Genomic DNA, 72,089 nt, shown 5'->3' with positions numbered 1-72,089 from the left:
GTCACTATCATTACTATAAGAATATAAATGATGGGCCCATGGTTAGTCCATCTAAAGCCTCTTTCTAACTCCAGTTAGACCCAAAAGGATGGGATGCAGGGAGCACTTGAACTTCTTGGGCAATAGATTCTTGTTTTTCTCTCCCAAAACTGACATCTCACTATGACTCAATGCTGAGTCACCCTCCCAGCCTTGATATTTTCTGTGTTTCCTAGCTACTCTTCAGTAAGAGTCAGACTTAGAGTCTGACGATCTTGAAATGAACACTGATCACTCACGACATGTGTTAAGCAATTGTTCTCTCTCGGCTCATATTGGCCAGAGGGTGGAGGGTGCCATTACCTTGCTTTGTACCATGGTCCCCTTCTCAGTCTAAAGCTGTCTCAAAACCCCAGCCTAAATCTTGAACCTTTTTGATACAGAGAATCAACAATGTTTCATCCCCACTTTCCGACATACTCTATTCCTTTCATCTCTTACCACCTATTCCTCTTTTCCTCTGAGGGAAAAAGTCATGGTAGAAAGGAACAACAGGGTTCCTTTTGTTTCCTATCATCATTCTTAAACAGACTCTTTTTTTTTTAATTTTTTTTTTCAACGTTTATTTATTTTTGGGACAGAGAGAGACAGAGCATGAGCGGGGGAGGGGCAGAGAGAGAGGGAGACACAGAATCGGAAACAGGCTCCAGGCTCTGAGCCATCAGCCCAGAGCCCGACGCGGGGCTCGAACCCACGGACCGCGAGATCGTGACCTGGCTGAAGTCGGACGCTTAACCGACTGCGCCACCCAGGCGCCCCCCCATCATCATTCTTTAACACTCCCACAAACATAATACTTAAATATTATCTATAAAAACCACTGGGCAGCAACTTTTAACCTGATACCCATATAGATCCCATAGAGTCCAAGGATGCCCTAAAAGTGTATGCAAAATAGTATTGTAACTGTGTGTGTGTGTGTGTGTGTGTGTGTGTGTGTGTGTGTGTGTGTGGAGAGAGAGAGAGAGAGAGAGAGAGAGAGAATTGCATGTGCACTTGTTTTCTTAATGAAAGAATACATTGTTTTCATCAGATTCTCAAAAACTCTGATATTAAACATATTAAGAACCTCTGCTATGTTAATCTGAAAGCTATAGAATTGTTTTAAAATGCACTAGTCATTATTGTCAAGATGTAAAAACATAAAGACGATGAACTCTCAACAAATATTTATTGTCCTGTTAAGAAGATAAATGGATCTAAGCCCTCAAGAAATTCAGTCTACCTGGGAAGAATATATTAATTTTAAAAACAATAAAGTATTTTATCTTATTTGTTTTATTTTGCTTTTGTTTTGCTTGTCAGTTTTTGTGTGTTTATATTAATAAATAGCCTGTGTGTGGTAAGAAAGTAGCTGGGGGAAACCAGAGGATGTGAGAGGACAATTTGAAATAGCCAATAAGACATAAGGTAATCTTAAGAACAGGGCAATTTGGGAGAAAATATTAGTCTTGGGTTCGAAAAATTATTTCTGAGATTATCACTAAATAATCAGATGAAGAGGTAGACAGAGACGTGGGGCTGAGGTGAGCTTAATGAAGTTGACCCAGATGACTGGCAACCGTGATATAAACAGTGTAAGCCATATTTTAAGGACTTGAATGGGTGGTCAGGCTGTAGAGCCAGATGGTATGAGAGGGAACAGAATGGAAGGTCAGAGGAAAGTTTCCTTTAACTGCAGAAGACCTCAGCACATTTCTCAGAGAGGATGAATTACCAGCCATCACTGGCCTCTTTTTGTTGGAACACTTGCCTTAAGAGTAGCACTGTGGTCATTGTTCTTTTTATCATAAAAAGAGTTGTACATACAGTTCTGAGCTATAACTGTTCCAGGAGGTTGTAGAGACTTGAAAATGCTGCACACACACACCCCCCACTGGTTTCAAGGCTCAGCAACCAAGTACAACAAACAAATGGGAGAAACTAATAGCAGACCACAAGTCATCCATTCATTGCAAAGAGGAAAAAATAAACAAACAACAAGAACAAAACACTAATAACTGCAAACACTGGCGAGCCCACAGAAGCAGTCTGTAATAAGAAGTCATTTGTCAACATGGTTTCCCAAATATAAGTGCACAGAAGTACAGAAAATGATACAATGACAAAAAAGAATAAATGATTTTTAATCACTCAGTCTATTAGGGACACTTATTTTTTGGAGATCAGGAGTTAAGGAATAATCCAAAAGTTGTTCAGTGAGATAAAGCTTTGATGACACTGGAGAAAAAAAAGCTGTTAACTGCTGCCTTAGTTTTATTAGAACCAGGCCACCATACTGGTATTTCAGCATTTCTGCTTGTGGCTAGAGTTCTGGTTAGGACTGTTAGAATCCCCTACTGTTTCTGTGTGTAGTTTTTTCTTTATAGGCCTTGAAGTTTCTTCCAACTCTTAATTTATTAGGAGAGCACATGGCCTCTAAGAGAAACCTACTCTGACTGTAATGACTGTAGCTTTTATTTGTTAAAACAATAAAAATATGATATTCTGATGTTTTCATATCTGTTAATATACTCTGGCCACACTCTACAAAAAAAATCTGAAAAAATTTTTTTCCCAGATCTGTGTGGAACATACCTCACATGAAGCAGGCAGTGTCTAAATATTTGTTTTGATGTGTTCAAGTACGTGATATCAGATGGGATGAGAGAATGTTGCAAGTGATAATGGAGAAGTTATTCTGGCCGTAATCCTGATAGAAAATTGCAAGGTGCTTTATTAAAGCCAGTTATAAAATTTTATATAACTCAATGGAAATATATGTTGGTGGTAAATAATATGGAATAGAAGACTCGATAGATGCATCCATTGATTGATGATAGTTGACAGATGATAGATAGATAATTATAGTTGAAAAAAGAGATGATGAGAAAGCATCCAATATTGCTATATCTTTTTTAAGCTTTTTAAAAGTTTATTTATTTATTTTGAGAGTGAAAGAGGAGAGCACAAGTGGGGAGCAGAGAGAGAGGAAGAGAGAATCCCAAGCAGGCACCACATGGTCAGCGCACAGCCCGATGGGGGGCTTGAACTCACAACTGCAGGATCACGATCTGAGCCGAAGTCAGACGCTTAACCTACTGAGCCACCCAGGTGCCCCCCTATATCTCTGATCATTGAAACATATATTGTTTTAAGGAAAGGACTTTGAAGATTCATCTCGGATAGCCTCCACTGATTTAAATTAAATGAGCCTGTACTCCATTTGCCTTGTGTAGTCAAAACTGTAAATCAAGGGTTGTTTTCAAATTGTCGTAATGTCTTTGGATGGTTGAGTGCCCTGTTCTTTAAACAATTAGGGTTAATTTTTGAGTAATAACATTATATAAATAACACCTAAAGATAACCCAAAGCCTATGGGCTTATAAAGTGAATAAAGGAACAAACTAATAACAATTGTGTTTCACGTATCTCCATTGCCTGTCACCTAAGCCTCATGGAGGGCATTGTGAAAATAGAGTACGCTTAGAATAGCTTCAGGACACATTATGACAACAAGTGAGGGAAACATAGAGATCAAGCCAAATAATGCTAAGAACAGTACCTCTGGGTTGGAATGTGGATACTTGCTAGCTGTTCTTGGCTAGCTTTCATGGCCATGACTTTATGGTACCCACTGGGGAGGAATGTGAAATGTCCAAAAATGTTCCCATAGTAATCTATGCCCAGAATGCAGCTATTTTTAAAGAAAGGAGCACATCCAGCTCAGCTCAATATTCCATGAGACACAGATTCCCAGGTTAGAATGATGAAAGGGTGAATTCAGAACCTAAGACCAGTTGGAACTGTGCCTTCCCTGAGCTAGGAAAATCAATAAATAAAAGAATACAAGCAAAGTGATACTGACCTTGCCACATACACACACACACACACACACACACACACACACACACACACACACAATCTGAAGGCATGCATTATCTTTATCTAAAATGGAAAGCTGCAAAATAACTGTATCCAAAGACACTTGTCTTAGCTTGGCAAGGGCACAGAATCACCGGAATGGATGCTTGGTGTCAGAAATCAAGGATTCCACACAAAGTAATGGAATATCTCAGAGGCAAGTGACAGAGGGAGCAAAAAGGTCAGAATGTGATTTGTTGCCTCTGAGAACCTGTTCTGTTGTACTCTAAGAGTCTGAGGTCCCCCAATTTCAAAGCCCAAGGGCGATGTTCTGTCACTGAGTGGCATCCCTGTGCTTGGTGGGCAGGCAATCTGCATTCCTCTCTGACAATCAGCTGGAAGATTCAGACAATCTGTTCAGGCTAAAGCCTGGAATGGCTGATACTTCTTTGATTCACTTTGCCAAAGCAACTGCAGAGAATAGCAGCACATTGTGATTAGAAATAGTGATTGGAAATTCTAATTTTAGAAAACTGAAGAATGGAAATCAGAAGGGGCAAATCTACTGAAATGCCTAACACCAGACTGTAAGGTTATCATGAATGTTTTCCCAACTGAATTAACAAGAACTGAGAATATAGAGAGTTGTGGATTGTATTAGTGGAGTTATATTTACATTATCTCCTGATTAATCGATAGATAGAGGTATATAGTTTCTAGAAAAGATTTTTTAAGCTTTATCTTTTTTTGTATCTAGTATGCATAACTTGATGTTTGGCTCAGAGTAAACACTTAGAAAGTATTTGATAAATAGACGAAAGAATAGATTATTGCATTCAACCTCTAAAAAAATCTTTATAGTTTAAAATCTAACTTTTATCTTCATTTCTTTTTTCTCTTCCTAAATTTCCTAGGAAAGGTGCCAATAAGTAAATAAATAAAAATCACAAAAATTTAAAGTTTCAAGATGGAAAAACAAGAGAAACAAAATAAAAATATAATTGCAGAATAAGAAATTGTAAACTGCAGTAGTGTTACCATTTCTTAAAATTGGGAAAGTGGTGCCTACAAGAAAAAAAATACGTTTTGAAAAATTTATGACTCTCCTAGAAAGAAAATACATGCCTGTAATCAAGTGATTACAAACGTGGCCATTTTATTAACCAAATGGAATCCTGTGTGTGTGTGTGTGTGTGTGTGTGTGTGTGTGTGTGTGTGTGTATCTATGTTTATGTATATGTGTTTTCTTGTCTTTTTGTTGTTGTTGTTGTTCACAAATGTTTCAGTGATGGAATCAATTTCTGCATCTTTGGTCTCCACTATCTGAATACAGATTACTTCGGTTAACTTTCAATTCAATTTATAGTTGAAAACTAGAGCCTTTTTAGTATGATTTTTTTTCAAAAGCAAATAATATTGAATTTTCCAGGAAGTATTATTTTCAACAATCATTTGGGGTCATTGTTAATGTCAATAAAAAACTTTTGATATTATATGGTCTCTAGTGGTTTTATTTTTCAACTATATAGCTTCCTAATGTCCCTGGTTTTACTTTGGGAAACTGTCTTTCCTAGTCTGTGGGGAGATAAATCTTAATCATTCCCCCATTTTCTCTGCAGACTTGTTTTCCCAGTTTTATTCTCTCAAAACCTGGTGTCCTCAAGATGAATGCAAGTGACCAAAACCTGAATCATGGAATCCCCACTCTCAAGATAACTTTTGAGTAGAGGGACTCAAGAACAAAATAAATAGTGTTCTTTCTCATTTTATTACTCCACTTCTCTACCCATCACCTCCAGACCCAATATTGTCCCTCTTTTTTTTTTATTCAACTTTTTTTCCTTCTGGTGTGCTTCAGATGCAGAGAGTTGAGATAGTCATACCTCTCAGCTCAAAGCACAGATCACAATTGGTCCATGGGCAATTTCTCTTTTGTTTATTTTTTCATACATGGATCTATTTCTTCATTTTTACCATATAATTTGCTCCTTTCTCCTTCCCATGAGCAGCCATTCTAATGTGTGTAATGTATGCCTTTCTGCTTAGATGAATACTTGCGCAACATACTGTTGGTTTTTGTGTGTGCTTTTAATTTACATAAAGGGAATCATTATATACATATACAATGTATATATTAGTGAACTTTACATGTTTTTACTCAGAACTACTTTTTTTTATATGAAATTTATTGTCAAATTGGTTTCCGTACAATACCCTGTGCTCATCCCAACAGGTGCCCTCCTCAATGCCCATCATCCACTTTCCTCTCCCTCTAACCCCCCATCAACCCTCAGTTTATTCTCAGTTTTTAAGAGTCTCTTATGGTTTGGCTCCCTCCCTCTCTAAGTTTTTTTTTCCTTCCCCTCCCCCATGGTCTTAAGTTTCTCAGGATCCACATAAAGAACTCCTTTTAAGATCTACCCACATAGTTATGTGAAAATCTCATCTGATGCCTCTAATACCATAATGAGAATCTACTACATTTTATCCATTGACTGTCTTAGAAATAAACATCCAAGACGTCTTTATTTTCCTTCTTCCATAATAATATTGAAATTAATGTTAATGGAAAATGGTTAATGGAAATAGGTTATGTAGAATACATATTCAGTCATAAGATATGCATATATTTGATTAGACAAAGCATCAACATATCTACAAAATTGAGAGTTTACTCTGTGCCAGGCAATCCCTGTGTTGGGAATAGCAATGAACAAAATGATGTCTTTGCCCTCATGAGGTTTACATTCTTGAAGGGAATACAGACAATAAACAAATAAATAATATGACATGCAAGTGTAAATGGCGGGTTGAAAGTAGTATATACAAAGTCTGGCATTCATACTAGAAGTCTGAACTAAAACTTTATTTGAGATCCAGCCATTAAATTGTATAAAGTCACCAAGAAAGTACATATGGATTAAGATGTGTTTTGGGGATGGAGCTCTCAGGCATTTTAACATTTAGAGATTGAAAATATTACAAGAAGCCAACAAAGGAAAGCAAAATGAACTGCAGGTAAGATAGACGGAGAAACAAGAAGTGGTGTTCCAAACACCAGTATTTCAAAAAAAAAAATGTGTCATGCTGCTAATTGGTCACATGAAATAAGGACCGAAATTCATTTCTAATTTTAAAGTGTGGAGGTCATTGGTGGTATAGATAAGATCTCACCTGGATACAGCTGTACTCAAACAGTAGAATGGGTTTATGAAAGAATTAAAGAAGGCTTGGAGACTGCCTTCCTTTCAGTATCATTTTGAGGAAATTGGCTTTAAAGTGGAGGAGGGGAAATGGGACCATGGCTGGAGGAGGATAAGTGATAAAAAGAGAATTTTTGTAAGATGGAAGATATTACAGCATACTTTCAGGCTGTTGTGAATGTCAAGTCAAGTCAGCATGAGAGATTAAAAATTATGATGCAGAAAAGAGAGAATCCCTGAAGTGTTATCCTTAAATAAGTGAGAAGAGATAAGACTTAGAATACAAGTGGAAAGGATGCCCATGGTATGAAGATAGACCATCCATCCATAGTAACAGGATGAAGCAAAAAGTTATGGATCCAGGCATAAGCGGTGGATGAGGGGGTGCTGCATGAGGGCGAAGGGTAGATATAATGATTGAAGAATGTAGAATGTCTTTTTCCCTATTTTCTCCATCAACTGGCCTCTCCCCACCTATCGGTTCTCTTCTACTTCCACTATTGACTGTCTCCATCCACTCTCAGCAAGGACTTTATACTTCAGAACATAAACGTGCCTGTACATTATATTTTTCAAGCTCCCATGCCTTCCATTTTGCTGCTTAGATTGCCCTCTCTGATCTGTCGCTACCAACTATGTCCTTCTTTTTCAATACAAATCTTATTTTAAATTTCCCTGACTTACCCAGTAAATGTGTTACTTAAAAACAAACAAATCATGATATAGGATTCTCTACTAGGCTGTGCCCACAAAAGAACCCATGATATTGAACTCAGTTATATGTTGTTTCAAAATATATATTCAAAACCTACTATGGGCTAGGCACTGTTCTGGTGTAGGAAGACAGCCATGCAGTAAAGATCTTGTTTGCATGGAGCTTACACTGCAGCGGTTCTCATAGAAACCAAATCTTTAATGAAGCACATGTCACTTGGTGATGTGTCAGCTTTAAACTTAACATTTGCTCAGAGTCTATCTCATTTTACCCTCTATGACCAGAATATAACATAACATTAAAAATCAGGGGTCTTTTTTTGCTAGATAATCTAACCATAAGATAATAAGTTTTATAACCATGTGCCTGAAAGAATTACAACTTTTTGAAAAGTGGGCTGCAGCCTGAAATTGCAATACAAAAGCATCATGTTTTGAGTTTTCTCTACCTCGGGTTGCTATGTGTTTCTAAACCTGCCATTAAGTTTACAGTGGAAATTACGGGAGAGCACATATTTCTTAGGAACATCTGATTCCTGCTGCTCCATGCTGCTTTTTGTCTCCAGGAATCTAGATTTAAGGATCAGCCTGCTCGTTTTAATTAAAGTCATTATCCTTTCCAGCACGGAGTTGTTATTCACTGGTAGCTATTAATATTTGTGAGGTAATTGTCAAATATGAAAACTTGTATGTGGCATTTTCCCTCCCCTAAAACCATGCAATTACTTTTTTCTATCAACAAGATTATTTAAAACAGACACAATTTCACCACAACAGTGATCTGTAATAACCAAGAAGGAAAGTTTTGCACCACCCTGTTCTAAATTACTGGAATCACTAACTCTATATCTCATTTTTGGAAGGCGATCCGAGATGCAAATTTGTTTTCCATTACCTGACATGAGTTTAAGGAATTAATGGAACCATCTTCAATACGGTTTACATAACTCAAAATGTTGGCTGTGCACTGGCTCAAATTTATTCCAAACCCAGAGAAAATTTGACTGAAAACTGGAACTGTCTATTATGAAAGAAACGGTGAGAATTTAAGTGACCATTGAGAACTGGTAAAATGCAAAAGAGGTTTTAGACTTACCATAAATAGTCTTTTGCATTATCAAAAAGACATTTAGAAATATTTATCCTAAAAAAGTCTCTTGCTCTTCTTGCTTTCAGGACTTCATTGCAACTTAATTTAACATATTGAGTTATCGACTCCTATTTCCCATAGCACAGCATTGGGTGTTGTCCCTTCTGAAATTAATAAGGGAGGAAGGTCACCTGCCCAGACCTCTGTCATTCTCCCTTCCAACCATGATTATTTTAAGGAAGGAGGAATCCATACCAATATGTTTCAGGATTCTACCTGATGCATGGTTCCCCACCTACTGAAATCTGCTAGGAAAAGGCAGAATTGTCATTGCTGTTCTACACATCAATCTTGCTCACCTGCAAACCCCTACAGGTTTCCATTCTTCACGTACAAGATCATAGCATGGCATAACTAAAAGGCCACTGCATGGGGAAGAAACAGAACGACAACCTTCTTCCCTGCCCTAAATCCCCACCCTGTCCCCTAATACACACATACTTATGCATCACCTAATGTAACATTGAGGTCCCCTTTACACTGCCTCCCTACATCGATTTATTTGGAAAGGAGAAACAAACCCTCAGTATTCCATATTACTAAGGAGGATAGAAAACAATTGGCTAAACAAAAAGTTTTGCATACAGATGCCTATGATCTGTAATTAGTTTAAATTTCCTATTGGGGCAGCATTTTGAAATTTGTTTTAGTGAAGGGACAACTAGTTTATGAAAGTGATAGACGAGTTCCACAGTTTGGCTGAGCTGTTTATACAGTTAACATGATTTTCAAAGGCCTATTCAAAAGCACCTTCATTAAAACAATACATGATGTATTAAGCCAATTTGGAGTTTATTTGAGAACCATAATTCATTTATTTAAAAAAAGTTTTTGCATGTTTCCCTAGTGCAGTTCAAATCTAGAAATAAATGTCATCTTCTTCAAGAGACTTTGATAACTTCTAGATCCCATGTTATTATTATATATATTTCATAAACATTCTGAAGCCATTTTTCATGTCAATGAAAATGGCCTAGATTGCCTAGATCTGTTTGTTTCAAAAATATTTTCTTGAAATATAAAATATACACAGAGAAAAATGCATACGCCATGTGCATCACTGAATTAATTGTCACAAGCGGAGCCTACCCATGTAATCAAGCACCCAGACTGAGAAGCAGAACATTCTCAAATTCCAAAGCCACTCACCTGCTTCCTCATGATATCCTGACATCTAACAGCAGAGATTAGTTCAGCCTTGTTTTGTACCATGGAGACTTTTTCATACATAAACACAATAAAGTATCATCACTTCCTGTGTTGCAATAGAACCCAGTTCTGCTTGAATGTAGCAAATCTAGATATTGTATTATAACTCAATTTCTTTTGAATAATTGGTGCAAGTAGGACATTAACCAGTATATTGATTTATCCAGAAAACCCTGAAATTCTTTCAAACAATTGATTTCTAAAGCTAGCTTGTAAAAGTTTCTTCATTCATTAAGACACGACTACCTGATCTTTATTTCCACCTCACAGATGCCGTCTTCTTTTTGAGAATCAAATAACCCCAGGCTTGCCTTCTGAATGGGTAACTTCCAAACTGCTCAGAAGCTGACAGGAATGATAAGCAATGCTTCGGGAACTAAAGCGAAAATGAAATACACCTGCAATTCCCTACGGGCGATGGTGGGGAGGGCTCTGTTTCTTTCTCTCATTCCAGCTGCCTTGCTTTCCCCCATTCTTTTCAGAATCAGCACCAGTTTCCGTTCTCTCCTGCTCTGTTTTCCTGTTGGGATCCAGTCACGCTTCACCATTTCCTGCCTGTACAGTGATCTCCCCAGACCTTGTAGTCAGCTGTGAGTCCTCCTCTGCTCTTTACCTCAGGCTCAGGAGACCTTCGAGTTGGAAAACCATGGTTCATTTCCATTCTTTTTCTCTCATTTCCCTCATTCCATAGTCCCACATAAAAATTAATAATGATATTTTCTTACTCAGAGATGTTCAGATATAGAAAGAGAATGTCTTTCCTTTGATTGAGTCAGGGGAAAAAAAAGAATAAGAACTTGTGGATACTGAAAGTTGCCCACTCTCATAAAGCAGTCCTAACAAGAGGCTCCAAAGAGCTGATAGTTGCTATTTCCTTGAAAGGTGCATTATTTTTTGTAATAAATATTATGTTTAGTAAAAATACTACAGCTGAAGCTCATCTGGTAGGTGTGTCACAAAATGTATCATAAGTTCATTATACCTAATTACATGGATTCATACAATTGTAATTAAAATTAATTATAATGAATAATAATTTAATTAATTCACAACAATTAAAATTAATTATAAAATATTTTTAAATAAGTTACTTTTTCACAGCGTCAGAGTAACTTTCCCACAGAATTCTCTGTTGTGATGAGGAGGAGAGAGGGGACACTTAGAAGCAGACTATAACTGGTATTGTGTCCATCCAAATCCAGAATACTGGTTGCATGTTAAATCTGATAAGATACTATAATTAAATCATTTTATGACCCCCCCCCCAGCATCATTAGAAAAACAACAACACTCCCTACTAACATTGGTAGTATAGGGTAAAAGAGAAGAGTTTATAAACCAGGCCAGTTATTATTGAACATCAACACACTATCATTAATAAGTAAATAGCACTATAGCTTTATTCTTCTCATGAGGTACTACTTAATTATTAGGAAATTTTTGTAGGGCTACATGCAATCATTTTACTTAATGCTGAAATGTGGTCTATGAAATGACATTTGAGAATTTCAAACTGAGCCTGATTTAGGATTCACATGGAAGTCCACTGGGAGTGAAAACATGCATTTCTTCCTTCAATTCACTAAATTAGAGAAGTTTGTATTCTGGGCAATTTCAGAATCAGAGAAACCTAACACTAACATTTCTGGATGCTGTCATCAACAATTCACAAGAAAAATAAAACCAGGAACTCCATTGATTGAACAATAGCTATGTATATTCCTACAAAACCTATCTAAATAATCTCCCATGATTGGAAGATATCCTATATAAATAAAAGCTTTCTGGGGAAAACATTAAGTAAATTTCCATTGCAATAGCTGGCAGTACAGTCTGTCATGTGGTGGTTTTAAATTAAATTCATAGTTATTGCTAGCTGTCCTAGGGTCTTCATTGTTTAAAATTAGTAATCACTTCAATAGAAATCAAATCCATGCTAGGATGTTCACTCTAACTTTTACTCTTTAGCTGTTGGCCAAATATTTTCCAATTTTAATGTTTACTTTGCCAAAGACAGTTCTAATTGGTCTAGTTTATACAACTATTTGTTCATTTTCATGGTCTGGCATCCAGGGCATCAACTCAAAGTTAATGACTGTTTCATTTCACTGCATAGTGCTACGAACCATGTGAAAATTCTAGAAATTCTCACTGTCATGACTTTGACAAGATTATATGCTATATTGAGGGCACACAACTCTACTGTCTAGAGAAATATAGTGAAGTCAACCCAGCATTATTTATTTAGCAGAAATAGTTCAGCAGCCCATTACAACACCCTAGACTAGGATAAATTAACCAATGTATTCACTTATCCAGCTTCCAAAATGTCTACAAAGTGTGAGGTTCCCCATTAGGTACTGGAATGAAACACAAAGATGAATTGGACATGGTCACTGTCCACTAGGAGCTCACAGTATGCCTGTGGTAGAGGATGAGACTACTATCACCTACATATACATACAGATTTCCAAAGTGATTTTTCTTCAAGAAAATTTTTGCTAGTTTAAGAACAATCAAAATAGTTGAGTAAATACATATTTTCTTCTCACTTTAGAAAAACATGTGTACCAAGAAATCAATAATGAGTATTTTCATTTCCTGATCCATTTAATAGTGATTTATTGAAACAAAGAAAGATGGAACAAAAGCAAATGGAAAGTAGTGACTGTAGAGTTAGTAGATGTTTATTATAAACCCGCTATAAATAAATGTCAGAAAAGGTATCTTCAGTAGGAATTAAAATTGTGAAGGAAAAGGAGGAATAATGGGAAAGGAATTGGAAAGGAAATGTGGTCAAGGATGAAAGAAATTTCAAGACTAAGAATTACAGAGAAAAAAATCACATCTGAAATCCATGGAATTAAAAACAATAAGTTTGCTGAACTAGAAATGATGATGATGATGATGATGATGGTGATGATGATAGAGAATGAGAAAATAAATATCTGAATTTAGGGAAGGCTATGTTGACAGAATACAATTAAGAGCTATTTGGGTTGAAGGAAAATGCAGAGAAAAGAGGAATAGTTGAGTCTTGGGAAAAAATTAAATGTGAAATGTGCAGAACAACAACTATGGTCTTGTTGAACAACATGCTGACATATTTGAAAAATACACCGCCTCGTAAAGAACAAACATACAATAACAACAAACGAGAATTAGCATTTATAGAGCACACAGTGCCTCAGTTGTACACTATGTTGAGTATATCTTCCTTATTAATGAAAAACTCCTTTTAAAATATATTTAAAAAGTGTAAAATCACTTGAGGGTTGGTAAATAAGCAAAATTTCACATTCAAATATCTGTCAAACATATTATATGCCAGAGAAATCTTTTCTCACCACAATACTGCTCATCACAAGACTTTTGAAAACACAGAACAGTACCAAAACATAGTTGGCCCACTGCTAATTCCTTTTTCATTGTTTATCTGAATTGAGGTTTGAGACAAAACTGAATTTATGGTTCATACAAGAAAATCTACATGTCAAGGTGCAGCAACTCTTCCAAAATATTCCAATGAAAATTGCAGAACATTTTTGAGGGATTACACAACCGTTTCTCAGCCAAATACCATAAGACTTCCACCATCCAAGACAACAATCTTCTTCAAATGCACATCCTGGAATAACTAATTACTATTGTACATTTCATGGTCATAAAACTAAAAAATGAAAAACCAGGGCAAAATTTTATACGTATGTGCTTACTTGGATTAATGGAACATTTCGGACCTCACTGGCCACCAATTAGGAAGAACCAAATGTGTCCAGCATTTTTACATAACCACATAGTTAACATAACAATGGCATAAATCTCATAAACTGATGTTGAATGAGATGTGTTGACATGTGTCATAAAATTCTTAAACTACAATGAATATCTTTAAAAATTATATTGTTTTGCTTAACCAAATTCTGATACTCATTTGTTTAAATTCAAATGCAATGTAGTTCCTAAATATAAGTTACTTCTGTGGTAAGAGCAGATATAAAACTTATAAAGGGGCGCCTGGGTGGCTCAGTTGGTTGAGTGTCCAACTTCGGCTCAGGTCATGATCACACAGTTTGTGAGTTTGAGCCCTGCGTCAGGCTCTGTGCTGACAGCTCAGAGCCTGGAGCCTGATTCAGATTCTGTGTCTCCCTCTTTCTCTGCTCCTCCCCTGCTCACACGCAGTCTCTCTCTCAAAAATAAATAAAGTTAAAAAATTTTGTTTTAACGTATAAAATGCCAATGATCTTTTCCCTTCTATAAATCTAATGAGTATTCCCTTTAAACATGTTAGGCTTGCAAAGATTTAAACCTTTTATCCATAAACATGATAGTAAATATATGATAGCTGGTAGTAAATGATGAAATAGGCCAGACATAGAATTTCATTTTACATTTATATTCAGCATTAAGTCTGATTGGAAGTCATAAATAACAACTGTCTCTTAGACACACATATATATGTGCACACATACATATCTCTATATACATATGCATATATACACACATACACAAACATTCTTGCATAAAAAAAACTGTTTAAAGAATAGAAAGGTCTAGTTTTAATGAGTAATTAAAAATCATTGATCCAGGAATGCCTTCAGAGAAACAGTAAAATATGCTGAATTAAGTAATATTATATTTTACATAATTACTCAAAAACTCTAACAGAAAAATCAGTGGAAAGATTCTACTTCATCAAAAAGATGTAAAGCCAGTGCTTCTGTGACATACATTAAACTTATACTTTAATTGATTTCTGAGATATTCAGTCTACTAAAATTACAAAATAATAAAAGCAAACATTTTTTATAATACTCTGCATTAGTTATTGTTCTCACTGCTTTACAAAAATTATCATAATTTCACAACAGACCTGTGAACTAGGTACTATTAATTATCACCTCAATTACACAGACAAGAAAGCAGGTATATAAAAGTTGAGAAATTTCCCCACGATCAGCAAAATGATAAATGTCAGATGCAAGTTTCAAACTAACGAAGTCTGGAAATGGTCAGTGATCTAAACTACTACACCACATTACCTTCCACAAAATGCTATAATATGATTCTCTCTACAGTGTAGGAGAGGACAATCACCCAAAACTTTCTAGAGTACATTTTCTTAATATTTTTATCTAACACAGACAAAAGATATCTACTAAGATACCACTTTTCATCTATTGATATTTCCCTCTTGGGGGTCGAAAATGACTGCAAGTTTATAAGTGTGTATGTCTCAGAGAATGTTGGTGTCATTAAAAAAGACTTAGAAAGTAAAGATTGGCCATTCAAAGAAATAATGTGTTAAGTCCTGTACTTGCTGGGTTTGCACATTCATTCCTTTATTGATTCAACAAGTATTTATTGAATACCTACTATGGAAATGTAGCCATCAGCAAAAGCTTTCAACATGGAACTTGCATTCTAATGTGAGTTATTATAGGTAGATCTCAGATCATGACAAATTATCCATTGGTGATATAAGTAGACAATTAGAAATTCATATAATGGGCTAGTCTAAAATTATAGCTTTGGGATCACTAATAAAGAGGGAATAATTCAAAACTTTGAGAATTGATGACTGCTCCTGAAATTATAAAAGGTAATTTGGTTACAGGATTGTTCTGAGAAATAGTCAAAATTAGAACATAAGAAGAAACTAAGGAGCCAAGAAGAGTGTAACTAGAAATTAAAGAAAAGCATAAAGAATCACTTTAAGAGAGCCATTGGAAGTAAAAGTTTAATCAACAATGTCAAATATGGCTCAATGCCTATAGAGAAACGGATTTGGCAAAAATTAAACCACTGGTCTAATATTTTCTGAGAAATATTTCAGTAAATCAGTAAAGTAGAAATTAAATTGAAGGATAAAAAGAAATACAGTTAAGGCAAGATATCCAGCAACAACAACAAAAAGGAAGGAAGGAAGGAAGGAAGGAAGGAAGGAAGGAAGGAAGGAAGGAAGAAAGGAAGAAAGAAAGAAAGAAAGAAAGAAAGAAAGAAAGAAAGAAAGAAAGAAAGAAAGGGAGAGAAAGAAAGAAAAGGCCAATATATGTTGTCTTGTCATTTTTAAAGGCATAAATACACTATTACTGTCTGTAAGTAGATACATGGTGGCTTTGTAATGTGTCAAAGTGGCTAGGTGGAACTACATTTTCCAGAATTCCCTGTTTTCATTTAGGATGGGCCACAAGAAAGAGTCTTATAAAAAATTTGGTGTGAAGTAAAAGAGCAATCATTTACATAATAACATCTATTTTCTTGTTTTTCAAGGATTATATTATATTATGTAGCTAAAGAAATTAGCTCAGTACCTGTAAGACTGAAATGATTTAAAAGTCTTCTATAAGTATTAGTGTTATGGTCTAAATGTTTGTGTTCTCCAAAATTTACATGTTGAAATCCTACCCCCTGTCAAGGTGATATTAAGAGGTGGGGCATTTGGGAGGTGATGAGGTCCTGACGGCAGAGCGTTCATGAATGAGATTAGCACCCTCATAAAAGAGGCCCAAGAAATCTCCCTGGACTATGAATAATGGTTTGGCTGCATGGTCAGGGACAGGGAAGAATTACAATTGGAAAATTGATGACAAGGAGATCTTGGAAAAAATTAGGTGTGTAGACCTGTCTGAGAAGGCATAGAGTATGAAATATTAGTCTCCCGTGTGAATACTCACCAAAGGGTGACCCAAACAGAGGAATTTTTTAATGGCCAGGTAAATAGAATGACCATTTCTGTGTTATCAGCCTCCTTTCCCAGTTGGGCCGTGAAAAAAAGAGGCCATGGCAGCAGTGACAGAGGTTATGCCTGGGCTCAGCGACATGGACTTTGACTCATCAAAGCCAATCTGGCTACAGCCAGTAGTAAGTGTCCAATTTGCCAACAGTAGAGACCAACACAAAGCTCTCAATATTGGCACGATTACCTAGGGTGATCAGCCAGCTATCTGAGAGCAAATTGATTGCATTGGATTGCTTCTATGCTGAAAGAGGCAACACCTTCACCTTAACAGAACAGATACTTTTTAGATACAGATTTTCCTTCCCTGCACACAATGTTTATGCCAAAAACTACCATCCAGGGATAAACAACTGCTCTACCTGCCCCTGGAAATTCCTTCAGCTTCTCTGACTTCAGGGCCAAGCACATGTGTTTCACTCTATGATGAAGGATCCTGGCTTCTGCAGGACACTCACATCACCAAGGCTAAAGGGAAAAAGAACTAATACAGGTTTTGGCCCACCCTTACAGAATGCAGCTCATATTTATGGTTTCTAGCTTATTCTGGCTCTCCCCTACCTTAACTTCTACCTTCCCTTTTTCAATTGCCAACCTTGAAGATTTCAAACTCCAGCTTCAGATACAAACAGCTTTACAGAGACTATACAACCGAACAGTTCCTACAGTTGCAGAGTCAAAGCCCTATACAAATTATATACATAAAATATAGAATATAGAATTGACCACTGAGAAACACAGATTTGAACTTTATGGGTCCACTTACATGTGTATTTTTTTCAATAAAGACAGTACAGTATTATAAATGTACTTTATCTTATAATTTTCTTAATAACATTTCTTTTCTCTAGCTTACTTTATTGTAAGAATACAATATATAATACATATAACATACAATACTTGTGTTTATTGGTAAGGCTTCAAATCAGCAGCAGGCTTTTAGTAATTAAGTTTCGGGGAGTCAAAAGTTACATATAGATTTTCAACTGCACTTGGGTCAGTGCCCCTAACCTCACAGTGTTTAAGAGTCAAGTGTGTGTGTGTGTGTGTGTGTATCTCCTAGGTTTTTGGCTCCCCTGATTGAACACTAACTAATATGGTAGAGAAAAGAAATATTGGAGGCATGGAGAGAGGTGCAATAGCCACAAAAAATGGGGAACCCGTGGGATGGAGATGGTCTTTACAACACAGGAAGAAGGATTTAGAGAATCAGAACAACTGTTTCTCAAAACTGAAGGGAAAGAGATATTTAGGAAAACAAAAGTCAATATGGAGACAATATTAGGGAATTCACCCTGATGCATCCAAACCTCTGGAAAATAAGGCAAGGTCTCCTGCAGTCAGAGAGAAAGAATACTGAAACCAGGAAAATGATATGAAGTTCTATAAGCAGCAACTGATTATATATTTTAAAAGTATAGCAGAAATGATACAGATGATGATGGCTAATATGGATTCATCCTACTCAACACCTCCTCTTAGATCAGTTCCCTTATATCAGAAAGAGACGAGGAAACAAACACCAGAAGCAATTCAAAGTTAAGGAAGCAGAGCAGAAGCTAAGGGTCTAGGACTCTATGGTGGTCCCAGGGGTAGCATTACAATTGCAAACTATGATGACCATATTGGGTCAAGATTCTACTGAACTGGAGTAGCCCATTGAACAGAATGTATGCTAGAAGTGTAGTGTCTGTTGTGGATAAGCAGCAGACTCCCTGAATATTACAAATTGAGAGGAAAAATTAATCAGTAAAGATATTATCAGAGAGAAAAAAAGAAAAACATTAAGTTCAAAGCTCAGCAGTATAACAGTGTTCTGTAATAGTGAGCACCTGAATGTGGAATGTGGCAGTGAAAGTCAAGTGTGAAGGCAACCAAGTTGAGACAACAGTCCTAAGAATATGTACTGTAATCTTTAAACAATATTTCAGATAATCTGACCGTAGCTTCTGCTTCCAACCTATGAAATCTGATGAGGAAAATACCTGATTCAACCTCTAAGTCTGTTCTCCCAGTTATGTGATTTGGAAACAATTTTCAGTGTACATTTCTCTAAGCCTCATATCTTTTACAAATGCTTTCCAATGTCATGCTGTTTTAGAGAAATACCATTAGCTTTTTGCATATCTAATCCAAACATTATGCCATTTGTCTGGAATCTTACATATTCTGCCACTGCATCTGATTCACTTAAATGTGTATTAAAGCTAGGGAAATCTAAGGAAAGCTTTTTTTTCTCTAGGTTTACTCTCCTTATTAATTTATTTGTGCTTACTATTTTGTCACACTTCTTTCCATAAATACTGGAACGTATGGCAAGTCCACCATTCAAATGAAGATTCATATTAGGAGACACAATGAATGCTAGCTATAGTTTAGTCTATGGATAAGAGCTTCTTTAATGTACCTAAAACAATTGTTTATTCACAAGTATCCTCACATAGATAAGTTCTTGGGTTCATTCTAGGATCAGATGAAATTTACAATCTATCAGTTAACTACTTCTTTTCTGTTCAAATAATAATCACAAAAAATTTCATTTTGATAAAAATTTTCAGACAAATATGTTTTTTGTAAGCCCTCTGTAATAATGAAAGATATAATAATCATCAAAACAAAAGCCTATCACTTCCAAAATGCAGTCACCTTTTCTGGTATTTTCATATATGAACTGCATTTTACGCCTGTTTGTTAAGCCCTAAGGTACTGGCCATGTCATCCCCCATGGTTTTTTTTGTTTGTTTTTGTTTTTGTTTTTGTTTTTGTTTTTTTTAATAGCACTGAGTACACAGCTTATGCTCAACAAATAATAAATAACAATCACTTGCAGGTGGGATCATTTGAGAAATGGAATTTTTTCATATGATCTTGCCAACAAACTCTCCTTCTACTCGGGGAATGTCCTGATGCACTCCTTCCCTGAATGGAAGTTAGATCAGATATACAATTTATTCTTAGACACATATCCTAGAGTATATGAGAGTAGTTAAAAAAAAAAAGTCACCAATAATGTAATGTTCCTGGGAATGATGATACATTGTACAATAACAGCAAATACACAAATACACTTGAGCACATTCCCACAATGCCAGACCAGGAGACAATTAGATGCCCAAGGCTAACCAGCCACCAACACCCTCTATTAAAAGATATAGAACGTACAGATGCCTGATAATGTCTAGTTCAACTATGTCTAGTAAAAGTCATGTTGGGTTTTTTTTAACTCATTGAATTCATTCAATGTAAATTTATTGAATGCCTACTATATGGCTAGTACCATTTTAGACAATAATGACAGTTTAAAAACACCCATGTTATTCCTCAAAGGAGTCCACAGTTTTCTGAGGTAGACAGGGATGTAAATAAATCATTACAATACAATATGGTGTAGCAGATGCTCACATACTAATTTGTATAAGGTACCATGAAAACACAGAAAACATTAAATTCTGTTGATTTCCAGATTTTTCAAGATATTTCTCCCATATTAAAGGAACTACTTTACAAAAATATTACATCTTTAATAAAACATGAATGTATCTCAGAAGTGGATCTTCTTTTACATCTGAATATTCTATAACTCTTGTTTATTGCTTACTTTTCTCCTTGTAAGATTTCATAGGAAAGAAGTCTTACTTATAAAAATTAACTTACTTGGAGACAGTTGCTTGTGGGGTATGATTCGAGGCCCCTGGTTTCACTCCCTTAAGAACCCTCTAGACGCTGAAGATGCCTACAATTCATGCTCTGGATTTTTTTTTTAAGTAAGCCTAACAGAATCCTGCCAACTATTTTTTAAATTCGAAGATCCCTGGAAGGTAAAACATGTCTAACCACTTAAATGTCCCACAGAAATCTCAAAAAAAAAAAAAAAAAAAAAAAGACCATCTAAAACTAAACTCGTGGCACTCCTTCCTTCCTTCAGTATTCTCTTTCCTTGCAGTTGTAGCTCTACACACCTCACCCCTCTTGTCCGAAATCTAAAAGTCATCAGAGTTTCACCTACTCCACCAAAACTGCTCATTTCAAAGTTTGCCAAAACCTCTTGTTACTAAATCTGATGACCTACTCTCAATATTCATCTTACTTGACTAAAGCACTTGACACACAAGGACACAAGTCCTTACTTGGTTTTCTGAACACCACTTTCCTCTCCTGACGTTTCTCTTCCTTACTGGTTGTTGCTTCTTTTCAATATTCTTAACCTGTTCCCCCACTTCTAACTGACTTCTAAATGGTGGTGTATCCTAGGGTTTAGTCCCTGAATCCTTTCTCTTTCGTATTCTAATACATCCCCTTGACAATCTCAATCAGTTACCTGGCTCTTATTATCAGCTGTGAGCGATGTTATGGGCTGAATTATGTCCTCCCCAAATCTCTATGTTGAAGTCCTGACTCACAGCACCTCAGAATGTGACTATATACAGAGATAAGGTTTTTAGAGAGGTAATTAAGTTAAAACAGAGTCATTAGGGTGGTCCTTAATCCAATATGACTGGTGTCCTTTTACGAAGAGATAGGGAGACAGACACAGAACGAAGACCATGTGAAAACATAATAAAAAAAAAATGGTCATCTACAAGAAGAGAGGGCTCAAAAGAAACCAACCCTATTGTCACCTTAATCTCAGACTTCTAACCTCCAGAACTATGAGAAAATAAATTTTAACTGTTTAAGCCATTCAGGCTGTGGTATTTTGTTATGGCGCCCTAGCAAATTAATATAACCTAAATGTTTATAACCTCAGTCTTTTATATCCAGCTGCCTACTCTATATCTCATCTTGGATTATGTACTAAGCATTTCAACCTGAATGTCTCAAACCAAGTTCTACATCTCAGGAAATGGGAAATCCATCTTTCCGGTTGTTCATGCCAAAAAGTTTGCAGTCACTCTCAACTCCTCTATCTCTTACCCCACGTCAATCCTATGCAATCTACCTTCAAAATAGATCCAGAATGTAGCTACTTCTCACCACCGCCACTGATGCAACCCTGGTCCAAGCCGCCATGATCCCTCACCAGGATTATTACACAAACCTCCTAACTGCCCTTCCTGCTTCTTCTCTTATGTCCAATTCATTCTATTTTCTTTTTTTTAAATTTTTTTTTTTTAACGTTTATTTATTTTTTTGGGACAGAGAGAGACAGAGCATGAACGGGGGAGGGGCAGAGAGAGAGGGAGACACAGAATCGGAAACAGGCTCCAGGCTGTGAGCCATCAGCCCAGAGCCCGACGCGGGGCTCGAACTCACGGACCGCGAGATCGTGACCTGGCTGAAGTCGGACGCTTAACCGACTGCGCCACCCAGGCGCCCCTCATTCTATTTTCAATGTAGCCTATAAAGTAATCATAGTTAAACAGAAGCTAGGTCATGCCATCTTTCTACTAAAACCCTCCAATGGTTTTACATCTCATTCCAAGTAAAAGGCAAAGTACTTACAATGCCCAATCAATCAATCAATCAATCAAACAAGCCCTACATCACCTCCTCCTGATTTCAATTCCTACTGCTCTTTCTTTCATTCGCTCTACTCCAGCCCACTGCTATCCTTTAGAAATGACATTCACCACCATTCTGACCTTGGGTCCTTGTACTTGCCATTCTCTGCTGAGGGTGCTCTTCACATATGTCACACTGCTCAGTCTCACCACCCTTCACCTCCTTCATGTATTTACTCAAATGTCACCTTCTCAGAGATGACTTCTATGGTTAGTACATTTAAAACTGCAACCCTCCCTGACTGCCCAGCCCCTCTCTTCCTTCATTTTACACTATAGCATATCATCTTTAAACACACTGTATATTTTTCTTTCTTATCTTACTTACTCTTATCTTATTTGCTGTGTCTGCCCTGCCCTCCCACAACCACCTAATTAGAATACGAGTTCTTCAAGGTCAGGGATTTTCATTTGTTTGGTTCACTGTTTTAACTCATTTAAGTCAATCAATAGATTTTGTTGAATGAATCATATACTGATTTGTGGAATTTAAAATCTGTCTTCCCATTAAGCTGTAAGATTCATAAGAAAGGGACAAAGTCTACTTTGCTCCCCAGGGAATTTTTAATACCTAGTACTGTCTTTGACTAGGGAGTCATTTAAATATCATTTTACTATTGAATAAATGAACAGATGGATTAAACTTCAGTATGAATTATTTCAAAAGATATTCATGAACCATTCACTTTGAAAGTGACTCACAAATACGCCAGTCAGAGTGGCTAAAATAAACAAATCAGGAGACTATAGATGCTGGAGAAACGGATGTGGAGAAACGGGAATCCTCTTGCACTGTTGGTGGGAATGCAAACTGGTGCAGCCGCTCTGGAAAACAGTGTGGAGGTTCCTCAAAAAATTAAAAATAAACCTACCCTATGACCCAGCAATAGCACTGCTAGGAATTTACCCAAGGAATACAGGAGTGCTGATGCATAGGGGTACTTGTACCCCAATGTTGATAGCAGCACTTTCAAAAATATCCAAATTATGGAAAGAGCCTAAATGTCCATCAACTGATGAATGGATAAAGAAATTGTGGTTTATATACACAATGGAATACTACTTGGCAATGAGAAAGAATAAAATCTGGCCTTTTGTAGCAATGTGGATGGAACTGGAGAGTGTTATGCTAAGTGAAATAAGTCATACAGAGAAAGACAGATACCATATGTTTTCACTCTTATGTGGATCCTGAGAAACTTAACAGAAGACCATGGTGGAGGGGAAGGAAAAAAAAAAAAAAAGGTTAGAGAGGGAGGGAGCCAAAACATAAGAGACTCTTAAAAGCTGAGAACAAACTAAGGGTTGATGGGGGGTGGGAGGGTATTGAGGAGGGCACCCGTTGGGATGAGCATTGGGTGTTGTTTGGAAACCAATTTGACAATAAATTTCATATTTAAAAAAAAATATGCAGCTAAATGTGAATCAAGCCAATCATTTGATAAAAGAATAGCATAATGTAAAAGAATGTATCACTAGGTAAACACCACTTAACTATGTACAATACTCAAAAATAAACTAAATCTCATAAATATAACATTGGATGAAAAATACATATATTGTGATATCTGTCTCAACGCAAAACATGCAAAATGTTTTATGTGGTAAAGCATGTAAAAAAACTCTACTTATCGTTAAGAGAGATATGCATATGCAAAAAGAAAGAGAGAGAGAGATGCATGGAAATGATAAATGTCAAATTCAGAACATATTCCTCTACAGAGAAGGAAGGGGATTGCAACTGGGAAAAGGCATGTGAGAGATTTCAACAGGGTTTGTAATGTTTTCACTGGATCAGCTCATTGTGGCTTCATGGCTGTTCCTTACAGTATTCTTTACTCATTTTTGATTTTCTGAAATAATTCCAAATAAATAAAAATACAAATAAACACATAAAATACACTGCCTATAATTCAAGAGGAGCTTTAAACTATCTCCATGTTTTTCCTTTACTATAAGATCTACACAAGTTCTCTGGCGCTCCCTGGGAGGCATAATCACTTCTAATCAGCATGTTACTTCCTTCCCCGAGTTTTGCCTCTTTCTCCTGTGCACTGAACCCTGACAGGTGTTAACACTTTAGTACACAGAAAGGAAACTGTTTACTTGATAACTGCTTTTATTCTTTAAATTAAGCCATAATTATCTAATACCATCTATCTTTCCACTCTATAATAGCCAGAAATAAAGTAAAGTGAGAAACATGGCAAAGTTTCTTTCATCTATGTATCCAGAAAAATGATCTTTAGGAAATCACTGGGGAATACAGTTTTTAGTCCAAATAAAATTTCTTCTGTTTGGGCCAACTGGTACCACCCAGGGGTATATGTGGTTCTTTAACTCTTAATATTAAGATGTTTAGATCCTGAAGAACGAGAAGGGGAAAACACCCTTGCAAAATTTTTGGCACTGAGATTAAAAGTGCCAATGAAAATTTAAAATGTAATTAGTGCTTTTATGTCCCCAGGAGGGCCTAATATTTTACAAAGTTACACACTGAAAAGCCCAAAATGAAACTTAAGAAATGAGTACTTTCATTTTATGGAAAACAAAATCCTCACCTATCTAGGTAGTTGAGAGTTTGCATCAGGACCCATGTCACCCAAATTCTACTCGGATGCTCATAGCACTATTTTCAGAAAATTTAGAGTCTAGTGATAATTCTTCCTAGAAGGACAGAAAAAGAGCTAACACTGTTTGAGAATTCTGCTGCCTCTTGCTGAACATTTTACAGATAACTCTGGCAACAACTGTATGAAGCAGAAATTATAATTCCATTTTCCTGAAAAGCAAACCGGGGCTCAGAGAGGTTATGTCACTTGCCCTAGTTCTCATAAGTAACCAGTGATAGAACCAGAAGGCAGGCAGATTTGTCTAGGTCCAAAGTTATGCTAGCTCCACTCGACCTGCTCCTCTAAACATTAGTAATGGGGTAAAAGTTAGGAGTGAGATATTACAGCAATAGTCTACATTATGCAGCCTCAACAGGACAATAGTCCCCCAAGGGGGCAAATATTCTCATTACAATGTTTTGTGGCCCTCGGAAGGGTCATAGTACATACAAATATATATTATAATTTCATAGGGAGGGGAGCAATCCGAAGAAAAAAAATTTTAATGCCTTCTTAGGGGAGTGATAATAGAAAACAAAAAGGTTGAGAAACACTGCACTATGTTTGAAGAAAAAAGATGTGCATCATCTTTTTTTTTTAACATTTCAAGTTTTTATTTAAACTTTAGTTAGTTAACATATAGTATAATATTAGTTTCAGGAGTAGAATTTAGTGATTCATCACTTACATATAACAACCATGCATATCAATTTTTAAGTCATTTTTCCAACTGTAAATATAAACTCAAAACTAGGATTCCTGTTTCTCAATCCTCTGAAATGTATGTTTTTTAAGCATCAGTGGTTCTTCCTTTTACACTGCTGGTGGGAATGCAAACTGGAGCAGCCACTCTGGAAAACAGTATGGAGGTTCCTCAAAAAATTAAAAATCTAACTACCCTACGACCCAGCAATTGCACTACTGGGAATTTATCCAAAGATACAGCTCTGCTGATTCGAAGGGGCACACGCATCCCAAATGTTTATAGCAGCACTATCGACAATAGTCAAATTATGGAAAGAGCCCAAATGTCCATCAGCTGATGAATGGATAAAGAAGATATGGTATATATATGATGGAATGTTACTCAGAAATCGAAAAGAATGAAATCTTGTCATTTGCAGCAATGTGGGTGGAACTAGAGGGTATTATGTTAAGCAAATTAAGTCAGAGAAAGCTATCATATGATTTCACTCTTATGTGGAATTTAAGATACAAAACAGAGGAACATAAGGGAAAGGAAGCAAAAATAAGATGAAAACATAAAGGGAGACAAACCATAAGAGAGTCTTAAATACAGAGGACAAACTGAGGGTTGCCAGTGGGGTATTGGGTGGACAGATGGGCTAAATGGGCGACGAGCATTAAGGAGAGCACTTGTTGGGATGAGCACTTACATATTTATGTAAGTGAATCACTAAATTCTATTCCTGAAATCATTATTACACTATATGTTAACTAACTTGGATTTAATTGTTTTTTAAAGCATCAGTGGTTCTTTTATTTTATAAACCACAGGCTTTCTGCTGGTCAAAACATGGATTTGAAGGAGAAGCATATCTATCTTATTGGAAAATCAGCTCAACTCTTCACAAGTTTTGCAATTACTTAAATTTTCTGAGTTTCATCTTACATCTTATGCTGGGGCGCCTGGGTGGCGCAGTCGGTTAAGCGTCCGACTTCAGCCAGGTCACGATCTCGCGGTCCGTGGGTTCGAGCCCCGCGTCGGGCTCTGGGCTGATGGCTCAGAGCCTGGAGCCTGTTTCCGATTCTGTGTCTCCCTCTCTCTCTGCCCCTCCCCCGTTCATGCTCTGTCTCTCTCTGTCCCAAAAATAAATAAACGTTGAAAAAAAAAAAAAACTTAAAAAAAAAAAAAAACTGTAATAGCATGCAAAGGGCCTAACATAACAGTAAACTTGAAGTAAATGGGAGTCCTTTCCCTACATTTTTTTATTAATTTCTTTGAATAGTAAATCTCTACCAGAGGAACAAGAATGCAAAAATTGGTTAAAATAAAGGCTCTTTTACCTTGAGGAAAGAACTGAATATTTTAAACCATTATAGGATTATGCAGTTTCCAAGTGGTTGGGATTTAGAAAAGTAAGAGCATTGAGAAAAGTAAGAGAGAGTTGTACAGTAGCAGGATTTGTTGGAGTATTTTAACGAAGGAATGCTTTAAATGCCCTGTGGTGGAAGGAAAAATAAGGTTATGTTAACTTCAGTGATAACCTTTGGTTGCCAGAGAGCCCGTAGTAGAGCAGTGAAATCACACAGGATCAACATCTTAAAGGAAAGAAAGGAAAAGGCAGCACATAGATTGGCCTCTACAGTGATAGAAAATAGATCAATGTTTGGGTTTCTGATATTGTGGTGTAGCATATTGTGCCTCAGTGCAACTATTTCAGTTCCAAATTATATTAAATGGTAGACTGTATCTCCCCTCCATTGTACTACCTTAAGAACACTACAGCAAGAGTCATAATCTTTATAACTGCTCATATTTAATATCTCACCTTTCCTTCAATGATAGGCAATATAATTTAACTAAAAGCAAATGGGTACCCCAAAGCAGAATCCTTAAGGATTTATTTTTAAAATTCAAATAGATATATTACCCCATACATGTTAGCCAAAAAAATTACATCAATAAATTCCATATTTCAAAGAACTTATTTTATAGGGTAACTGACATCAATACACGTTTATTTTTGTATATTACTAGAATACCCTTAGTTTCTCCTTTAATTATTTAGTAAAAAGGAATATGCCAAGTAAAAGTATTATATAATACAATATAAAAAATACATACATAATGTATATGTTTATTAAAGAATATATGTATACATTTATGAGTATGCCTATCTATCTCAATCTTATGTCTTATGTATGTTTGACAATCTTGCTGTATATAATCACACAGGCATTACAAATGGGCAGATTTTATTTCACTAGGAAATAATATAATTTAATTATATACTTATCGCCAGTGTATAGCAGCAGCAATTTAGAAATACACCATATAGAGTTATAAAAGAATGAATCAAGAGCTGAGATACCGAATGAAAGATGATATATAGAAGGAAATGACAAAATTTGAAGTTGAGATTCTATTTGTTAGTAATAAATCATCCTTCTAGTGAATATGGAGCCACTGGTTATAATGATTTAAGAACAAAGAAGCTTGTCCATAGGGTTTTAATCATCTTAATCTTTAGTTATCTTAATCTTATCCGAAAAGAGAAGAAATACAATTTTTCCTCAGAAAAACAGACACAGCTCTGACTACTTTAGGAGAAGCAATCCACCAGGGTGTTCATTTCAAGGGACCAGTTCCAAGTCCAGATGCTCTAGGTCACTGCCCATTAAATATTAGAGGAACCAGACCTTTCTAGTCCCAAAGTGCTGAAAGAAAAAGCAGGGTTCCAAAATCATTCTCTGCTTCTTTCTTTTTAACCAATTTGAAAATATTGCTAGAAGCTGATTGCCATGGTAAACTTAAAAATATCAGAAACTTCCTTCTCTCACATCCTGTCTCACTTCCAAAATGCCTCTCTATGAGTTGTCAAGTACCCTTCCTGCGTTTTGCATTATGTCTGGACCTCTGACTAATTATGGTATTGAGTGCCCTGGGTGGACTATTTTGCTTCACGGTGTTACAATTATGTCACAGAACCAATTACACTATGTCAGTGCAATTTTCCACATAAATGGTGTTGACAGCGATGGATACTGTGGCCCAGAGGCTGTGGAAATGGGCAAAGTCCCAGTTGGAATATCAGCTTTTTATTTTTGTTTCTTTAGCTTAAGTGAATCAACTTACTTCTTTTCCTTTTAGTTGCCTTTTTCCTACCTTGTGTTTAGAACTCAGTAAAATTGAACCATCACCTTAATAACCAGAACTAGAAAAAAAAAAAGGACCCAGTTAAATAAAATGACAGTTTAGCAAAAGAGCATCAACAAATCTACATTTAACTGTCTTCACACTTTGCCATATCTCAGAATTTATATAGTTTTTATAAAGTTTATAAAGTTTTTATAAAGTTGGTTTGTTTAACGAGCAAAATATATTATCATCTCATCTATGCTAGAAGACAAAACAGGCAGCTTTGCATAGACCACAGACATAAGAAAACTGAGCTTTCCCAGACTTTTTAAAGGTTACTTTATTTTGAAATAATTTACAAGAATGATTTTGCTATATTTTCAAATAAGCATTTCTGTGAATTTTCAAGCTTGAAATGTTACATTCAAAATTTTCCATTTGTATATAAATATATCAATTAAAATATATTTAACATTGCATATCATCATACAAATTGCTTTATAAAAAAAAGAGCCATTTATAAACCCAAAACGGCAATGCTAGGTCTACAGAGAAAAATATCTATATTTCTGTTACAGAGAGAGCTGGGTCTTTCTCCTTTGATCTCAGAAGTTCTTCTGGAATTTACATAACAGAGCTTAGACATGATCGATAACCTAAACAGATTTTAAAATTTAATGATATTAAACGGGATATCTACATTATACACTTTTTGTAAATTTCTCATATGCTTTAGCTGAATCATTAGGATTGAAATCCAGAAAGCCTTCATTCAACAACACCCACCAAGTGCCAGCCACTGAATGGAAGCTTAGTGTGAAAAGGTGCTGAAAGCATGTTTGCTTCCTATCTGAGACACAGAGGGTAACTTAGAGTCTGAGGAAGAGATTCAATTTGTTTTATTCATATCTTGACTATATCCTGCATCACTTGGTTGAAACTTTAAGAAGTGTTTTAAGTTTCTTTCTTTCTGATTAATTTTAGAACTCACTTGAAAAGAGTCAGTTTTGGACTTCCAGATATCCCGGAAAATGCCATCAGATTGATACATTACATTTTGACATTTTTAACACTACTCAAAAACAAAATATAAACTTATTGTGAGCCACGGAAGCAAATGTTCTGCAGCAACAAATAAATTTTAAACTGTAGAGATAAGTTAGAATGACAGGTTAAGCTGTTTTAGAAAGTGCTTGTGGATAAGAAGTATGAACTGGGATATAGTTTGATTTCTGGAAACTCTCAAATTAGAAAATGTGAAAGATTTAGTGAGTGAAAAACATCCTGCAATCCAATCCTTTATCAAATACTCATCTTCAATCCTACTTACTAAGAATTCCATACCCGTGAGAGAGATACACAGATCTGAAGGGTCTGTGCTTCTTTAGACTATGCCATGAAAAATAGAGAATATAGAAACTGAAAATGCAATCTACAGACAGAACCATTTTAAAAGGAAAAGTTTTCCTGATTCTTCTTTAAGGAATCAACAGCCCTTCAGTACCATATGATAAAATTCAAAAGGAAAAATCATATGCTCCCAAATCCTTAGGTATATGACCATATGCCATCAACCTTTTATGTCACTGTCTTCCATATCACAAAGGGATCCATTTGTCTATTAACTCTCTTTCAACAAATATTTGTTTCATGCCTGCTGTGTAACGAGCATTCTAGGCACTATGAATACAGCAGTGAACAATAGGAGGTAACTATGCAGAGATCACAGACAAGAGCATTCCACACAAAAGGGCTGTTAGTACAAGGGCCTAAAGTGGGAACTCATATGGTTTGTTCATTGTGGTTGGAGAGTAAGGAAAAAGGGAAGACTAGTATAAAATAAAGTAGGAAGGATACATAAGGATCAGAACATGCGGTACTTTATAAGTCAGGGCAAGAAATTTGAGTTTCATTAAACTGTAGTATTTGGTGATTTTAAAAGACCATTCTTGGGGCACATAGGTAGCTCAGTTTGTTGAGCATCTGACTCTTGATGTTGGCTCAGGTCATGATCTCAGGGTCATGAGATCAAGCCCTGCATCTTGCTCCACACTCAGCGTGGAGTCTTCCTAAGATTCTCTTTCTCTCTCTCTCTTCCCCTCCCCTGCTCATGCTCGCTCTCTCTTAAAAAAAAAAAAAAAAAAGTTATAAAAAAGAACACCAACACTTCAAGAATTTGTTTTTCATTTTGGGTTCTCAAGATAATTTGCAAATAGGTATATATAGAAAAAATATACCCCAGAAAGAAGTAAAATTCATAACCACAGACACTAAGCACCAAGGCTCCAAGTAAGAGTCCATGAAGTTTAAACAACTTCTCACTGCCAAGACACTTAAGACCTCTCCAGAGCTTGTATTGTTGGTCATATTACCAGAAAAACTTGCAAAATAAATTCTCTTTTAATCTCTGTCAGATGAAGCAGGAAAGACCCTCACTAACCTATGTCCAACAATTTCAGAGACTGTCTTTGCCCAAAAGACTCAGGCAGAAAGGAGACAAATGTAAAAAAAAAAAAAAAAGAGTCCTTCCAATTGTCATGGAGTTCTTTATAAATCAGATAGATCCAGGAGCCATATTTTCATTTTGTCTTAACACCATCTACCTGGTCCATGCCTTGTCTACCAGTGTGGACTCTATATTGTCAGGGCTCTAATGTCGGTCCTTTATCAAGGAAAGCTTCCTTGCACTTGCTGGTTTCCCGCCTAGAAGTAATCTTCTCAAGGAACACGTGGCTGTTTTATTTTCTTCTGTCAGATTTCAGCTCAAATGTTCTCTCCTCATGGAAACCTTTCCACCTGTACTTGTTTGGTAGCCAAAAGTTGCGTAACAATCAAGCCCAATATGTACTAGTTCAACTACAAAAGGAGTTCATCTCTCTTTCACTGAATAGCCCAGGTAAATGTTGTAGGTTGCAACCAGCACAGGAAGCTTTGCTCCACACAATCATTCAGGAACTCAGGCTGATATTAACTCTACTATCTTTAACCCATGACTTCCAAGACTGCTCTGGTCACTTTGATCATTACTGTGACCTTCCAGCCCACGAGAAACAAAAGCCATTAAAAACCGTAGGAGGAAAGATGTGTGGGCCAGGCCTGGAAGTTGCACACTTCACTTCTGCTGCTTGAAAGAACTTACCCAAATGGCCAATAAACTATTTAGTATAGAGTTTTAAATAGAGAAATTCAGTATAGTTGGGCGGTCACGTGAGAAGCTATGGTAAGAGAAGGGGAGAGAGAACTTTGCTGAATACCTAGTAGTGTCTGCCATACCACACTAGTTTTAAGTCACATGTATTAATTTTCTGTCATTACATAAAATCTTCAGGTCAAGATTTTTGTCTGTCTTGCTCAGGTCTCAATAATGCTCAATATTAGAATAGAGCTTAGCATCTAATAGATGCTTAAACAATATTGCTGACTGACGGGCTGATTCACCAGGCAAACGTCTCCTACAACTCCCATGAAATGAGACCCAGATATTTGGTTGCCATGACTTCCTGATGCTCAAGAGTCTATCTTCATAACTAATCATGTTCATCCCCTCTTTCTTTGTGCCCTTTTGTAACCACCAATGGGAGTAAAAACAATATCTACCATGTACTGAATAGCTGCCACAGGCCATACGCTACACTGAATGTTTCACATGTATTATCTCATTTAATCCTCACAACAGCCCTAAAAAGGAGGTACTCTTAATAGTCCCACTTTACAAATGAAGAAAGCGAGGTGTAGAAAGGTTAAGTAATTTGCTCAAGACCCACAATGAAAAGGTAACAAAACTGGGACTCAAATCTTATTCTAGAACTCAGTTTCCTGAGCCCAAACTCTTAATCATTAGGCTATCTGGCCTCTCTGAAAATATTTATTCATTTACAGCAGTGTTTCTCAACTGGGGCAATATTGGCAATGCCTGGAGACATTTTTGATTGTCATGACGTGGGTAGGGGAGTTCCTAGCATCTAGTGGGTCAAGATCAGAGATGCTGCTAAATATCCTACAATCACATGATATTCTCCCCACAACAAAGGATTATTCTGTTTGAAATGTCAATAGTGCCAAAGTTGAGAAATGCCAATTTAGAGGGACACACTGTTACTCAATGACATGTGCTCTGAACAAATAATAGGCAATTGCTCTCTGCTCTGATTTTCTCAAAGATAATTTTTTCTCAAGTTAAAGGTATCCAAACTGGCAAGGAAAAGGAAAATTTTCACTATTTGCAGATGACATGACACTATAAGTACAAAACCCAAATATTCCACCAAAAAACTAACAGAACTGATAAATGAATTTAGCAAGGTTGCAAGACACAAAATCAGTGTACAGAAATCTATTGCATTTCTACACATTAATAATGAAGCAACAGAAAGATTAAGGAAGCAATCCCATTTAAAATCATACAAAAAATAATAAAATACCTACGAATAAACTTCAGCAAGGAGGTGAAAGGCTTTTACTCAGAAAACTATAAAACACTGATGAAAGAAATTGAAGATGAAACAAACAAATGGAAAGATATTCCATGCTCATGGACTGGAAGTACAAACACCATTGAAATGTGCACACTACCTAAAGTAATCTATAGATTTAACGCAAACTCCTGCAGCATTCTCAATAGAACTAGAAAAGTAATCTTAAAATTTGTATGGAACCACAAAAGACCCTAACCAGCCAAAACAATCTTGAAAAAAACCAAAGCGAAGGTATCATAATTCCAGATTTCAAATTATACCACAAAGCTGTAGTAATCAAAACAAGTAGGATACTGGCACAAAAACAGACACATACATCAATGGAACAGGATAGAAAACCCAGAAACAAACCCACAATTTTATGGTCAATTAATCTTCAATAAAAGAGGCAAGAGTATGCAATGGGAAAAAGAGAGTCTCTTCAATAAATGGTGTTGGTAAAACTGGATAGCTACCTGCAAAAGAATGACAAAAGACCACTTTTTTACACAACACACAAAAAATAAACTCAAAATGGATTAAAGTCCTAACTGTGAGACCTGATACAATAAAAAACCTAGAAGAGCGCACAGGCAGTATTTTCTCTGACATGGACTGTAGCAATGTTTGTCTAGATATATTTCCTGAGGCAAAGGAAATAAAAGCAAAAGTAAACTATTGGACTATACAAAAATAAAAAGCTTCTGCACAGCAAAGAGACAACCAACAAAACTAAAAGACAACCTACTGAATGGGAGAAGACATTTACAAATGACATATCCAATAAGGGTTAATATTCAAAATATTATAAAAGACTGATAAAACTCAACACCCCAAAACCAAATAATTCAATTAAAAAATGGGCAGAAGACAGGAACAATATTTATCCAAAGAAGACAGACAGATGGCCAACAGACACATAGAAGGATGCTCAGAATCACACATCATCAGGGAAATGCAAATCAAAAGCACCATGAGAAATCACCTCATACCTGTAAGAATGGTCAAAATCAAAAACACAAGAAACAACAAGTGTTGGCAAGGTGGAGAAAAAGGAACCCTTTTGCACTGTTGGTGGAAAATGCAAACTGGTGCAGCTACTGTGGAAAATGATATGCAGGTTTCTCAAAAAGTTAAAAATGGAAGTACCATATGATCCAGTAATCATACTTCTGGGTATTTACACAAAGAATATGAAAACACAAATTTAAATTATGGAAATAGCCCAAGTGTCCCTCGATAGATGACTGAATAAAGAAGATGTGGTATATATTTATATACAATGGAATATTATTCAGCCTTAAAAAAAGAATGAAATCTTGCTACTTGCAACAATATGAATGGAGCTAGAGAAGATAATGCTAAGTAAAATAAGTCAGAGAAAGACAAATACCATATGATTTCATTTATATGTAGAATTTAAGAAACAAAACAAATGAACAAGGGGGGATTAAAGGAGAGGCAAACAAAAAAACAGACTCTTACCTATGGAAAGCAAAGAGAGGATTACCAGAGGGGAAGGGGGGGTGGTGAAATGGGTGATGGGGATTAAGGTGATGGGGATACTTATGATAAGCTGTGAGTAATGTACAGAATTGTTGAATCACTACATTGTACACCTGAAACTAATATAACACTGCAAGTTCATTGTACTGGAATTAAAATAAAATTCTTAATAAAAAAAGATTATTTTTCTCCACTTAAAAACTTTTTTCAAGATAGTCCCAGTCTATGTTGTTACTTACTTCCTCTTTACACACTCCAGCTGCTATTTTTAATTTGCCCTGGAATTTTTATAATTATCATTTTCAAGCTTGTGTTGCTTTTTGAAACAATGCAGGAAAGTCTCTATTATTTCCATGCTAACACTTTCCAATATCCTGCCTCTTTATGACACCTCCCTCTACAGGTTAACAACCTTTGCAATGATCTCCACAACCCAGACTTAAACTTAATGTCCACATAGTTCCTCCTTCCCTTATAAACACACCGAACATACTTATCTCATTTGAAGCCACTGTGCTCTCTTGAATCTAAACAGGATTTTAACGACCTAACCTAATGTAAAAATCCCATGTTATTAAAAAATGAAATTAAAAGAGCAAGTTAATAACAAAGCCAAGATGAAGCACGAGGCCCCTTGACTTCCAGTTAGGCATTATTTTTTAAATGCCACACTGCCTCCTGCCTGACAGAATGTCCATATGCATTTACATTTGCTGCTTGTATTAATGCTTTTAGTCTAGCTGGAGCCAACAGTAAAGTTAGAGGAGCTGGCTAAGTAAGTTATTTGGTATAATTTGCTTTGTATATTTATATTTTGCTCACACACTATATACACTTTCAGATATTGTTTACAGAAATCAAAATTGCTGATTTTTACATGTCAGTTTGCCTCTTTATTGGCTTTATAACCAGATGTATAAATTTGGCTTCTATAAATTGTAATCGGAATGTGTTGTTTTAAATATGATAGCAATGAGTAAGCTTGGTAATCACAGAGAACATGAAGAGATTCCAGCATTCAGGAGAAAGGATGGTGAGAATTCTTGCCCACCTGAGCTCTACCCAGTTTTGATTCTAACATAAATTGGTTCTAGGGAAGATGACAGGATGGATGCAAGAGATGATAGTAAAGATGATAAAGGGAAACAATGCAGATGGAAAGATCTATTTAAAGGAAAATGGAGGGAAACCAACCTAAGCAAATCAGAAAGCAAATGGCCCCAAAATGTGAACTTACCACCACCAAACCCAGGATCTCCAGGTGTTTTCTTTTCTATTCCTACAGAGACAAGATTGTCAGGATGTCAAGCACCTGATTGAACTCTGCTGCACTGCACTGTGAATTCCAGGGCTATGTGTGTCATTCTGTCCATCTGTTTCCAATTTAGCATGCTCTTTCCCTCCAGATAGCTTTACAAATAGCTAAGCACATTTAATGTGGTGACCCAACCAGGAAGGATGTGTCAGACTGCTAACTCTGGTGCTCCTTTCAAATGATTGTCTGGACAGGCAGAACATGACCAGCAGCTCTTCCTTGCCAGGGATTTCCATGGCAGAGAGCCGTCTAATCTGGATATGATCTTTCTTATGACCTTGGCTGCTGTTTCACTGTAATTATCTTAGACCTACAGGTAAAAATCTAGGCACTCTCATGCATATGGAATTTTTATGGAAATGAACAGCAAATATGGAATGTTAGCTTTGTAGAACAGTGGAGAAGCAACAGATGTGAAGGAGCAAGAAGGGAAAAACAAGAGGAACCAGATGGTTAACACCCTTATGAAAAATGGATATGTGATGCGGCACAATTGCCCTCCTGGTAGAATTAGAAATGCTTAGCTTTAAGGAGAATTCAGTGCCAAGCTTCATCTTTTCATATTCCCCTGTATTCTAACTCCTTGCCACTCTGCTCTAATGCTGACTCCAGGATGTTTACAACGCCAGAGTATCCAGCTTGTCGTAGAACAATGAACCACACAGTTAAAGATTAGGACCAATCATGGACTCACATTAGATGTGAATGGTTGTTGAAACCTGGAAAGACTAGATACAAAGAAGAAGAAGGAAAAAAAGCCCTTAAGATGCTCCTAATAAAAGTAAGAAAGATAAATGCATAGAGTGGTGATTTGATATAGAAACATCCCATAGTGGTGCCAATATTTCAATTGTATGTATAAATTAGCATTAATAAGTCCACCTGTAATTAAGTCTACATTTCCTCATCAAAAGTATTGTAAGGTACACCTCCACCAATATGCGAAAACACACATGCATTATGAATATAAAATCATGACACGCAAATTCCATATGCACAATACATAATTTAAGTTTTTTTTACTGTAAAATCATTCATTGCAGTTTGCTGTAACATAGGCTAACACACATTATGTCTTGTGCCTCCCAATCATCCTACATATGCAAAAGTCCCTTAGAGACTTCAATAAAAAGGAACTGCAAGGAGGACTGAGAAGGAAGAAACAAAGGCAGATTAGCTTTTAAGGCTTACTTGGGGGTTTCCCCCAACCATTTCTTCTATGTGAGGAGAGAACTAATAAAATGATTCTTTTTAAAGGAAGAGGAATGAATGGAGAGGAAAGAAGTGGATTTTACTCCAGCTCTACTTGTTCCTAAGCAGGAAGACATAAGAAGGTATTAATTTGCGTGGCAATTCTAGTGGAGGGACTATGTGATTAACTGGTATTTCCAGTTTTTAATAAATTCCATGTAAACAAATCTAACCAGAGTTTACTGGCTGTAAAATGAATGTAAATACCAACCTTTATCACATGTTTTAATGAATGTTATACCAGGCTTATTAAAACACAAAATCCTTGAAAGATATATGAAAGAAATTATATGTGCTTTAAATATATTATATGAGCTATACATATGCATATATGTATATATACACTATTCCTGTATAAAGCTGGTCAATTCTTTTGAAAGTGTAAAGCCAGTGAAAGATTTTCAAAACCACATCTTTAAACAGAGACCCAGATAAAGCACCTTGACCTTGGCAATGTGTTAAATTTGCATATGTAAGTAATTAGAGTATATTTTAAAGCAGTATTCCCTTGTGCAAATCTTTGTTCTCCACTTCCTGAAAATGAAATTAAAGAAGGATATACAGAATTTAGAAGTCTTTTGTTTTCCTTTTAAAAATACTTTGTAGTAAAGTGTGCTCAATTAAAAGGACAACAACAAAAGACAGAAGAAACTCTGATTCCGAAGTGTGACAGCCAAACACCAATGTGATGAACCTCTAGCAGGCAGATTACAACAATCATAGCTTACCTTCATCAAAAGTACTTTCAGAATTTAGCATTAGAAATGCATTTCAGGGGGCGCCTGGGTGGCGCAGTCGGTTAAGCGTCCGACTTCAGCCAGGTCGCGATCTCGCGGTCCGTGAGTTCGAGCCCCGCGTCGGGCTTTGGGCTGATGGCTCAGAGCCTGGAGCCTGTTTCCGATTCTGTGTCTCCCTCTCTCTCTGCCCCTCCCCCGTTCATGCTCTGCCTCTCTCTGTCCCAAAAATAAATAAAAACGTTGAAAAAAAAATTAAAAAAAAAAAAAAAGAAATGCATTTCAGTTCAAAATGTTCCCTCCTAAAATAATAATATTAACATATAAAACATATACATATTACTTTTCTATCTCTTGAATTTTTATTCTATACATATATAACCAAATTCATCATTATATTTTAAAATATTTTTAAGATTTATTTAAAATATTACTTTTAGGGCCACCTGGGTGGCTCAGTCAGTTAGGCATCCGATTTCAACTCAGGTCACGGTCTTATAGTTTGTGAGTTCCAGCCCCGCATCGGGCTCTGTCCTGACGGCTCAGAGCCTGGAGCCTGCTTCCAATTCTGTGTCTCCCTCTCTCTGTGCCCCTCCCCTGCTCATGCTCTGTTTCTCTCTCTCTCTCAAAAATAAGTAAACATTAAAAAAAAAAACAAAACCCTCAGGATAATCCAGCTCATTAAAGGCCTTGGACAATAACAATGGTAACCAGGATTTAAAAGAATGAGACCACAAGGAAAAGAAAATGTATTGAAGTGAATACACAACTGTCTGTTTCTGACTCTCAAAGGCATTTTCAAATATCTAAGATGAAGATAGCAAGAGGCCAAGAAGCCAAGGAGAAATCAGAATGAAGCACTTAGGAAGTAATAAAACTGAACTGAGTTTTTAAGTAGCCTCATGATCTCAAGGAGACAAAAGTCCCTACCAAAGAGAAAGGGCTTGGTAAAAACCTCAGGCTTTCTCGTAAAACAATCCAAGATCTACAATTTAGGAATTAGAAATAATCCAGACCTCAGAAATACTTAAACTCAGACTCAAATTTCTTAATCCCTCATTTGATCAAGATGATGTGTCCAAATGCTATACTGGATAGAAGAAAAACACATTTTAGAAAAAAGATAACATTATAGAGATGCTCCATAACTTTTATTAAATATGTAAGGTATTAAAAATTATTAAGTATGCCAGAAGAGAGGTCTATAAAAGCCAAGAGATACAGTAAGAAATAGAAATAGACCATTGATAACTCATATTGGGCTTAGCAGACACAACATAAAAATAACTTTAATATGTTAAGAAAGTAAATTACACAGAGATCCTCACCAAAGAACTGGAGTCTGTAAGAAAATTATAAATTAAAATTTTAGAACTGGTGTGTATGGTAACTAAGATCCAGAACTCAATACAGCATTAGAAAGAAGTATTAATGAAATGGAATACAAGGTGATAAAAAATACCTAAATGAAAACAGATTTCTTTAAAGAGAGATATTTTTTAAAAGGTATAAGAGGGGCGCCTGGGTGGCGCAGTCGGTTAAGCCTCCGACTTCAGCCAGGTCACGATCTCGCGGTCCGTGAGTTCGAGCCCCGCGTCGGGCTCTGGGCTGATGGCTCAGAGACTGGAGCCTGTTTCCGATTCTGTGTCTCCCTCTCTCTCTGCCCCTCCCCCGTTCATGCTCTGTCTCTCTCTGTCCCAAAAATAAATAAACGTTGAAAAAAAATTTTTTAAAAAAAAAAGAAGCTCTATAAACTCCAAACAAATAAAAAAAAAAAAACCTATATACAATTTTGAAAAACAAAAATAAAGAAAAAAAATCTTAAAAGCATCTAGAAACAAAACCACTTTCAAATAAACAGCAACAACAAAAAGTTGACAGCTCATTTATTAGCAGGAATGAAGTCAGAGGACAATGAAATTACATCTTTAAATTTCTAAGTCAGAGGCACCTGGGTGGCTCAGTCGGTTAAGCGTCTGACTTCAATGCAGGTCATGATCTCACCATTCATGAGTTCGAGCCCTGGGTGGGGCTCTGTGCTGACAGCTCAGAGCCTGGAGCCTGCTTCAAATTGTCTCCCCCTCTCTCTCTGCCCCTCCCCCGCTCACACTCTGTGTGTGTGTGTGTGTGTGTGTGTGTGTGTGTGTGTGTGTCTCAAAAATAAATAAACATTAAAAAATTTAAATTTCTAAATCAAGGTAACTTCTTTTATTTTAGAGAGAGAGAGAGGGCATGTGCAAGTAGGGGAGGGGAAGAAGGAGAGAGAGAATCTTAAGCAGGCTCCACCACCCACCTGGAACATGATGTGGGGTTCCATCTCACAACCAGGAGATCATGAGTTGAGCCAAAATCAAGAGTCAGATACATAACTGACTGAGCCACCCAAGAGCTCCTGAATCAAGATAACTTCTAACCAAAATTCCTTACCTAGAAAGACACTTCGCAAAAATAAAGGGCAAATAAAGTTTATGTCAGATATACAAAAGTAGAGAACATTTATTGGAAGCAGACCCATGCAAACAACCAAACAACCAAACAAAAACCTAAGGGTTCTTCTGGCCAAATAAAATGATTCTAAATACCCAAAAAGGAATAAAATGCAATACAATGAGTAATGTGTAGAAAATATAAATGAATATGACTTCATAAAACAATATATATTGTTCCTTATGGAATTTTACACACAGAATTATGTGACTAGAATGGCAAATAGGCTAAAGGAGGTAGGGCATGTTTAAAATTCTATCACTGTCTACCTAGCAGTGATAAAAGCAGTAACAATTGAAGGCATCTGGGTAGTTCAGTTGGTTAAGTGTCTGACTTTGGCTCAGGTCATGATCTTGCGGTTCGTGAGTTCAAGCCCTGCGTTAGGCTTTGGTTTGACAACTCAGAGCCTGGAGCCTGCTTCGGATTCTGTGTCTCCCTCTATCTCTGTTCCTCCCTGCTCTCTCTCTCTCTCTCTCTCTCTTTCTCTCTTTCAAAAATAAAGTTTAAAAAAAATTTTTAAGTAGTAACAATTGTAATAGTATTAATTTCTAGTAGACTTTACTGAGCAAAAGATTCATGTTCTAAGATCTAGGATAGGTATTGGCATACTATGCCTAAGGATCAACTCTAACCCTCCACCTACTTTTGTATAGCCTGAAAGCTAAGAATGGTTTGTATTTTTAATGGTAGAAAAATATTTTTTTTAATTTTTTTTAATGTTTATTTATTTTTGAGACAGGGAGAGACAGCATGAACGGGGGAGGGTCAGAGAGAGAGGGAGACACAGAATTTGAAACAGGCTCCAGGCTCTGACCTGTCAGCACGAGCCTGATGCGGGGCTTGAACTCACAGACGCGAGATCATGACCTGAGCCGAAGTCGGACGCTCAACCGACTGAGCCACCCAGGCGCCCTGAAAAATATTTTTTAAAAAATAGAATGTTTACAGAATGCTTTACAATGTCATGCATTGCTCTAGATTTTTGAACTTAACTAGTTCATTTAATCTTTACATCAACCTTGTGAAGTAAGTACTATTACTCATTGTGTAACTGAGGAAATAGAAGCTTCCAGGTAGTTGCTTAAGTTACTAAATGGTTAAGGATCACACAGCTACTGATCACTTTTGACATTCAAATTCACAGAGTCTTATTCTAGAGGCTATGCTCTTAACATGAAAAGTTATCCAAAACTAGGAGAGCAGTGTATAAGTGTGTAAGGAGATATGTAGGCAACACACTGTGGTATGTTTTCAGGAGGAAAATCTTACTATGGTTTAGAGAAGAAGAGATCACATTTCCATCACAATGCTAGGGAACACTAAATTTAAACTCCAAATAACTGAAATATTTTTCCTAAAAGAAAGAATTCCATTCTTCTCATCAGTATACCTAAATTACTAAAACAAAACAAAAATACAACAACAAAACAACAACAACAAAAACCTTTACTCAATTATTTTATTATATTTTGTAATTTGTCAATAAAAAGTCTGTATAAATTTATTCTTTCTCTTATTATATAAATAGCTATATAATATCCTTGATTTTGCCTCAGAAGAGGCAAGAAGAACTTAAAACAAGATATTCACTGCCTGGCTCTTTATAGAGAACTTAAAATATTCACTCTCTGGTCCTTTATAGAATGATTGCCCACCTTGGCTCTAGAATAACCACAAAAAGGGTAACTAAAGAATGTATAGCTATGAAATTGGCAAAATCAATTAACGCAAAAGAAGTCAGGGAAAGAACAACAACAACAACAACAAAGAATAAAAAACATATGGTATGGGACAAAGAGGAAACACATACGAAGATCGATTTAAACCCAAACATAAGAGTGGTTGAATCAAATATAAATGTATTTAAATCTTATTAAAAGCCAAAGATTATCTGACTAAATAAAAACAACACCAAACTCTAAGCTGCTTATAAAAGACACATCTAAAATATAAGGATATAGAAAAAGTGAAAGAAAAAGTGGAGAAATCCTATCATGGACAGAAGTTAACAAATATTCAACCTCCCCAGTATGTTAAAAAATAAACTTGCAATGAGATATATCCCAGTACAATACCAAAATGGCTACAATGAAAGTCAGACAACAAAAAGTTGTTGAACAATTAGAACTCTCATATACTACTGATAGGAATGTGGAAAATGTATAGCACTGTGGAAACTATCTGGGGCACCTGCCTGGAGCAGTCAGTTAACCATCCGACTTCGGCTCAGGTCATGATCTCACAGTTCACGAGTATGAGCCCCACAGCAGGCTCCACACTGGCAGCGCAGAGCCTGCTTGGGATTCTCGTTCTCTCCTCTTTCTCTGTCCCTCCCCTGCTCGCACTTTCTCTCTCTCAAAATAAATAAATAAAAACTTAAAAAAAAACTATCAAACAATAATGGGTGATGAGCACTGGGTGTTATATGTAAGTGATAAATCACTAAATTGTACTTCGGAAACCATTATTACACTATATGTTAACTAACTTGGATTTAAATAAAATTTAAAAAATAAAAAATAAGTAAAACTATACGTACATACTCCCCAAGACTCAGCAATTCTGTATCTAGGCACATACCCCCCAAAATGCATGCATGCATGTGCTCACTGTAAACACATATAGAACTGTCCAGGACAGCATTATTGAAAATAATCAAAAAGTAGAAACAACCTAAATGTATCTCTATAGTACAACCAATAAACATATCCATATAATGGATTACTGTCTGTCTATTAGAATTAAACAAATTATTATTATACACAACACGGATGAGTATAAAAACATAATGTTGAAAAAAGGAAGTAATACACAAAAGAGTACCTACTATATGAGTCTATCTATATATATAAAGATCAAAAACAGGTAAACCTACAATATAGAAGTTAGAACAATGATTATCTTTGCAGGAAATAATGACAGGTAATACACAAAAGGGACTTTTGGGTTTCTGGTAATGTTCTATTTCTTGATCAGAATGAAGGTTATATGAGCATATTCATTTTGTAGAAATTAGAGATTTTACAATTTGTGTACTTTCTGTATGCATGTTTTACATTAATTTTTTTTAAAGAAAGAACATAGGGGCACCTGGATGGCTCAGTCAGTTGAGCATCTGACTTTGGCTCAAGTCATGATCTCGCAGTTCGTGAATTCGAGCACCACATCGGGCTCTGTGCTGACAGCTCGGAGCCTAGAGCCTGCTTCAGATTCTGTGTCTCCCTCTCTCTCTCTCTGCCCCTCCCCCACTTGCTCTCTCTCTCTCTCTCTCTCTCTCTCAAAAATAAATGAACATTAAAAGATTTAAAAAAAATAACATAGATAGCTTATCAGAAGAGACAATAAGTAATAAAGTCATTTGATTACATGGCTATCACCCTGGAATTCCTCTCTCATTTCCACAGCAGTTCCTGCTGATTTCTCTTAGTCCAACCTATACAGCAAACTATTGCCTAATTGCTTTCTTCAAATGTCGAATTTTAATCCCACTTAATATGCCTTCTATTTGCATATTAAATCAAGTTGCAACCCTGAAGTGATATAGCTAGGCCTTCCATCAGGAGACAACCTTAAAAAAAAAACAACAAAGGAGACTATCTTACTTATGCAAAACCATGACTCACTCCACCACACCAACCAAGATTTAGCAATCCTTATTCTCTCCACACTCAGAATCTCTGTATGTGGTTTCTGCCTGCTTTAAATGTCTTTGACTTTTTTCAATCAAAAACCTTTATAAAGACTTAGAACTTCCATGAAAGTGACTTTGATAATTCCAACGTACAAATGTTTTTCCTTGCTCTGTTTCCATGGCACCTAAAAACACAATCAGTTCCCACCACATTATATTCTTTCCTATTTATTACATTAGAAGTACTCTCCAATTGATTATTTGTATGCCCTGTGTCCCCAACAAGAATGTAAATTCATTTGGTTTTGAGAAGTTTCATACATTGCCTGCACTCATCAATGTCTCCATGCATAAAGAAATGGATTTATTCATACAGATGAAAGAAAAAAAATGCTTTAAGAGCACTGTCTTTCCATTAATTATATACACTTTCTTTCCTCATCTATAAAATGAGAAGGATTTGAATTCCTCAGCATTATGACCCACCTAATGTCTACTTCTAATCTGTATAATGTAGTGTCTCTCCCTCAAGGTAGGTAGGTAGATAGGTAGATAGGTAGATAGATAGAATAACATAATAGAAAGTACTAAAACTTGTTTAGCTTATTATAATAAAATTAATATAAATTTTAACTATTTCAAAGAATTAGCTTTTAAAAATTATACTAGTTAAATGAGCAAAGAATAAAAAGTGAGTTGAAAAATCAAATATAATTTCTGGATAAATTTCTATCATCTTCTTATATATCATTATATATATCTTATATAACATCTTATAAATCACAATGTGATTTAGCCATTCATTTTATGTATTCATTGTTCTAAAAAGTATTTATTAGATACATAAAACCTTATTCTCACATTTATCTTTTTTTTTTTAATGTTTTTTATTTATTTTTGAGACAGAGAGAGACAGAGCATGAACGGGGGAGGGGCAGAGAGAGAGGGAGACACAGAATTGGAAGCAGGCTCCAGGCTCTGAGCCGTCAGCCCGGAGCCCGACGCGGGGCTCAAACTCACGGACTGCGAGATCGTGACTTGAGCCGAAGTCGGACGCTCAACCGACTGAGCCACCCAGGCGCCCCTCTCACATTTATCTTTAATTTTAAAGGGTTTCATATTCATTATCTCCTTTATTACACCCATTTATTTGTTACCTCTTCCTTGTAAGGAAGTAAGAACATCTTACTTTTTTTTATTCTAATAAAAATAATAGCTAATATATTTACCGAGTGTTTAATGTCTTAAGTGTCCTTTATGTGTTAATTGATTAAGTCTTCACAGTGAATCTCTGATATAAGAACCATTATTGTCCTTGGTGTACACACATCTCATAAGTGGTGGAAACGAATGTAAACCCTGGAGGTTTGCATCCTGAACTTGTTTGCATTCTCCACTGCCTAAGAAGAATATTGTTAGCTTCATTGTCAGGTAAAAAAACAAAGATGAAAGTCAGGCAACATTTCTAACTTGAAAATGAATATGAGTGAAGAAGATTTAACTCAAAGACAGATTTTTCTGTCCAAAGTCAAGAGTATTTTACCTTGGAATTATGAACTACAATATCATAGTCAAAACTGTACAAACTCTATGGAGAAAAATTTAGTAACAGCTATTAAAATTTCTGAAATACATATCCTAACCTAGCAGTTTCATTCCTAGGGATTTATCCTACAGATAAACACACAAAGGTATGAAATATTAATACAAGAGTATGAAAAAGTAGTATTAAAAGTAGTGCATTTTTGTAACTTATTTGCCCCATCAAATAGTCACTCTAAATAAACCTATTGCTGTCATAAAATGAAATATAATGTAACCTTTAAAAATAACAAAATAATTCTATAGGTACTGATAAGAAATGATCCCAAAATATGGTAAAGAAAGAGAGAGAGATGAAGTGATAAAACAATAGGTTCTCATTTATTTTTTTAAAAAAGCAGTATGTATGTATGTTATGTATGTATATAGAGAAGATTCCAGATGGATATAAAAGAACTTGTTACAGTGGCTGCCTCCAGAGAAGAAAAAGCTGGCTCAAGTATCAGTGCAAAGGATAAAATAATTTTTTAGTGGGTTGTCTCCTGTATATTTAAAATTTAGTATCAGGGCACCTGGGTGGCTCAGTTGGTTAAGCATCTGACTCCTGATTTCACCTCAGGTCATGATCTCATGGTTCGTGGGATGGAGCCCCACATCAGGCTCTGCACTGATGTCATGGAGCCTACTTGGGATTCTCTCTCTCTCTCTCTCTCTCTCTCTCTCTCTCTTCCCCCCCCCCCCCCGAAATAAATAAACTTTACAAATAACTAAATAATAAAATTTGGTATCAGTGCATGTATTATCATAGAAATATAGGTTAAATATTTAAAATAAAATAAAAAATTAATAATTCTTATCTCTGCTCTCCAAAAGTGTGCAATGGAGAAATGCAGTGCAATTCTTAAATGAGAGTTAACAACTACAAATTCTAACCACAAATCCTCAACCTTGAGAAAATCAAACACAGTAGTAAATGATAGAAAGCAAACATTTACTTATAGTAAATAGGATTGCCTTTAACTAAACAATGTAAATGGTCATCTAATACAAAGCTAGGCCTTCTGGGTTTCTTTCTAGATTGAATGCAGTGGATTCACTGAACAATTTCTCAGTCTCCCCACCACCACCTCCCTATCCCTCTCTCCTCTCTCGTTTACCTTCTTGCCATCTTTGAAGAGAGTTGTAAACACTCAGTTGAATTTTTAAATGACAATAAGTCAGTAAAATGAAATGATAAAAATACCTTTGTTTTGTATTTTCCTTACAGCAGATGCACATACGTATGTCAATTTCTCCAAAACTAATTTTGTCTAAGAAACAATCCACAAAGAACAAATGTTTGCTGATGGAGAGGACTATAATAAGAAAAGTTTGTCACCATTGCTTAGCATCGTAACTAGGAAACCTACTTTGACTGTTATATCTTGGAACAGGCTTAATTATTTAGCTACGGGAATGGGGGAGGGAACTCTTCTGTTTCCAATATTCATGAAAAAAGTCTCAATTCTGGAGAAAAGATAAATTTGGATATACTGAAATGGGATCCTCTCCCTGATGAAATGTTCTGGAGACACTCTGCAGACCAGGGCTGCTTCTCTTCTGCTTCCTCCTCCAGCCCTCCCCTTGACACAAGGCACTACTTATTCAGAAGATAAATCTAAACTGCATAATTTGGAAAAAAACATACTTAGAAATATCTCCCACTCTTGGGGCTCACAAAAGAAGTCTCTCTCCACTGAAGATCTGCTTATTTTTGTAATTAACACAGCATAAGAAAGTCTTTTTAAATATTTTTACTTGTGGGCTCAGAATTTAATCAGATGCCTCTCATAAAGAAGTCAGTTTTTCTCAGTAAGTAAAGGAGGCTACACATTTATTAGAAATATGGTTACTTTAAGAACTTTGACCATAAGGATTTCTATAAGGCTTGTTTGGTAGTGACTGCACATTAACAGGCCCAAAGACAGAAGGGATCCCAACTTTCAGAACAGAACTTCGCTATACTACTTTTAATACTGGTCAGCCACTTCCATGGGTTAACTGATGGTAGCAAAATCTTGTTCAACTTAGCCAGGAGCAAGATCTGGAAGCAGTTTCCAAAGATTGTTTCCCTCATTTGTATTCCCCTCATATGCAAATTTCATGCACCTCAAGTCCCTTTCTTCTTGTAACCCAGCCGTGGACTTCCGCTTCTAATTGCAACCTCCAATTCTAATTTGCCTTTGTTCTTTTTTCGTAAGTCTGCAAATGTGCCCCCTTCTAAAGATCTGGAATCTCTCTAGCCCTCTTGTTAACCCTTGTGTCCATGACTGAGATTCCCCTCTACCCATCTGAAATTGTCACCTCTTATCTAATTTCCTATTCATGAAGTCATTCATTTATTCATTCACTCAATAAGTATTCATTGATCACAATATACCAAGTACTGCTTCAAGTAGTAAGAATACAACAGTAAACAAAACAGACAAAAAATGACCAATAAAAGTATAGATGGTAATAGTAACCAATAGTGATTGTCTTCCATGTGGTTCCGACGCTAAGGGTGGAAAAGTTGTTTCTCAATGACATCCTAGAATTTAACTCTAGGGACTTCTAGGGAAGATTATGAAATAGAAGGATCCTAAGCTCACTCCACCTCACAGATAAAACTACTTAACACCCACATCAGTGTAAATAACCCAGAAAATAACCTGAAGACTGGCAGAACAGACTCTCCACAGCTAAAGGTAGAGAAGAAGCCACATTGTAGAGGGTAGAAAGAACAGAAACACAATTGGGAGCCAAATGACCCATGGAACTGTCGATGGGAGAGAGGGACATCATGGGTGCAGAGAGGAGAGAAGTGCCTGTTACTCCAGGAACTCCAGGCATGGGGAACCCCATTGGGGAGACAAATCCCCACAACACTTGGCTTTGAAAACCATAGGTGCCAAACTTAGAATCAGCAGGGGTTAACTTTAAAAACCAGGGAGCTCAGGGCACCTGGGTGGCTCAGTCAGTTAAGCCTCTGACTTTGGCTCAGGTTGTGATCTCATGGCTTGTGAGTTCAAGTCCCACATCCAGCTCTGGGCTGACATTTCAGAGCCTGCAGCTCACTTTGGATTCGGCATCTCCCTCACTCTCTGCCCCTCCCCCACTCACACTCTGTCTCTGTCTCTCTCTCAAAAACAAATAAATTTCCAAACTGCTGCTTCTATGTTGTAACTGCACAAGGCTGTTTTTTTGTGCTGTGTCTTTAAGTTCAGGTACTCAATTTCCTAATGCCCTCTGGCTCTCCAGTTCTGAGCTCCCTAATTTTTATATATTTATTTATTTTAATTTTATTTTTTAAAAGGTTTTAATGTTTATTAGTTTGGAAAACCCCTGGGTGTACAGGAAAATTTATTTACTGATCTCAGAGGATGTGGTGGAGGGACAGGGATATTTGGGAGACTTCTCCAAACACAAAAGAGCTGGCAAGTACATTTCCCTCCCAGCCTAAATACATGGACACCTGCAGGAAGCAGCACAGCATGAACACTCGCCACCTAGCTTGCTAACAGCATGCCCCCACCAACTTGGCTGACCTTGGCAAGAGTTTTCTCAGACTGCTTCGGGTGCCTTCCTGTATTCCCCACCCTGTGTTGTCCTGCAGACCTGCCTCCTCTAATACCACCTGGCCAGAGCTCATCCACAATGATGCCATAATCCTAGCAGTATGCAAGCAGCTCCAAAAAAGGCCAATAACACCCTGAAGTGATTCCTGTCCTGAGGAGAAGGGAAAATAAGAACACACACTAGTCTAACTGCAGCTCTAGCATTGGGTTGGGGCAGGTATCAGGTCTGACTGTAGGCTCCACCCATCAACAAAAGCTTCTCAGGAGACAATAGAGGGAAAAAAACCCTGCAGTGCTACTGCATCTCTGGAAAACACCTGGTCTGACTCAACTAAAGCACAGGGTAGCCCCAGATGCCCCACTAACACAGGAACCAAACCGAGCCCATGATAGGCACTAAGAGTCATTGCAGACAACTAGACTTAAGGCAAATATGGCTCAGTAGGGCACAGGCAACACACATAGGAGACACCCCTGAGGCACCAGGCTCTGGTGAATAGGGCACACAGAACTGCAGGACACTACAGAACCTCTTTTTCATTAGGCCACTACTTTCAAGAGCAGGAGACAAAACTGAGTTTCTTAGCACATGGAAACAGACACAGAATGTTCGACAAAATGAGGAGACAGAGAAACATGTCCCAAATGAAAGAACAGGACAAAACCATAGCAAGAGAGCTAAACAAAATGCAGATAAGTAATGTGCCTGATACAGAATTTAAAGTAATGGCCCTAAAGCTATTCACTGGTCTTGAGAAAAGAGTGGAGGTCCTCAGTGAGACCCTCAACAGAGATAGAACACATAAAAAGGAACCAATCAGAGGTGAAGAATTCAATATATGAAATTAAAAATACATTAGAGGGAATAAATAATAGACCACAGGAAGCAGAATGGATTAGTAACCTGGAGGACAAAGTAATGGAAAGCAATCAACATGATGGGAAAAAAATAATAAAAAATAAAAGTAGACTAAGGGAACTCAGAGTCATCATCAAGCATGATAACATTTGCAGTATAGGGATCCCAGAAGGAGAAAAGAGAGAAAGGGGAAAGTAAATTTATTTGAAGAAATAATACCTGAAAACTCCCTAAATCTCAGGAAGGAAACAGAAATCCAGATTGAGGAGGTACATAGAGCCCTCAACAAAATCAAACCAAGAAGGTCCACACCAGGACACATTCTAATTAAAATGACAAAAAGTAGAGATAAAGAGAAAAATTTTGAAGCGGCAAGAGAAAAGAAAACAGTTACCTACAAGGGAAACCCTATAAGGCTATCAGCAGATTTTTCAGCAGAAATTTTGCAGGCCAGAAGATAGTGACATGATATATTCAAAGTACTGAAAGAAAAAAAAAAAAACCTTCAAACAAGAATACTCTATCCAGCAAGACTATCATTCAGAATAGAAGAGATGAAAAGTTTCCCAGACAAGCAAGAGTTAAAGAAATTCATCATCACTAAACAAGCCCTACAAGAAATGTTAAAGGGGACTCTTTGAGCCTAAAGAAAAGACCATGAGCAGAAGTTTAAAAAAAGGTGAAGCAAGAAAGCAGTAAAATTAAGTATATCTATAAAATTCAGTCACGGGATTCACAAAATAAAAGGATATAAAATATGACACCATATACCTAAAACATGGCAGGGAGAGGAGTAAATAATGTGTTCACACTTAAGCAACCATTAACTTAATATAGACTGCTACATGCATAAGATGTTACAAACTGAATGATAACCAGAAGTCAAAAACCAGTAACAGATATGCAAAAAAAAAATTAAGAGAAAGAAATCTAAGTATATCAGTAAAGAAAGTTAACTAATCATGAGAGAAGACAGCAAGAAGAAAAAAAAGGAACATAGAAGAACTACAAAAAACAACCATAAAACAAGTGACAAGATGGCAATAAGTATTTACCTATCATTAATTGCTTTGAATGTAAATGGACTAAACTCTCCATTCAAAAGACACAGGGTGACAGAATGGATAAAAAGCGCATCCCATCTATATGCTACCTATAAGAGATTAATATCGACCTAAGGACCCCTGAAGATTGAAAGTGAAGGAAAAGCACTTACCATGCAAACAGAAGTGAAAAGAAAGCTGGGGTAGGGGAACTTGGGTGTCTCAGTCAGTTACGCGTCCAACTTCAGCTCAGGTCATGATCTCACAGTTTGTGATTTCAAGCCCTGCATCAGGTTCTGTGCTGACAGCTCAGAGCCTGGAGCCTGCTTTGGATTCTGTCTCTTTCTCTCTCTGTCCCTCCCCACTTGTGTTCTGTTTCTCTGTCTCTCAAAAAAAAATAAATGTAAAAAAAAAATAGGAAGGAAGGAAGGAAGGAAGGAAGGAAGGAAGGAAGGAAGGAAGGAAGAAAGAAAAAGAAAGAAAGAAAAGAAGGAAGAAAAAGAGAGCCAGGGTAGCAATACATATATCAGACAAAATAGATTTTAAAACAAAGACTGTAACAAGCAACAAAGAAGGACACTATATAATCATAAAGGGAATAATCCAATGAAAAGATATAACAATTATAAATACTTATGCATCCAACATGGGAACACCAAATACATAAAACAGCTAATAACAAACATAAAGGAAATAATCAACAGTAATAATAGGGGACTTTAACATCTTACTTAAATCAATGAACAGATTTTCCAAACATAAAATCAACAAGGAAACAGTAGCTTTGAAAGACACATTGGACCAGATGAATCTAACAGATGCATTTAGAACATTCCATTCTAAAACAGAAGAATACACATTCTTCTCAAGATCACATGGAACATTCTCCAGAATAAATCACATATTAGGCCACAAAACAAACCTCAACAAATTCAAAAATCTTGAAGTTCTACCATGTATCTTTCTGACCACCCAATGAAACTAGAAATAAATCACTAGAAAAAAACTAGAAAGAATACAAATACATGGAGGTTAAATAAAATGTTACTACACAATAAATTAGCCAATGAAGAAATCAAGGAGGAAATAAAAAAATACATGGAGACAAATGAAAGTGAAAACACAGTGGTCCAAATTCTTTGTAATGTAGCAAAAGTCATTTTAAGAGGAAAGTTTATAGCAATACAGGTCTACTTCAAACAGCAATAAAAATCTCAAATAAACAACCTAAACTTGCACCTAAGAAGCAAGAAAAAGAACAAATAAAACTCAAAACCAATAGAAAGAAGGACATAATAAGGACCAGAGAAGAAATAAACAAAATAGAAACTAAAAAACAAACAAAACAAAAGCAATAGGACAAATCAATTAAACCAGGAGCTCGTTCTTTGAAAAGATGAGCAAAATGGATTAACTTTTAGCCAGACTCATCAAATAAAAGAGAGAGAGAGAGGTTCAAACAAGATCAGAAATGAAAGAGGAGAAATGACAACCAACACCACAGAAATACAAGGACTATAAGAGAATATTATGAAAAATTATATGCCAGCAAATTAGAAAACCTAGAAGAAATGAATACATTCCTAGAAAGATATAACCTCCCAAAACTGAATCAGGAAGAAATAGAAAATTTGAACAGGCCAATTACCAGCAATGAAATTGAACCAATAATCAAAAAAACTCTCAACAAACAAAGGTCCAGAACCAGACGGCTTCATAACTGTATTCTATCAAACATTTAAAGAAGAGTTAATACCTATTCTTCTCAAACTATTCCTATCATAGAAGAGAAGGGAAAGCTAAATTCATCCTATGAGGCTAACATTACCCTTATACCAAAACCAAATGAAGATGCTCCAAAAAAAGAGAACTACAGGCTACTATCTCTGATGAACATAGATGAAATGATCCTCAACAAAATATTAGCAAACCAAATCCAGCAATATATTTAAAAAATCATTCACCAGAATTTATTCCTGCGATGCAAGGGTGGTTCAATTTTCGCAAATCAATCCATGTGATACATCAAAAAGAGAAAGGATAAAAGCCATATAATCATTTCAATAGATGCAGCAAAAGCATTTGACAAAGTACAACATCCATTCACAGTGAAAACCCTCAACAAAGAAGGTTTAGAAGGTACACATCTCAACATAAAAAAGGCCATTTATGAAAAACCCACAGCTAATATCATACTCAATGGTGAAAAACTAAGAGCTTTTCTCCTAAGATCAGGAACAAAATAAGGATGTGCACTCTCACAACTTTTATTCAACACAATACTGGACGAGCTAGCCACAGCAATCAGACAACAAAGAGAGATAAAAGACATCCAAAGTGATAAGGAAGAATTGAAATTTTAAAATATTCCACCAAAAACCTACTAGAACTGATAAGTGAGTTCAGTAAGGTCATAGGACACAAAACCGATGCACTGATTTTCTATACACTAATAATGAAGGCACATACAAGGAAATTAAGAAAAGTGTCCCATTTACAATTACATAAAAAATAATAAAATACCTAGGAATAAACTTAACTAAGGAGGTAAAAGACTTGTACTCTGAAAATTATAAAACACTGATCAAGGAAATTGAACATAAATATATGGAAAGATATTCCATGCTTATGGATTGGAAGAACAAAGGTCATTAAGGTTTCCATACTACCCAAAGCAATCTACAAATTTAATGCAATCTTTACCAAAATACCAACAGCATTTTTCACACAACTAGAACAAATAATCTTAAAATTTGTATGGAACCACGAAAGACCCCAAAGAGTCAACAAAATAATCTTCAAAAAAAAATAATAATAATAAATAAATAAATAAATAAATAAATAAGAACAAAAATGGAGGTACCACAGTTTGACATTAAGATATACTACAAAGCTGTGGTAATAAAAACAGTATGGTACTGACACAAAAATAGACACATAGGACAATAGAACACCATAGAGAGCCCAGAAATAAACCCATAATTATATGTTCAATTAATATTAACAAAGGAGAAAAGAATATGCATTGGAAAAAAGACAGTCTCTTCAACAAATGGTGCTGGGAAAACTGGAGAGCAACAAGCAAAAGAATGGCAATGTACCACTTTCTTACACCACACACAAAAATAAACTCAAAATGGATTAAAGACCTAAATGTGGTACCTGAAACCATAAAAATCTTAGAAGAGAGCACATGCAGTAATTTTTCTGACATGGGCTGTGGCAATGTTTTTCTAGATATGTCTCCTGACGCAAGGGAAATAAAAGTAAAAGTAAACTATTGGGACTACATCAAAATAAAAAGTTTCTTGGGGCACCTGGGTGGCTCAGTTGGTTAAGCGTCCGACTTCGGCTCAGGTCATGATCTCACGGTCTGTGAGTTCAAGCCCCGCATCAGGCTGTGTGCTGTCAGTTCAGAGCCTGGAGCCTGCTTCAGATTCTGTGTCTTCCTCTCTCTCTGCCCCTCCCCCACTTACTCTCTGTCAAAAAATGAATAAACATTTTTAAAAATTTAAAAAAAAAAAGCTTCTGCACAGCAAAGGAGACAACCTACAAAACTAAAAGACAACTGGCTGAATGAAAGAAGATATTTGCAGATGACAAATCCAATAAAAGGTTAATATCCAAAATATATAAAGAACTTCTGGAACTCAATACTAAAAAGACAAATAATCCAATTAAAAAATGGGCAGAAGACATGAACAGACATTTCTCCAAAGAAGGCATATAGATTGCCCACAGACACATGATAGGATGCTCAAAATCACTCATCATCAGGGAAATGCAAATCAAAAGCACCATGAGATATCAGCTCACACTTGTCAGAATGGACAAAATCCAACACACAAGAAACAGCAAGTGTTGACAAGGGCATAGAGAAAAAAGGAACCCTCTTGCTTTGTTAGTAGGAATGCAAACTGGTATAGCCACTATGGAACGTTCCTCAAAAAATTAAAAATAGAATTAACATATGATCCAATAATTCTACCCAAAGATTATAAAAACACTAATTCAAAAAGATGTATGCATCCCTATGTTTATTGCAGCATTATTTACAATAGCCAAATTATTGAAGCAAACCAAGTGTTCCCTTGATAGATGAACAGATAAAGAAAATAAGGTATGTATTACAATGGAATATTACTCAGCCATAAAAATGAATGAAATCTTGCCCTTTGCAACAACATAGATAGAGGATAGATCTAGAGAATAAAATGCCAAGTGGAGTAAGTCAGTCAGAGAAAGACAAATACCACATAATTTTACTCATATGTGGATTTTAAGAAACAAAGGGGAAAAAAGAGGCAAATCAAGGAACATACTATAGAGAACAAATTGATTGTTACCAGAGTGGAGGTGGGTGGGGGGATGGTGTAACAGGTAAAGAGGATTAAGAGTACACTTATCATAATGAGCACTGTGTAATGTCCAAAACTGTTGAATCATTCTGTTATACACCTGAAGCTAATATAATGTTGTATGTTAATTATACTGGAATTAAATTAAAAAAAAAAAACTCTAGATATTTCAAAATAAAGTGAACTAAAGTATCTGTTATGTACAGTTGCACACATGCCATGGGGCTCATAAGTAAATAAGTGTTAGTTTTTTTTTTTTTTCATTAGTGATGGAATTAATGCTAAAATGCTTTCAGAAAAGGTCTTCCAGTTACCATCAACATTTTGAGTGTGAGGCTTACTAGACCAATGACGCTGCAATAAAACGTAATACCACCCTTACCCTACACTATATTTGTATTATCTTCAGGTAAAAATATATATTTAAAAGGAATTTCTCACCAGTAATGAAAGGCAAGGGATGATTTATAGCCATGATAAATCTCTGAATATAACAGTTAACAAGGTGATACTTCTACTAATTGAATCATGACAATCAAATAGCCCTCCCCTCCAATCTTATCCTTGATTCAAGATTTTAAACATAATATTTATTTAGAAAACTTGGCCAAGGATTATATTTACCAAACGTTTATAGTCAGTCTTCCGGGATGATAGTTTAAGTGAATTGTCTTTGAAAATACTAGATGGTGTGACTATTCGTGCTCAGCATTCAAGAGAGTAAACAGGGCACAATTGATTTGTCTTCTCATTCATCCATTTACTAGAAGCCTAAGGTGACCAGCTGTACTGGTGAAGGAGGACCCTCTGTCCAGAGAAAAACTCATGCCCAGATCAGTTGGGGGGGTGGGGGGAGGGGAAGTAGGGAGAGGAGTTGAGTTGAGTAAAGAATGCTTCTGACAGTATCGTTGGTTGATGTCTTAGTTCATTTGGGCTGCTATAACAAAACACCACATACTGGGTAGCTTACAAACAATAGAAATTTATTTCTCACAGTTCTGTAGGCTAGGAGTCCTAGATCAAGGTGTCAGTACAGTCAGATGAGTTCCCTCTTTTGGGTTACAGATTTCTTACTGTATCCTCAGATGGTGGAAGGAGTGAGGGATCTCTGTAGGGTTCCTTTTAGCAGGGCATTAATCCCATTCTTGAGGAATCCACCTTAAGCACTTCCCAAAGCTTCCACCAATAATATCATTACACCGGCATTAAGGTTTCAACCTGAAGTTTGGGGGAATACAAAATTGGCTTACTGAACATCCATTCTCAACCCCTTCTGCCTTGCCATCTTCCCCCTTCAAGGATAAAAAAGGTAAGTCCTCATTTTTTCCTACTGGATCCATTAGAGCTGAGGGGGGGGGGCGGTGTGCGGGGTTGCATTTAACACAGTCTGACCACTAAGACATAAGAAAAAAACCTATTAAGGGTAGAAAAGAAAAGCTTTCTTTTCAAATTAAAGAGGTGTTTGTGACTCTTCTCCCCCTTTCCTGCTTTGAAAGCAAAAATTATGCTCTGAGCTGAGGAAAGCACCAATGTCATGGAGTTGAGAAGCCAACATACTAAGGATAGACTCAAAGTGCTTGGATATTTGTTGACATCATGAGGCCAGAGCACCAGCCCTGGGCTACTTCCCTCCAGATTTCTTGTAATGTGAGAATAAACTCTGTGCAAAAGTTCTGATTAGCTGTATTTCTTGATACAGGGAGCCCAAAGCTACCGACACAGCACATGTGCATGTAAATCAGGCAAATCCAAGTTAAAATCTCAGCTCAAACATTTGCTACCTGAGTGATCTCAAAGAAAGTTTGTTCCCTCTCCTGGTCTATAGAGACCCATTCACACTTCTCATACATTTACAGACATTAATACTCTCCTCTCTATGGTTATCATTAGACCACATCACTGTCTTTTGATCAGAAGTCATCCTATCTTGGGATGCCTGGGTGGCTCAGTGGGTTGAGGGTCAGACTTTGGCTCAGGTCATGATCTCACAGTTCATGGTTTTGAGCCCCACATGAGGCTCTGTGCTGACAGCTCAGAATCTAGACCCTGCTTTGGATTCTGTGTTTCCTTCTCTCTCTGCCCCTTCCCTCCTCATGCTCTGTCTCTCTCTGTCTCTCAATAAATAAATAAATAAATAAATAAATAAATAAAACGATTAAAAAAAAAGAAAGAAATCAACCTATCTTGTCCCTAAATCCTACTGATTTTTTTATGACAAAACTATTTGAAGAGAAAACTGATGATGGGATAGAAGCAGAAGGGGAAAAGATACAAAGAATACTTAATAAAATCATTCCGGATTTGGGAATGTGTGGGAAAAATAAATGCTTACAAAAGAAAAAAAATTAACCTACTCTTTTGCATGCCAATGTGGTGCTCTCCTTGAATTCTTTTAACAGTTTCCATGTGTAGACAGGAGGCCATTCAAATGCCAGCACACAGAGAAGTGGGAGGATTTAGGCCATTAGGGGAGAAGCCAGGTGGAGCGAAACTCCAGTCTCTGGCATGAAAAAAAATGGGGGCTGAAAATGTACTTCAGGATTAAGAGACCAAGAAACCTGGAAGATGGATTATAATATCTGAGGAAGAAAATAATCCCAAACTGCAAATAAATCTATTGTTTAAATCCCCATGATCTCTGCGAATTTTGAAAATGTTTTATGTGTTTTCCTCAAGATACATATACATATACATTGGCATTATGTGAGCAGGGAAAACAAAAACAAAACAAAGCAAAACAAAACAAAATGAAAGGGAGAAGACAGTCTAAAGTGTTGGTCAGAGAATGATGTTTTGCAAATTAAAGCCAAGAGATTGAATAATTAAGGAGGTGAAACATACATTAATCATCAAAGGGTAGAAATTTCCAGTTGCAGAATGAGTCCTGGGGATCTCATGCACAGCGTGGTGACCATACTTAATAATACTGTATTGTATACTTGAAAGTTGCTAAGAAAATAGATACTAAAAGTTCCCGTCACAAGGAAAAAAAAATTATAACTATGTGGGGCAATAGATGTTAACTAGATTCATAGTGATTCATTTCACAATACTCTATACAAATATCAAATCATTGTTATACACCCTAAAACTGATGTTATATATCAATTATATCTCAATAAAAATAATAACATTTACATGTCAGTCACTCTTCTGCCAGTTCACCCACATTACCCCATTTAATACTAACAAAAACTCCATTAGAGTGATTATTGTTAATTTCTCTATTTTAGCATTGAGAAACAGAGGATTAGGGACTTAAAGAACTTGTCTAAGATAAAACAGGGAGTCAACTAAAGCATCCATTTAGCCAGGCTGTCAGCCACAGAGCCCACACATTTAAACTACTCTGCTATGATGCTCCGTCTTTGTTTTTCACTCTTCATGAGGACAAAACAGCTTGCATGTAACTATGTGTTACAGATGAGTAATTTTGTAATGATTAGATTTTTGGAAACTTTATAATTTTAATAAAAAGCATTTTATACAGAGCTTTTACATAAACTTGCAGAATATTTTGTGCTGAGTTACTGTGAAGTTGTCATACTTCATTAGTGAGCTAGGGTCTTAGGTGAAGCCCATCTTTGCGAAGTTAGCTATTAGGTTGACGTTTGTACAATGGCCTTCTCCTGCTCACCTGCCAAGAAAAGTTGAGCATTTGTAGCAATCAAATCCCCACCTGATGCTTAGATTTGAGAAGGGGATAAGGAATCAAAAAATACTTTCTATTGAGTAGAAAGTGTCATCTTTTCATCAAAAAAAGGAGCTAAAATTGAAAGCCCAACTGGCAGAATTTTGCACTTTATTATGTCTCATAATAATCTTATTATTTCACTTTCATAATAATTTCATACATTATCTCTTCCATGAATTAGAAAATGAATTGAGAGTTCAAGTTCATGGTTTAATACTAAATATTCTACAAAGTAGTCACTTGTTACGAGGCCATGGACGACCAAAAAAGTTTAAAATTTGCTGTAATAAGGCACTAATATAAGATTGGGGCAAATAATAAAATGAGATATCAGTACTTAAAGGAACCAAGAGTGCCTTTTAGAAAAACAATTCGTGTAACATGTAGCTACAATTTAAAGTAGGCAGAGAGTGAGGAGGAAAGGGGAGAGAGAAAGAGGACACACACAGTTATGAACAGAAGGTTTGGATGCAAGATTTAGGCTATTTCTGTGTAAGACACATGTTGATGGGAAGAATTAGTTGTCACCAAACCACTGCAGCACACTTGAAAAATGAAGTCTTTGAAAGGCATAGATGATGCAAAATTTACAAGATGTCACACACACAAAAATACTTTCTTGGGGGCTTCATGAGTCACAAACTATCCTAAAAATTAAGAAACTGAAAATAAAACAGCTATATAATTAGACAGCAAATACAGATAGGAAATATGTCATCAAGTTAGCAACAGAAGCAATAGACTTCAGTATAAGACTCAACAGAGACTTTACCCCGTGGAGAACAATGACAACAACAACAAAAAAAAGGCAGGAAGAAATCTGCAATATGATAATTTAAATATGTATGACTTGATGTTTGCATATCTTCCTTTTTGGTAACGTTAGTTTACAAATGGCTTGCCCGAATATACAGTGGAGCTGCTTCACATAAAGATCAGGGATCCCTGCTATCTGATGATGTACAGAAATGAAAACCAGAGTGATTCCTGTTACACCAGCAATTCACCAACCCTGCCATGGAAAATTAATATCTGAAATACCCAGAGTCCCTAAAACATCAATGGCATGCTAAACTAGATGACTAATTTCAGGTTCTTAAATAGTGGTACTCAAAATTAAAACTCCTATGAAATGTTGGCAGATTCTCACATAAAATGGTTATATGGAGATGCAAAGGAAGAACTGATCTGTTGTAACGTGTGTATGTATGAGTGTGAGTGTATCTATTTCTATAAATTTCTTTTTGTCTCCTGTTAATCTCACAATTTAATTAAATGTAAATTCATGTTGTGAAGCCTAAAAGTCACCCCAAACTCAATTCTTTCGGTACTCCGAGATGTTCTTACCCTCCACCACAATACAAGAAATAATAAAGTGCATTGTCTTTTTTCATTATTATTACTGATGTATAACTGATATATTTTGAAAAGTTTACTTTAGAAACTTATGACATAAGCATTCACCTGTGCAACCACCACCCTAATCAATATAGTGAACATATCCATCACCCCCAAAAGTTTATTCTTGTCTCTTTGAAATCACTCCCTCCACTTCTCCACTTTCTGCCTCTCTGTTTCCTCAGTCCCCAGACAACCACTGATCTGCTTTCTGTCACTGTGGAATAGTTTGTAACCCTAAAGGTTTTTTTTTTTGTAAATGGGATCATACAGTATGGACTCTTTTTTGTCTGGCTTATTTCACTCAACACAATTATTTGGAGATTCACCCATGTTGTGTGTGTTTATCAATAGTTCACTCCTCTTTGTTGCTGGGAAGTATTCCATTGTATGGACATAGCACAATGTGTTTATTCAATCCCTTGTCACTGGCATTTGGGTTTTTCTCAGCTGTTGGCTGTTACACATAAAGCTGCTATGAACATTCATGTTCAAGATTTTGTGTTGACTTACTCTTTCTGTTCTCTCAGGTAAATAACTAGGAACATAATGAATAGATCATATGATAACAGTAGGTTTAACTTTTAAGGAAACTGCCAAATCACTTTGCAAAGTGCTTTACCACTTAAAATTCCCATCAACAATGTGCAGGAGTTCGAGTTCTTCTACATCCTTGCCAACACTTGGTGTGGTCAGTCACCTAACTTGAGCCTTCTAATAGGTGAGTAGTAATCCTCTGTGTTCTAAATTTGAATTTTTCTATTGAGCACCTTTTAATGTGCTAACTTATCATCAATCTTTTCTCTTTGATAATATGTTCACACTTTATAAGATTTTATTGGGTTGTTTTACAATTATTTCATTTTGATAGTTTGTTATACATTCTGGATACAAGGCCTTCATCAGATACACAGTTTGCAAATCTTTTCTCACAGAGTGGATTGTCTAGAGGCGCCTGGTGGCTCAGTCAGTTAAGCGTCTGACTTTGACTCAGGTCATGACCTTGTGGTTCACGAGTTTGAGCCCCACGTAGGGTTCAGTGTGGACATCTCAGGGCCTGGAGCCTACTTCTGTGTCTCCCTCTTTCTCTTTCTGCCCCTCCCCCATTCACACTCTGTATCTCTCTGTCTCGCTCTCGCTCTCTCAAAAACAAATAAACATTTAAAAAGTTGATTGTCTTTTCTTTCATTCTCTTAATAGATTCTTTTGAAGTCTGAAGGTCTTAACTTGCGATGAAGTCCAATTTTTTTTCTTTCATTCATTGCACTTTTTGTGTTGTATCTTAAGAAATCTTTGCCTAACTCAACATCACAAACATTTTCTTCTAGGTGTTCTGTTGGAAAATTTATAGTGTTAGGTTTTACATGTAGATCTATGATTCATTCCTGGTTAATTAAAGATCAAAGGTTATTTATTTTGCATGTGGATATCTAATTTCTTCAGCAGCATTTGTTGAAAAAGTCTCAATAGGCTACAGTTAAGGTGTCAGCTGGGTCATACTCCTTCTGAAGGCTCTAGTAGAGAATCCATTTCTTTGCCTTAATTTGTTTATCTAGTTTAGATTGAGCCCACCTGGAAAATCCAGGATTACTGCTTCATCTCAAAGTCAGTTGATTAGCAACTTAATTCTGTCTGCATCCTTAATTTCCTTTGCCATGTAACCTAACACATCATAAGTTCTGGAGGTTAGGATCGCTGGGGCACTGAACCTTAATTTGCCTATCACACATGTTTACTGAAATTCATGTTTTCCTATTCTAAAAACCTTTCTCCATCCTTTAAGATAGGTTGGTTACCATAACCAATTATTTTACCACTCTAAGATGCTAATTCCCATTCCCTACCGCTAACCTTGTCCTTACAGCAATTGAATGAATAATACCCTGCTTTAATATATGAAAGTCAATGTCAGTGCCATAATGTACAGTGCACCATGCATTTATTCTAGAAGCCTGTGTGTCTATTTCTATTTGAGAAGCATCATTGAAATAGCCATGCAACCACCACGTAAGTGTCTGAGCAAAACCTGAGCAAATATATGTTATAGGAATTTCATAAAATATTTTCTCATTGAATGAGTTATCATATGCAATAAATAACTTTCAATGTAATTCTCATTCCTAAACATATTCAATTGTCTGAAACCAAAACAATAACTATAGTTACTATTTACTCAGTGCTTACTGTGTGCCAGTATACTGTGTAAGGAAACACAAGTGTTTCACAGATATCTTGACAACAAACTCTATAAGGTAGGTTTTGTTTTCACCATTGCACAGGAAGCTGAGGTACAGAGTTAGAGGGACGTGAAATAATCTTCGAAAGGTCACATCCTTAGTGTATAGAGGAACCACTGTTTGATGCCTAGTACATGTTTTTATATCCATGCTACCACACTGCTGGCACGGATAACAGCAGGAAAAACCCAGGGACCAGAACTCTTTTTTTGTGTGTGTGCTCCATCTCAAACCAGCTCTTGACCTTTCCATAATCTCATTGTTTGCTCAGCTTTTGCATTGTATTAATCAGATTTGGCTAGGTTATGCTGCAATAACAAATGACCCCGAAATTTATGTGGCTTTTAACAACCTTAATTCTCAACTCACATTGCATGTCTATCATTGACATGCTCACCCTTCTTGGCCAAAGTAAACCACCAGGCTAAGCTTGATATCTGCTAAGTAAGACACATACCAAAAGGGGCAGTATATTTTAGGAACAGTAAGAAAATGTATCACAAACTTCCTGTTTCATGTTTCCGTTATTCTGGCTTACTCCAAGGTTTCTCCCATTCAATATCTTTATCCACTGGTTTCTCTAGCTCTCAAACTCACTCTACATCTGTCCTTTGTTGCAATGTACTACTTTTCTCTTCTTCCCTGTCTTAGTGCTTGCCAGATGCACATCTGCTAAATGAACCCCCTCAGTTAGGTCTGGGGATTTTCCCCTATAAATGGCTCTAACAGAGCCCCAGTGTCCAGGGATCTACTTCTCTGGCATTAGTTTACATGGATATTTCCTGAATTTACTGAATGACTTGAGTCTGAGTCTGAGTCTAAAAACAAAACAAAACAAAACAAAAAAGAAAACATTCCACACTTAACAATGGATAGCCTGAAGTGAAGGAGAGAAGATGAGTAATCTCTACTATTTGATAAAAATGTATTTTAGTAATAGGAAATATTAACCAAAAGGAAAATAACTTCTTGGTGATAACTTCTCCTTCTGTCTCATTTCTTGCACCTGCACATGCTGCAATCATGATTACACATGTGAGGAGAAGTGGATTACAACCTATGCTTTCTGTCTTTAAGGAAAATAGAATAAATTTATTTTGAACTATTGAAACCTCTGTTGTTTTAAAAATTAATTTTAAGGTACAGAGTTAGAGGGACATTAACTAATCTGCAAAAGGTCACATCCTTAGTGTATAGAGGAACCACTGTTTGATGCCTAGTTCATGTTTTTATATCCATGCTACCACACTGTGAAGGAGTGCTTTGTGTGCATCTGTGTGCATCTGTATAATCATGTAAAAATAGTTTATAGCAATATGATTTGCTTATGCTGTACACATAAAACTGCCTTAATTTACATAAATTTGTAATCTCCAGGTCAAGGAAGACTTAACTGGTCATTTTAAAAGGGTGTCCATTATGTGCTCAAAATTCACATTTATCAACACCAACTAGGTACTTCAACATCTCCTTAGAAAATACAAAGTCAGTGCCTGGATATTTCTCCTGATCATTCGACCTATATACCTCTTTCCTATTAAACATTTACTCTGAAATATCCCTTAATCACACCACACTTAATATACTCAACTATATCATTTTCAATCCATTATTCCTGTGTACCCTTCAATCCACTACTCCCACTCTCATTGCTACCAAAAACCCACTTTCTGTATTTCCCAGGTTGTTACAAGGTGCCACCATTCACTCACGTGTCCAAGACAGAAACTTGGAAGTCACGACTGATTCTTTTGTATCTCATCCCCCTCATCAATTCAGTTATCAAGCCCTCTCACCTCCTATACATTTTCAAAAGCTGTCAATGCTCACCATTTCCACTATCTGCATCCTGGTTTAGACTTTCACCAAATCTTACTAAAACCTTTGAGTAATCTCCTTATTGGACTCACTCTTCATCCTCAGATGACATTATGATATTTATGAAATGGAAATCTCATTGTGTTAGTTCACTACCTAAAATCTTTAATTGCAGATTTACTTTAATCTTTAATTACAGATTTGATGTAATTTAATCTGTAATCTCTACCACTTAGCAAGCCTATGGTAGAAATCATTCTAACAATTTTTTATGTAACCACTCATTACCTTCTCACAATAAGCCTGTTGGGAGATACACTGGAACATTCTCTACAATTTGATGTGATGAAATTTATGCACAGAGAGGTCAAGCCGATCGTCTCAGAACTAGCATAAAGCCTTGGATTCAAACTCAGGTAGTGTGCCTCCAGAATCTGTCTTCTTAACCAACAACCTATATTATAGGTTTCTATAATAGTGAATAAATATTCACTACACAGAAACAATACCTCCTCTGCAGATTCAGGATAAATTGCAAAGTCATATGAGTCACTTTCTGATATGTCTCTTATCCATCTCTCCATGCATCTCTCTCTACTCTACTGGCCCCAGTTCTGTCTAAACATTTATGTCTGCTATATGCATCACTTATAGATGCAATTTAGCAAAACATTTATTGATCACATACTTCGTATCTAATATGCTTGTAAGTTCTTGTATTATACAAATAAAACACACAGTCCTTGTTTTCAAGTAGTTCCTCCGTACATGGAAAACTGACAAGCCCCTCAATTATTTCAGAAATATGACACTTATGATAACAATGATGTGGTATGCACAAAGTACAAATACATACAGAGGAGAAGAACCTGGGACAGGAATACTTGCTGGAGAAGGTGATATTTAAACTTAATCTAAAGATATGAAGGGCACCTGCATGACTCAGTCAGTTAAATATTCAACCCTTGATTTTGGCTCTGGTCATGATCTCACTGTTCATGAGATCAAGCCCCACATCTGGCTCTGCATTGACGGCATTGAGCCTGCTTGGGATTCTCTCTCTCCGCCCCTTCCCACCATGTGTGTGCCCTCTCTCTCTCTCTCCCTCTCTCTCTCTCGCTCAAAATAAATAAATAGACTTTTTTAAAAATTAAAAAGAAATGAGCATGAGGAAAAGAAAAGAAAAAATATTCTAAGGGGAGGGAATCATGTAAACAAAGGCATGGGGACATGAGAGAGCTTGACAGAGAAACACAGTTGCACTGTTCAATATGGCATCCATAAGCCACATGGAAATACTGGGCATTTAAAATGTGGTTAGTCCAAATTTGGACGTATTATAAGTATAAAATGTACACTGAATTTTTGAAACTATTTATGACAAAAGTATATAAAGTATTTCATAGCTTTTATATTGACTATAAGCTAAAGTGATAATAGTCTATATATTTGATTAAATAAAATCTATTAAGATTAATTGTACCTGTTTATTATTTTTACTTTATTAATGTGCTTCTAGAGGATTTCAAATTACACATGTGGCTTACTTCATATTTCTGTTTGACAATGCTGCCTTACAGAAATGGATTTGTAAGGTTAACTGATGCTGGTTAGCAATGCTGGTTTAGGCCACAAGATGGTGACTTGGGACAATATCAATTGCTTGGCATGAGGTGCAGCTGCAAAGAAAATTCAGAGAAGACAATAGAGAGCCATGCCCATGGCAACAATCTAATCAAACTTCTAAACTGTCACATTACTGAAAGGTCCCATTTGTCAGAAAAGACTACTCATTTAGGAAATAGGGGAAGATATGGCTAAGTTTATTATAAATTGAGAGTCCATGGCATAACAAAAAGCAAAGCAGGTACTCTATGCCACAGAATTGAAAATTCTCTAGGTGTTCCATGAATCATACCAGTGGGAACTTGAACTCTAGGGGAGGCATGGAAGCAAGATGGGCCTAGTCAAAGTGAAGCATAAATCAGATGACAACCCCCCGCATTCACACAGTCATGACCCTGTGTCTACCACAGAGCTGGACACATAGATGTTCAGTTCATAATTGTGGGATGAGTGAAGAAGCAAATCAGCACCAAAGCAGGTTAACAAGGAGCCAGAACAATTGGGTTTCATGGTGAATTAGCAAGGGTTAGTTAAATGTGAATGAAGTTTAGCCTCCTGATTCCTTTATTTCTGGTTCTTAGATGGGATGCTTGATGTGAGCCCAGAAAGAAGAGTATATCCCAACATTGTGTTTACTTAGGAAATGTGATCCAGGGTTTTAGATCTCTAATTCCCTGTCTAAACTCCTGTCTTATTGCTTTAAGTTTATTTTGTTTTATTTTGCTTAGTGTTGTTTTGTTTTACTTTGGAATCTAAAACCTGAAATAAGATATTTAATGTCATTGGACCTGAACTGAAATTCTTTAATAAAACTTAACTAAACCACAGTATAGTTTATCTGGAACTTAGATATCCAAAAGCCAATAAGTAATCAATTCATATGTTGAAGCATCGATACGGATGTCTCAAAATTCATGCCTTAGAGACCATACACTTAACTCACAGAAATAAGTTTAATATTCAGTTTTATCTGCTCCTAAAAATTAATATTGGAAACACAGTCAAGAGTTTTTGAGCATTTACCACACATAGCACTTTATTCCATGAAAGAAGTATTATTTTTAGTCCTCTTCTACAGATGAATAAAAAGAGGACTGAAAAGGTTAGACTCAAATTTGTATGTGTCAGACTCCAAATCTAGCAGTATTCATTGTGATATTATGCTGCCTCTGTAGTGGATTAGCAGACTATATCAGCAGTGGATAGGAAGTGATAGTTAATGACCTGAGGAGGAATGCGTGGCCTCTACCTTCTAGTCTGGTCAGGTAAACTAGTAACTATATATGATAGAGACATAAGTGCAAAGCCAACTTATGACGTAGCCAATCCAAACTGAATCTGGAGATGGAGGGAGGTCAGGAGTGACTTCTTAGAAATGGTGGCATCTGGAGAGACTTGAGAGACTTAAGACTTGCTTAGGTGAGAAAGATAGATAGTTATTCCTGGCAAACAAAAACACTGGTTAAAAAAAAAAAGTTTTTGGCATGTTCAAAAACTGCAACAGAGTGAAAAACACTGCAAGGTGTGAGAAGAGGTTAGACAGATGGGCCAAGGTCAAGTCATGGTGGCCCTTACCTATTAAACTATATGTGATAGAATAAAGGATCCACAAAAGCATGTAAAGAAAGGCACATGATTATGTTGCATTTTTCAAAGATCACTGGGCTAGTGTGAGAAATAAGAGAAGAAAGGAGAGATCAGAGGAAAGACAATGACAAAAGGAGCTGTGGTAGCAATCCAGGTGAGAAATTGAAGAGCTAAACTAGGACTGTCATAAGAGGAATGGAGAGATGTAGATGGATTTGAACATTACCAAGAAAGTAGAATTCAAGCTTTAGTGCTTATCTGGATATAGGTGATAAGGGAGAAAGAGTTGTCATGGATGATGCTAAGATTTCTGTTCTGGGCACCTGAGTATATGGCAATGTCCTTAACCGATATAAAGAACACAGGAGGGGGGCGCCTGGGTGGCGCAGTCGTTAAGCGTCCGACTTCAGCCAGGTCACGATCTCGCGGTCCGGGAGTTCGAGCCCCGCATCGGGCTCTGGGCTGATGGCTCAGAGCCTGGAGCCTGTTTCCGATTCTGTGTCTCCCTCTCTCTCTGCCCCTCCCCCGTTCATGCTCTGTCTCTCTCTGTCCCAAAAATAAATAAACGTTGAAAAAAAAAATTAAAAAAAAAAAAAAAAAAGAACACAGGAGGAACGGTCTTTGAGGGAGAGAAATGGGCTCCAGTTTTGACATGTTGATGTTAAGGTGTTTTTGTGGCATTCAAGAAAAGATGACATATAATGAATTAGATAAACAGCTCTGGAATACAGAAAACAGTCTTAGCTAGAGATGTATTGATTTGGAGCTATCACAAAAGGAACAAATGTCTAAGGATTATCCAAAGAAGAAAATTAAGAGTAAGGGATATCGTAAACCAAAGAGTTCTCCAGAGATTCTAGAGACAAAGTAATGGTTTTATTGTGTGCTGCAATACAATTTACAAAGTACTTACATAAATACTGATTCATTTGACTCACAAGGATTCCTTGAGCAAAATCGTGTGCTATCAGTCTCATATTACAGATTAGAAAACTGAAATTCAGTTTGGTTCAGAGACTTTCCAAAGTCACCAAACTCATGGGTTGTGGAGCTAAGTCCAAATCATAATTTTCAGACTCCAAATTGGGGTGTCATTTTACTAAACCAAATTTCTATTATTAATACTTTGCAAAAATTCCAACTTAGCACAATGTTTGAAATGTATAAAGCCCCTAGCACAATGTTCTAAATGTCTAAGCCCCAGAATTTATCTTATTGGAAGGTGAGTTACAAAGTATCAGACAACTAACAAGTAATTTTGGCTGAGCATACATTGTAATTAATATTCAGAAGTGTCCTAATTAACAGCCTTCAACAACAAAGTATTGCAAACTTGGCAAATTTTGACTTGAATTGGTGGAGTTGAAACATGCAAATGAGCCTGAAATGTATCTATGTCAAGCAAAATTCCAGGGTTTGGAGCTATCATCAGCATTAGAGACACTTACCCAGACTTTTAACCTCTTCTACCAGCACCAAAAACTAAAAGTGTATCTACATTCAGGCTGTATTTCAAATGAATAGGTCAGCCTAGAGAAAAGCTGAAATTAGCAACCTTCCAGACTTTGGGACATGAAAGCCTTCAGATCTTTTCCAACAAAGACCATTAAAAGGATCTTGAGCCCTTGAGGCTGAAAACAAACGTGACGTTCTGCTGCATTCAATAATTAGTTGCTTCTGAGCATTTGTTTGCCATTATTTTCTGTGGCCCTTTTGTAGGATTTGTGTTGAGATTTCCCATATTGACAGACCAAAATGAATTCATTGTAAATTCCTTTGGTGGATGATTAATACCTTTCTGAATAAAATTCAAAATAGGGTAAGGGTAAAGATAGGCATAAAAAAGATAGAGGAATTGCATTCATTTAATCTCTTTTGCTGTTGTTCATATGAAATTGGAAGCACAAGATTACTAAAGCAGAGCTGTTCCAGTTAGAAAAAAAAAAAAAGTCAGAATATCCTTTTGATTGCCTGGACTTCCATTCGAAAGAATACAGATGTAGCTAGCACAATGTTTGAAATGTATAAAGCCCCTAGCACAATGTTCTAAATGTATAAAGCCCCAGAATTTATCTTATTGGAAGGTGAGTTACAAAGTATCAGACAACTAACAAGTAATTTTGGCTAAGCATATATTGTAATCAATATTCAGAAGTGTCCTAATTAACAGCCTTCAACAACAAAGTATTGCAAACTTGGCAAAGCAAATTATCTCCATTTTAAATTTCTCAACCTAGTAACGACAACAAAAATATGCTAGATCAGTTAGCTTTTGCTACATAATGGATCACCCTCAAAATAATAGTGTCTTAAAACAACAAGGGTGGAGTGGTGTCACCAAGATGGTCCTGACCTCACTTCCCTTCACAAGAATAAACAATCAACAACTGTTCAAGAACAAGACACCATTGACAGAATCCCAGAACACGAGGGTGAGGCTAAAGTACCCACTGTAGAACAGAGACCAAGATAGACTGCATCAGAAGGGAAAAAGAAGTGATTATATATTGAGTGCACTGTCCTTCCCCCAGGCCAGCACAGCACCATGCAGAAAGATCTTCCTTGAGTCTCCAGTTCCTACAGTAGGAAAAAAAAGACCCCAAGAGGGACGCTCAGCAGCCCCCAGCCCTGCGGATCACTTTGCAAGAGCATCTGTGGTGATTTCCACAGGGATTGCCCACTGGGAATCTGACTGTGACAGAGAGGTCAGGAGGGGCTTATAATAACTAGCACATAAATCTTGGCAGACTGAGTTCATATCTGCAGTACCCAAGTATTAATTCCAGTCAGTGGTTTTGCTCATACACAGAACCAAATCAGGGTGCACTCTGACCACGGAACTCAGTGGGGTGCATATCTGCAAAGTTCAGATCTTCAGACAAGGGGTTTTGCCAGCCCTTCAGCCCAATTTGCCCAGGCAGGGAGCAGAATCATAGTTCTACCCTTGTGGACAATGCCTTCCAGCCCCATTGGACCAGAAGGACTGGCAAAAACTTCTGGAAGTAGTGTGGCCCAGTGGTGCTTCAAGCAGGCAGGCATTGCTGATTGGCCCCCCAGAGCAAAGCCAGTACTGGCTGTGGAGCATTCACATGCTAGGCACAGACAAGGGATTAATTCACAGCCAAGGTTCAGGATAGCTCCCAGCACCTCCTACCCTGAGAGCCTGTGTGGAAAATTGAGAGTAGCCTAGAGTGCCCCCCGCCCCTTCCCAGGCAAAGAGCTAAATCATAGTCCCACCAACCATGGAAACTGTCTTTGGCCCCATTTGACCGGAATGGGTAGTGATAATTTCTGGAAGCCCAGCAGTGCTTCAGCTAAAAGGCAGAGAGGCAATGTTGATAGTTTGGAGAACAAAGCTAGTAGCTCTGTTTGGTCAAGGAACTTAGGGTATAGTTTTTGCTTAAGTTAAGACGACAAAGTGCTTTATCAGCTTTTCAGTTGCTTCTCCTATTATGCCCAGGCAACAAATGTAATTCATAGCCCCACTAATTGCTAAATACAACCTACAGCCTGACCAACCTAAAAACCTAACCCGAGCACACAGGAACCTGCATAAAACTCAACAGCCCAAAGTACGGTGGCACAGAGAACACAACCCCTGGCTTCCACCATCAGCAGAGCAAAACCATCAACCTCAACTGATTGAAGAAATTTGATGCACACTCTAGCCTGACTTGAGTCCCCAAACAACAAGCTTTATAGGTCCTGTATCTCTGTAAAGTTGCCCTGCCCTGGGCAGGGAAGCTAGCTAATTCATTGCCCCATCTATTACTGAATATATTATCCATTCCTGAACATCTGGTAGACCTGACCCAGATAATCTAGGCAACCATGGAACCCATCCTATAGCCTCACTTGAATGGGGATCCAACCTACTATCCAATTGTTCTCAGCTGGTAGTACACCTTTCCATCTCCATTCTTAGAGCTTGAACATTGCCTTACCCCAAAATAGACCATCAGAGCAGGCCCCACTGGCCCAGCACATAATCAGCAGATACACCAAGAAACCCAAACTGAGCTGACTGCTAAGAACTGTCTCTGCCAAAGCAAATCTACAAAGTCTAGAAAAGGAGCCCAGTCACTCAAATGTGCAGAGATCAACATAAGGAATCAAGGAT

This window comes from Puma concolor, chromosome B1, assembly GCF_028749965.1.
Source record: "Puma concolor isolate L17-30 chromosome B1, mPumCon1.1.hap2, whole genome shotgun sequence".
Taxonomy (NCBI): Eukaryota; Metazoa; Chordata; class Mammalia; order Carnivora; family Felidae; genus Puma; species Puma concolor.
This window is presented reverse-complemented; position numbering follows the sequence as displayed.